The sequence below is a fragment of the Grampus griseus genome, assembly GCF_964374135.1.
Source record: "Grampus griseus genome assembly, chromosome: 12".
In the NCBI taxonomy this organism is placed as follows: domain Eukaryota; kingdom Metazoa; phylum Chordata; class Mammalia; order Artiodactyla; family Delphinidae; genus Grampus; species Grampus griseus.
In genome coordinates, this window is record NC_139006.1 from 53,572,964 (window position 1) to 53,645,052 (window position 72,089).

Below are 72,089 nucleotides of genomic sequence, written 5' to 3' on the forward strand. Positions count from 1 at the left end.
TTAAGCAGAACCAAGCAGAGCTGCTGTAATGTGGGTGAACTATTTTATCAAGAGCTGGAAATGGTCCAGGGACACTGGAATTCATGACCCAGAAGGCGGGAAGAGGATGGACTATTCAAGTACAGAATTTTGAACTCTCCACCCCACTCCCTCTTACACTACCCCTTGATATGCCCAACTTTATTGTTTCTTTGTTAAAGAGAGACCATTCTTTTTGTCTCTGGTGTGGTATTGAGCAAAGAGTAGAGGCATTCCTATTGCTACCATAACTTGACATCAAGCAAGAGAGATAAACTCTGAAAAAGAACATTATGCTCAGACATGTCCAGAGTGGATTGTAATTCACTGTAATAACTTGAAATTCACCAAACATTCATGAGTTTTATAGTCAAATTCTCTGTTATGAGTGTAGGTTGGAGAGGGAGAGGTGCTGAATACTGTGGAAAGACTAGAGGGGAGTCAGACAATCCCAGCCCCCAATTCACCCCCATAAATATGATGAGAAATGACAAACACACATGAAGTAGTAGGAAAAACCATACCAGTTTATATTACCAAGTGCTGAATGAATGGTATTCTCCAAAGAGAGGGATGATGAGGACAGGGTTAGCTGAGTTGAGGGTGTCAAGAAGAGGAAGGAAAGAATGACTTATGAGACAGAGAATAACTGTAGCTAGGTCTTGCAGTTGGAGGGGTGGAGGAGAAGCATTCCAGTCAGAGGGATCTAGAAACAAAAACTTAAGCAGAGAGTAGAAGCAATACTTGGAGAAGAGATGAAAGCAGAGTTTGAACACAATGGAAAAGGCAATAGGAAGTAAGGAGTCACACTTCAGATGGAGTACAATTAAACGGCATGTCAAAGTTTGGATTTTAGTTCATAGGTGCTAGCAAGGAACTAGGAGTTTACCTGTCAGGCCCCACCTGGCTTGTGTCTATCAAGGATCTATGGGAAGTGACTTGTCATCTGTGGTCAGAGGACCATACCTAGAACTCACCCTATACCTCTGCCCTTGACCTGCAGTCCATGGAACCATGGATGATGTGAGTAGGAAGGATTGGGAGTGTTCAGATGATAAAATGAATGTGGAGTGAGCATGTCTGCTTTTCTGAGAGGATAGAAACAGTCCTTATATTTCAGGGATGTGGATAAGAAAACATTCACACTAGTTTTGGGGCATCTGAAGAAACATTTTTCATTTCCAATGCCACTCCTGACTCCCTAAACTTAACCTTTGCTCTGTTCATAGATTTTCTTAAGAGCAAAAATTATCCTTTGATGAAGAGCTGTCAATGCCAAAGGTCTCTTTGTGAGAAAAAAAAAAATCTCCATGAGTGCATTTGTTTTTGTGTTGCTACCCTTCCATTCTTTAAAAAGTGAAGCAAAGTAAAAGGCTTTCCTTTCCAGAGTCCACTTGGTCATCTATAGCAATCAGCTAGCTATTGTTCATTGAGTACCTTTTAGCTGCACTGCATTGGGTCAGGCACTTTGGAAGAACATATAAAAACTCTATCTCTACCTTCCAGTGCCTTAGTAATTCTTGGAAAGATGAGACTATTAATTTATCTTATTAATGTTGTGGCATCTTTCAGAAAAGAAAGTGTATATATTAGAGGAGGTGCTATCAGAGTTTGTAGAAAGGAAAGAGATCCTCTTCATTTGGGGACGTCAGAAAAAGAAGCATAAAAAATTATTTTGGAGATGGATGCTAAAGGTTGTGTGATGGGTTAAACTTAGGAGGATTGGATTACAGGCATCAGGCACAGCAGGTGCAAAGAGATGTGGTGGGAATGAGCACTGAGTATGCTGGCCCAGGTAGAGTGGATGGGTCCTTTGATTAAGGATGGGAACTAATTACATGGTGGTAGCTTCCATTTTTTAAGTACTTAGTATTGCCAAGCCTTGTGATTTATGCTTTTAATATGCTGTCAATTAATTTCCCAATAAATATATTAAATAAAAGGAATCATGTTAATGCCATCACATCTTTAGATACTCCAGTTCCAGTCCTAAATAGGCCCCTATTTGTACTGGACATGGATGTAGCCTCCTGCTGAGATGAGTAGCCTAAACTGATCAGGATATCACATCCTCTACTTTTCGAAAGTTCACCACTTCATTTTTGCAAAAGACCTACAAAAGTAACTGATTTCACTAGCTGATAGAAATCAGAATAGGATTTTCACTTTTATGAAAAAAAAAAAGATGAAAAGTTAAAATAGCATTCAGCTTTGGTATTCAGTGAGCCATTATAGATGCAGGGGGCAACCTGAGCACAGGGAGTGGTACCACCAAGCCTCTTCCCCGGAACTACACCCAGAATATCAGCATCAGGCTGCCATAACTTTGAACTACATGTGTGAGCATCTGTGCTGGATTTATTTTGTACCTGCATTAGCAAGATGTGTCACAAAGTAATTGCTTCTTCCCTCTACACCATTTCAGCTTATGAAAGGCTTCATAGGAACACTCTACTTTCAGAAAGCAGGGGAAGCCTGTACTCCCTTTTCACCCTTGCCAGTAATTGGTCTGATGATGCAAAGGCCTAAGCTAATTTGAATCAATAATAAGAAGGAGGTCACATTTGGAAACTTCCAGCAAAAAATGTTTTGCTGTCAGAGGAAAACAAGAGAGGCTTGCCTCTCTTTTTTAGAGGAGATGAATGGGAATGTATGCTGATTGGTGATGAGAGAAGAAGACAGTGTGTGGTAAAGCCCATACATATCAGTAAGATGCATCAGAGCACAGAAAAAGGGAACAGAGCTCTAGTTATAGCAGGCAGGCAACATACACCCAACTACCTTTCAGGTACCAGTGTTACTCATGATTTAATGCTATGAGCCAGATCCCCGAAACCTGAAGCTAAATACATTCTAACACATAATTTAATTCTCATGGCAACCCCAAGAGGCACAGACTAACATAATACCCCACTTTACCCATTAAGAAACTGGGGCACGAAGAGATTGAAAAACTCACCTAAAGGCATACAACCAATAAATGTTGGAGCCAGGGTTTTAACCAAGAGCCTATGAATCCAGAGGACAGATTCTTATTCCCTGTACTCTCCTACCTCAGGAGGTATGTATATTGTGTGCTTCTGGAGATGAGAAAGTAGAGGTCCAACTTTCATCTATCATCTATAAACCAAGCTGTGTCAAAACTCATGATTTTAGGCTGGATTTCTAGACTGCCTCTGACAAAGGAGGTCACGACCATGATCTCAGTAATGATGATAGCTGATATTACAGAGATTTTACAACATGCCAGGCATTGATCTAAACACTTTGTAAGGGTTGACTTATTTAGTCTTCCGCAAAGGTATTTCCTATTATTATCTCCAACTTAGAAATAAATATACTGAGGCACAGCAAAATTAATTCCTGCATTTATCATTATACAGAACAACTGTACCCAGAGTTTGTTAGTTTGTTAGGTGTTATCTTATATTGTCTCCAGTCTAATGTCAATGAAAAAATGTTACGAGTATTTTTCAGATGAAGCACCAAGTTCAGTAACTTGCAGAAGAACACACGGCTCATAAATGTGAGAGATATTTAGCCTCGTCTGTCTGTCCTCCATCATTGCCTCAAGTTTTCATTGACAAGGAGCATGAAGTGTGGGAATCTTGCAAGCCTGGGCTTTGGCCACCTGGATCCTATGTCTTGGAGAAAACCCCACTTCCCTTGCTCACCTGGGACAGCAAGCACTCTGAGCTGTAGGAAGTGCCTCTGCCCCAGCCCTGCTGATCCTTACTTGTCTGGAGATCCCTGAAGGCCTGGGTCTCAGAGAGCCCTGGACACGAGCCTCAGTTTTAATCAAGTTGGGTGTGTAGGGAGAGAGGCACTCCTGGTGGTATTGCTATATTTCTTTGTGGCCCCAGTTTACACACAGAATCACAATGGAGCAAGGCAGCATTTCTGCAGATGGAAGAAAAAGAGGTCAGTGGAATTTCTTCTGCATTTCCAAAGGTCTGTGGCTTGGGAAAGTTTTTATTCTGGTGCTCATCTAATGCGTGTCAGCTCACCTTCTCTGTGGATGTGCTCTGGCAGGTGAGCGGCCAATATTTGCTTTGACAAGACTAGGTTTCCCAGCGAGCAGAGTTGCTTAGTGCAGCAAAAGAAATCTGTGAGGCCAACCCCACGCTGATACAGTTTCCCATCCATAAAGCTTTCCAGCCTGGCAAGTTCTGGGAGATGAACCTCAAAATTTATCTGATGTGACTTATAAAGTTGGAATGTGCATCACTCTGTGATCTTAATTATTCTTTGATGCTTTTGGAGGATTTCACATAAAAAGGAAGATTATATCTCAAAGAGTAGAATCCTTGAATATTAGTACTGGAAGGGACCTTAGAGATGATTCAGTCTTTCACTCTAGATACAGAAAAAATGAATCTCAGAGAAGTGAAATATCTTGTTTGAAGTCACACAGGCTATTTTAATCAGACTCAAGTGAAGACTCGATGTTTAGCCATTCATCATCCTCCTTTTAATGACATTATTTGTACTTGTTTTTGTTTCACAAATAATTATGTCTATAAGCCAAATACCTACTTGTTTGTTCACTGCATAATATGAGGAGCTCAGGTAGCATGTGAAAGATAATGCACTGCAGAAGGAAACTGAGGCAGAAAAAGGGCAAATAGGGGAACAATAGGGTATATACAAGGGAAATGTAGTCAAATTAATTTTTTTTCTCTCTCTCCTTTATACGAATTATCTCAATTATTTATGAATTACACATTCTGAAGTTTTAACAATAAAAATATAATCAAATATACTAATAATCATAAACACTATGTATTAAAAATCAAACTTTCACTGATACCTACTTAATTTTGTTAAACTAACAAGGTAACTATCTTGGATATCTCATGTGCTTATCAAAGCCTATTAGAGGTTAATGTTTAGCCAGAAGGCTGAGGAGGTACAGGATGGTATAAGCTATTAGCCAGAAGAGAAAAAAACTAACAAACAAACAAACATAAAACAAAACTGAAGTAGTAGTGGGAAGCCTAACATTTGTAAAGGAGTACAATACAGGACCAAATTACCCTAAAGTAAAACTGTTCATCTCATGGAGTATGTGGGGACAGCCAGCCCCTTTCTCTATAACAGACCCTGAGGGTATTTTATCATTACACAAAAACTCATGTTTGTAACATCAAGCATGCATCACTAAGAGTCAAACTGTGATGTTTGGGTTAAAAAAAAATAGAGAAAAAAATGAGAGCTATTTAAAGGCATCATGGCATTAATTTTAAGAATGCTCAATTTTTTTCAGATTGCTGAAATTTTGGTTACTGTTGCAATTGAAGTAACACAAAATACTGTTGAGCGTTCAGAGAAATCAGAGGACTGGAGAAGAGAGTGTCTGATGAGAAACTTTCTCTCTTGTATATCTGAGACAATGTGACTTAAGACTCTTTATTGGTTAAATTTAAGAAAGAACATAGTTAATTTTCTTAGGTCTTTTACCTTTCCCTTCAGTTCCCCATCCTGTCCCCACCTGTCCCCACCTTAAATCCCCTTCTCTGCCCATTATGTCAACACTCTGACTTGCCAAAGCAAGTGGTAGGGATTTGTGAACACTGGTTTAGAAAGGTCCCTTTAAAATTAAAACAAAACAAAACAAAACAAGAATCTCTGATCTCTGGGAGAGATTTCCATTTTTCTACTGCCAGACCCCAAAGAAACATCACATTCTTTATTTTGAAAAAGTGTGAGTGCATAGCTCAAGTGAATGTAAATTAAATATTTGTCATTTTATTACTTACTATGTGAAATATTAGGTTGGCAAAAATGTTAATTCATTTTTTTCCATAACATGGCTCCAGTAGTGCTTAGTTGTCATGAACTTCATTTGAAACAATTTTGTTAGATGTATTGTGACAGCTGCCATATCAGCGTGTATTAAAAAAAAAAAAATCAAAATTGGTGAATTTTTGTGTGGCCATTTTAATATTGAAGATGGGGAAAAAATCAACTTTTTTGTCATATTATGCTTTATATTTTTAAGAAAGGTAAAAACACAACTGAAATGCAAAATAAGATTTGTGTAGTGTATGGAGAGGGTGCTGTGATTGATCAAGCATGTCAAAAGTGTTTTGCAAAGTTTCATGCTGGAGATTTCTCACTGGATAATGTTCCATGGTCAGGTAGACCAGTTGAAGTTGACAGTGATCAAATTGAGATATTAAATGAAATCAGTCAACGTTATACCACACGGGAAATTGCCAACATACTCAAAGTATCCAAATCAAGTGCTGAAAATCATTTGCACCAGCTTTCTTATGTTAATCGCTTTGTGTTTGTGTTTCACATAAGTTAAGCAGGGGAAAAAAAAAACCCCTTCTTGACCGTATTTCAGCATGTGATTCTCTACTGAAACATAATAGAAACGTTCCATTTTTAAAATAAATTGTGATAGGTGATCAAAAGTACATACTGTACAATAATGCAGAAAGGAAGAATTTGTGGGGCAAACAAAACAAACCGCCACCAACCACACCAAAGGCCAGTCTTCACCTAAAGAAGGTGATGTTGTGTATATGGTGGGATTGGATGGGAGTCCACTATTATGAGCTCCTTCCAGAAAACCAAATGATTAATCCCAACAAGTATTAGACCAACTGAAAGCAGCACTCCACGAAATCCATCCAGAATTAGTCAACAGAAAATGCATAATCTTCCATCAGGATAATGCAAGACCACATGTTTCTTTAATGACCAGGCAAAAACAGTTACAGATTGGCTGGGAAGTTTTGATTCATCTTCTGTATTCATCAGACATTACACCTTCAGATTTCCATTTATTTCACTCTTTACAAAATTATCTTAATGGAAAAAAAAATCAATTCCCTGGGAGACTGTAAAAGGCACCTGGAACAGTGCTTTGTTCAAAAAGATAAAACGTTTTGGGAAGATGGAATTATGAAGTTGCTGGAAAAATGGCAGAAGGTAGTGGACCAAAATGGTGAATATGTTGTTCAGTAAAGTTCTTGGTGAAAATAAAAAATGTGTCTTTTATTTTTACTTAAAAACCAAAGGAACTTTGTGGTCAATCCAATGCAATGATGTCCTATTGGTAAAATATTAAACCTCTAATGTTTGCATTGGATTTCTTGGAATTTCTTGAAGTTACCTCCCCAACAGAATTATGTAATTTGCTTAACCTCAGTCTTAATTTTTGAAGGTAGCGAGGCAATAGTCTTTAGTTTTCTGAAGTTCCAACAGAGGATATAAGCGAATGAAGACATTCAATCGCTCCTATTCAGGCCAATGTCTAAAGTTTAGCATTTTTTTCTGATAAAATCTTAAGACTTTAGAAGATTCTGGGAAGATGGTGGAATAGGAAGCATCAGAAATCTGTCTCATCACCTACACAATTGCACAGGCAACATCTGTCTGATGTAATTACTTTGGAAATCTGGAATCTATTGAAGCCTTTCAACTTCCAGGGGAAGCCTCCAGTGGTTATTTTTAATCAATTTAAACTGTTAGTTCAGAAGAAACTACCCATTCCCCACCCCCAGCCCATGGCAGGCAGCTGTGCATGTGTTCCTGGATCAACTTACACACAGCTTACAGGAGCCAGGGTGGTCAATAAGAAACTGTCCTGCAAATATCAGGGATTTGTGTTCTGATCACTGGTTGATGCTTCTGATCACAGAGGTACAGGCACAGAAACAGGCAGTCATTGTTACACTCACTCCCACTGTTGCAATCTCCTCCTCCTTGGACTGAAGCAATTTCAAAGGGATTTAAAGAGCTGGCACATTTTTCCCCTCCTTCATTTTTATCTTTTTCCCCTTTTTGGGAGCTAGACATTGAAGAATGGAACATTCAAAAACAGCCACATATATGAGGAAAGTTAGACAATACTTCACATATGCAGGGGAAGGTGTGGGCTCAGAAAAGACCTGAGAAGACTTTAAATTTACACCCCTTGTTAATCCTCTGTATGGAGACAGCCTACAACCATAAAAACAAATAAAACAAACGAAACCAAACAACAAATACTGGGGAAGGGGGAGAATATGATTACCAGAGTTACTATATTATTAGATTTAATTTCTCAGCTTTCAAAAGAAAAAAATACCAAACATACAAAAGAAATAGGGAATTATGGCCCATTCGAAGGACAAATAAAACAACAATGGAAAATGTCCCTGAGAAAGACCAAATGGTGGCTCTATCAGACAATGTCTTTAAAACATCTGTCTTAAAGATGCTCACAGAACTAAAGTAAGATATAGAAAAGTCAAAAAATGATGTGTAAACAAAGTAGAAATATTAATAGAGACAGAAAACCTAAAAGGAAACCAGAAATAAATTCTAGTGCTAAAAAAAATACAATAACTGAAATGAAAAAGAAAATCACTAGAGGGAGACAAAAGTGGATTTAAGCAAGCAGAAGAAGATATCAGTGAACTTAAAGATAAGACATTTGAAATTATTGAGCCTGAGGAGCTGAAAAAAAAAAGATGGAAAAAAAATGAACACAGAAAAAGACACTTAAGGGACATCAAATGGTCCAATATATTCATGGGGGTCCAGAAGGAGAATAGAGAGAGAAAGGGGCAGAGAGATTTTTTTAAGAAATAATTGCTGAAATTTTCCTAAATTGGAATGACAAATAAAAATATCTGAATATTTAATGAACTCCAATTAGGATTAACTCAAAGAGATACACACTGAGCCATATTATAATTAAACTTTGGAAAGACAAAGATGAAGAGACAATTTTGAAAGCAGCAAGGGAGAAGTGACTTATCACATACACGGGATCCCCAATAAGATTATCAGCAAATTTCTCACCAGAAACACTGGAGGCCAGAAGAGAGTGGACTGACATATTTAAAATGCTAAAAGAAATTGTCAGTCCTACATATAAAAATACTGTTTCACAAGTGAGAGATATATTAAGACATTTCCAGATAAACAAAAGCTAAGGGAGTTTGTTACATCTAGACCTGTCCTATAAGGAAAGCTAAAGGAAGTCTAGCAGGTTAAGATCAGGTTAAGATGAAAGGATATTAGACAACACCTCAGTCACTTGAAAAAATTTAAAAAATCTTAGTAAAGACAAATAGATGCCCAACTATAAAAGCCAGTATTATTGTAACAATTGTTTGTAAATCCACTTTTTGTTTTCTATATTATCTAAGGGAAAAATATGTTCTTTTAAAAACACAATTATTAGTCTAAAAGTTAATATTATTGTAACTGGGCCTGTAAATTCACATTCTGTTTTCTACATAACTTAAAAGACATATATTAAACAACAATTACTAGTTAACGCTTTTTGGACACACAATGTATACAAATGTAATTTTTTGATGTCAATAACTAAAATGGTTGCAAGGAGATAGTAATGCAGGAAATGTTAGACAAAAAGCTTTTTGTATAGAAAACAAATAATAGTAAAGTAACATAAGTAAGTTTCTTCTTATCAGTAATTACTTTAAATGTAAATGGTTTAAACTATTCAATCTGACAGAGATTGTCAGAAAAGATTGAAAAAAAATAAAGATCCAACTCTATGTTGTTTACAAGAGACTTGGTTTAGATTGAAAGATACAAATAAGTTGAAAATTAAAGGATGGAAAAATAACTCTAAACAAATAATAACCAAAAGAGAGCTGGGGTTGGCTTTAATAATTTAACAATAGGCTTTAAATCAAAAGAGATTATAAAAGACAAAGAATAACCTTATATATTAGTAAAATGTTTAATACATCAAGAATATATAACAATTATAAATATTTATGTACCTAAACCAAAAATATATGAAGCACCAAAATATAAGGACATCAAAATATATGAAACAAAAATTGACATGATTTACATAATTCTACAATAACAATTGGGTAATTCAATATTCCCCCCTCAATAATGGATTTAATAATCAGAAGATAAGTAAGGAAACAGAGGACTCAATCAATCAAAAAATTTAACTTGATCTAATAGAAGTATATAAAGAAGACTTTACCCAACAAATGAATATACATTCATCTTAAGATAACATGGGACATTTTCCAGAATATACAATATGGTATGTCCCAGATTAAATAAAACTCTTAGAAGATTACATACTGAAAAATCTTCATGATGTTGGATTTTACGATGATTTCTTGGATATGACACCAAAGACACAGATAACAACAACAACAAAATAGATAAAATGAACTTCATGGAAATTAAAAGCTTTTGTATCTAAGGAATTATCATTATACTGAAAAGGCCACACATGGAATGGAGAAAGCATTTGCAAATAATACATCTAATAAGGACTAGTATACAGAATATATAGAGTACTTCTAAAACTCAATAACAACAACAAAAAACAAAATATGAATGAAAAATGGGCAAAAGACTTAAGTAGACATTTCTCCAAATAAGATGGAAAATGACCAATAAGCACTTAAAAAGATGCCTATCACTTATCATTAGGGGAATGCAAATAAAAACCACAATTAGATTCCACCCTACACCCATTAATGGCTACTATCTAAAAACTAAAATAAAATAAGAAATGTTGGTGAGAATGTTGAGAAATTTGGTGGAAATAAGAAATGGTACAGCTGCTGTGGTAGACGGTATGATGGTTCCTCAAAAAATTTAAACTACCATATGATACAGTAATTACGCTTCTGAATATATACCCCGAACAACTGAAAACAGAGTGTCGAAGACATAATTTACACCAATGTTTATAGCAGAGTTATTCACAATAGCTAAATCATGGAAGTAACATAAATGCCATCGACAGATGAATGGATAAGCAAAGAGTGGTATATACATACAATGGGATGTTATTCAGCCATAAAAAAGAAGGAAATTTTGACACAGGCCACTACATGGATGAACTTTGAGGACATTACACTAAGTTAAATAAGCCAGTCACAAAAATACAAATGCTGTATGATTCCACTTATATGTTTTTGTAAATAAAGTTTTGCTGGAACACAGACACACCCATGCATTTATATATTGCTTGTGGTTGCTTTTGTACTAAAACCAGTGTTCAGTAACTGCCACAGAGATATTTCCCCCACTACCCTAAAATATTTGCTATCTGTCCCTTTACAGAAAAAGTTTGCAACTCTGATTTGGAGAATAACTTCAGTAAAAACTTGAAAAGCCTTAGAGAAGAGGTGAAAAATAAGATAGGTATTTAAAGATTGGCAGTATGGAAAGGAAAAAGGAAGAAAAAGAGAGCATGCCTAAAGAAGGAAGCAATGTGAATGAAGACATGAGATGAAAAATAATTATGGAGTAGAGATTTCTGGAGGAGAGGGAGAAGATTTCTATTTGACAGGAGAGGTGCAGAGTGGACAAATGGCATGAAGCCAGACCATGGAGAACGCTGAGACAGGCAGAAAAATATCAACTATACAGGTGAGAAATAAAAGCTGTGGAAAGACTTGGGGGGTATAGGAATGGCATGAGCAAAGTCATGTTTAAGAAGTTTATGATTTCCTTAAAAATGCCTGGGATATGGAGCTGGAGGCCACTCTGATGGCTCAAAATGGTGATTGCTGCAGGCTAGGAGGTCTTTTCCTGTAAGTTTTACATATGTTCTGAGTCTCCCTGATGCAACATTAGTGTACTGTGGACTGCCAGAGAGAATAGGAAGTCAGGCAGAAAGGGAAAACTCTGCTACATGACAAGAGACAATCCCTGGTGTCCTCTACCTTTTAATTTTTTAAATAATATTATTTATACTAATTGAGTATTTACAGTGAGATAGGAATTTGCTTCTGCATTTAGTCTTACAATTTTTTTTTTCTTCTTATATGGGAAAAGCAAGGCTTAGAAACTAAGGATCTTCCCAACTACCCAAAGGTCATAGGCCAGCAGGGTGGAAACTTCCAACTAGATGGATCAGATCTCTGAACCACCATGCTGCCTTGGCAGCCTATTGAGGACTGCACATTCCTTCTTTACTAGACTGGAGGGTCTAGTAAAGAATCCTCAACTTAATGATGAGAAGACAGTAGTCTAGAGAAGGGAAAAGGCAAACTAATTTGCCATCATTTGCTCTTTTGCAATTTCTTGGCAGCTATTTCTCTTGCAGTTCTGTGTTCCATGGTCTGGGTTTGGGGTGGTTGGTCCTGAACTAAGAGGCCATTTCTGTGACCTTGTGGGAACTTACCCTGTAATTGTTGGTTAACTGTCTCCAGAGAGAGTTGTTTGGAGGAGATAAAATCATCAACATTTGACCATGTCTGATGTGAAATTCTTTTTAGAACAGATTAGTAAAGGAGGAGGAGTGGGAATGAAAGAATAAAAGAAAATAGTTTACTGTAGAAAGAGAGAAGCTGTCTCTCGCATGATGGCATTGACCTCAAGCCAGCTCTTAAGGGAGTGGAGAGAATAAATTACTGGGATATGAATTTAGATGTGATATCCCAGTTGAGACAGGAAGTCTTTGCAATTAGAAGGTCATTTGTGTGGTTAACAATGTTGCCTCAGCCCCAGTATTGCTTTCACCTGAGCCACAGTAGAGAAAATCATCCAAATAAGCGTGGGTTATTATTTTTTTAAAGGAATGCTGAAGAGCATTTACTTAGCCCTTAGTGTGTAGCAGGCAATCGAGAATATTTTTCATCTAAATGAAAGATTGGAAACATAACTTTTATGCCTAGATACTTTCAGGGAAATCAAGATATTAATATACAGGCTGAGAGAAAATGAAGCTGAAATGAATCCTCTCCTTTTATTTAATAGCTGAAGTTAGGATATTTTTTTCCATTGGAAAAGTAAGCCAAATACCATTTATGTTGGCTAATTGTAAGCTTTGTGACCTGATTACTCATATGTTTCTATTGCATTTCAGAGCACCTAGCATTAGGCTGGGATATAAAAAGTGCTTTGAAATGTCAGCACTTTGTTAGTTGGTTTATAATCTTGAGTCTTTAATACTGTTGGTTAAACCAAGGGACATTTATAAAGTTCCCCTTATGGAAAAGTGTCTTCCCCATATGTTTTTATTAAGGAGGTTCAAACACATTTGAAACAAATATGAGCTGTGCTGAGATGGAAAAATATTGGACCAGATCCTCAAATCCCAAATCTTTCAGTGGCCACCTGAAGCCTATACTTGAGAGTGGGAGATGATAGGCAAATTTAATTCTTGTTTACATCTTTAAGGCTCTGCATTAACAGCCTACTGGGCTCTCCTTGGCTCCTCCATGTATGTGACTTCTGGTGCAGAAGAAAAGCAAAAATGGATGACAAAAGGAAAACCACTCCAAGAGTAAAAGGTAGAGCAGAGTTGGCATGACACACTGGCCATTGATGTAATGGCTCTTACAGGAGAGAGGCTGCTCCAGAATATTGTGACTGTAATAGATTCATGGAAGCATCCAGAGAGGCACAATCCTGGGGAAAAAAACCCTGAGTATTTAAGAGAAAGAAATCTCTTCAATATTTTACTTTATCACACTGAAATCTCAACCCCAACACTCCAATATTCCACCAGGGATATTGGCATAATATCTCTCTTCCTCAGTGTATGAGGGGAGGTGCATTCAGAGTTGAAATTGAGAAAATGATACTGAACTTAGAGATGACTTGCAGAAAATTCTTAATGTGATGGGACATACATCTGTTTACAATCTTCAATGACCTTTTCATATCAAATAGTCTCCCAGTCTTCACATAGCCAATTTTGAGCATTGGGGCAGCACTATTCTGAACTACTCAGACTTTATCACTTGGCAATGAATTTGACTAGGAGTACACTAGTGTGCAATGAGGTTGTGACTAAGTATTGTATACGAGTACAAAGAAAAAGAAATACTCAAAAAAAAAAAAAAAAAAAAGAAAAGAAAGAAAGAAAGAAAATGAAGGACTCACCCACTGGTGCCCTGGAAAAGCATACAGGTAAATGGTTCAAAACTTCAGACTATAGGCACACAGGGCCAAGCCTGAAAGGAAAAAGGAAATTAATACATATTATTCATTTATACAATTGTATGGCTGAAGAGCTCATTCAACTCAGAGCCACTACAAAATTCAATGGATTGTTTACCCTTTAGGTCATGACTGGAGATCTAGTTCAGCAATGACCAGGAAGAAGTTTGATTTTTATAGGAAAAGGACATGATTCCACATCTCTTACACCTGAGACTGTGATATGAGCAGTGGAGATGGGGAGGGGATGCTCTCCCACCACCAAATTTTAATTCACATGATTCACATGCTTCATAGCATTTCTACCAAGTGTGGTAGAACATCTTAAAGCCTGACCCTCTGTGCTTTGTTATCTCTATGGTGAATGAGCATGGAATTTGTGTTTTGTTTTAGGAACATCTGGTGTAAACCCAGTTTTACTGCTTCCCCACTGTATAGCTTTGGACCAGTTTCTTAACCTTTCTGAACTTAAGTATTCTCATGTGTCAAGTGAGACTATTATAATACCTAATATTAGGGCTGTGGGTGTGAAAATGAAATAGATTTAGTTAATTAGATAAAGATGGCATTTAGTGTATGTTAATTCTTTCCTTTTAATACCTTGGTAGGATAAGAAGCAGGTGGTAGAGTGGCAAAACCTTTGATTTGGTGTCAGAAGACCTTGATGTTACAGACAGGAGCTAACTTGGGTGTGGTCTTGCAGAAAGCAGGGAGCCTCTCTGTGCCTCAGTCTCCTAGCTATAAAAAGAGAGGATTCATTTTAAAAAGAACATGTTAATATCTTCAGGAAGGTACATGTCACACAAAGCTGTGAGGGAGGCAGCACAGAAAAGAGTTGCTGGGAGGAGGTATCTTTCAAAATCTATCTGAAAATATGGCTAAGATCAGGCCTTTATCTCATGGATTTTGAAAAAAAAAACATGTATATATACATATTTATATATATAAATATATATATCCTTTTTTTTCATGGAGAACATAGCCTATTAACAATGTGACTACAAACTATAAATAATCTGAACAAATGTTTCTTAATATCAAGGATAATGATAATGTCTACCATTTATGAGTGTATATCATGACCAAAACTGAGTTGCTGCTTCATACAAAGCCTTTCTTTTCTACCTGAAGAGCCTGCAGTAGGGTGAGGAAATCAACTGAAGATTGGTTAAATTCAAGGTCCCAAGAATCAGAAATAGTGTAAACGGAATTTCAAACCATGTCTCTTTGGCTCTAATTGGAGTCTCCCCAAAACCAAGGCATTTCTTGTACTCAAATTGATGTTGGACTTTCAATTTGGTACTGTCAAGAGACAACACCTATTCAGTTCCATCAGCCAGAATGTAAATATTTCTTGGTATTTCTCTTCAGTTTGCTCCCAGAAACACACCTCTCATTCCTTTTTTCCTAACTTTCGATTTCACACTTATCTGTCATACTTGATTCTAATTATCATTTTAATTGTGCAAAACCAAAACCATTTTCAAAGGGCACAATTTTGCCATGATTGGGAATAGTTGAAACAATGTGCTTTGGGTTTTGAAGGCAATTCCCAAAAGTGGTTCCAGAAATGCTTAGATGACTAAAATATTAGTATAACCTCCTAAGTTGACTGTTTTGACTATGAAAGGACCATTTTAAAAAATTTATCCTCAGTACATCATTAAATTCCTTGGCATTCCCACTCCTGATAATCCATAACTAAAGTGTAGGAGCTCTATATTGGTGAGACAGAAACACCAACAGAAAGGCGAAGAACATATGGAGTCTATCCCATCTCTTATGCTACTTTTCTGCGTTTACTTGCCCAGGGATCAATGGTTTCAAACAGCAGCCGTTTTTCTTCTAGGGAATCTGATCCAGAACCTGCATGTTCAGAACAGATAAACCTATTGCTGCATGTGTAAATGAGGGACCTGGAGCTTGACCTGTTAGTCTTTTTCTAGCTGTGAGAGGCAGACCAAAGAGAATGCTCATGGTACCCAGAAAGTTGTGGATAGAGTTTTAAAACACTGCTGAAATCACTCATGGGTTTTTGATTGAAGATTCCTTGTATACCATATTGTTTTGTTCTGGTCTCAGCCTATCAATCACCAATGTTGAAGCTGAACTGGACCTTGTGGTTCTTATGATGATTGCAAGACACACTTCAGTGATAACCATTTGAAAACTTAAAAAAAAAGATTTATTACTTACAAAGCTTGGAAATTACATAGAACACCTGGGGCCACACAGCGAGGTCACCATTAGAGACAGAGAGAGAGTACATAGGCCTGAGGTTCTTCTTTTATTGGGGTCCAGGGTGGGGACCTAGGATTTCATGGACTTACCCTTTATTGGTAAATTTAAAACATAAGAGCAGAAATTTAAAGCATAGGAAAACAAAAAACAAGTGACTGAAATGGGCAGTTATTGAAATGTGCCAAGATCTCTACAACAAAGGAACCTCAACTGGGAGTGCCTGGCTCTTTGTCTCTTCCTGTGTCTGGCCATGTATTTATTGAGACAGTCCTCTTTGAAGTGGATGCCAGCCCTTTCAGCAATCAATGTTTATGTCAGGAACTTGCATTACAGAAAAGAAAACAACAACAACAAAACAACAAATGTCAGGGCTTATATTACACATATGCTAAACTGTTAGACTTCAGTTTCCTCACTCAAAATGAAGTGGCTGGGCCAAAAGCTTATCTCTAAGAGCTCTTCTAATTCTACTAATTTGGATCCCAGTTTTCATCAATGACCCTAAACAGAAAGTGAGATGAGAAATTTTTAGAAATAGGCTTTATTTCATTAGGAGTGTGCTAATGGGCATATTCTGTGGAAGTTGGGATTCAGGAAACATTTTTTCTGCACTTTCTCCAACTAAGGGTCTTCAGAAGAATCTGTCATTGCATTTTACTGGTATTGAATGGCTCAGCGTCTGCACACATTTCTTGTCTTGGCTCATTCCATCCACTGACATCAAACATTGTAATTTCTATCAGGTCACAAAATGCATCCAAACATATGGTCAATAATACAACTAATTCAACAAATATTTCTTGAGCAAATTGCATGTTTAAGAGCTAAAAGAAAAGGATCTGTTAACATCTTGACTGTTAATCTTCTCTATGACCTAGAACACTCTAGCACCAGTATTTTATTTTAAATGACCTGATTTGGAGAGATGAGCCTTAAAGTCTTTTCTGGCTCTAAAATTTTATTAATCTCTTCACTATGCTAAGCAGAGAAGTATATACAGAGTAACTTCTCTACCCCCAAAGAGATGTGGTAAATCAGATTGAAAAAGCTAATTAGGGCTCCTTTATAGAAGGTCTTGCATACTGACTTAGGGCATTTTAACTTTGCTTCTTGCCAATGGAGAGTCCATGAAGCCTTTTGAATAAGACAATACTACTGATAAAAAATTTTAGATGGAATACTATGAAATCCTGAGGGAGACAGAGTAAGATAATATTAATACTATGGTACTAACCAGGGAACTCTTCATGGTAGAGAGAGAAGTTGGGCAGACTTGTGAAGAAAAGATGGAGTAACCTATTACATTTCACCTTTGCATGGTTTCAACAGATTGATCTGTTCATATCTTGTTAATATCTTAGCATTGAGTACTATTTACCAATTTATAGTTGAAAGCATAAAATGCTGAGAAAGAAGTATATTTTTGTTTCCTATTTATATTTTTTAAATATTTATTTCTTAAATGTCTTCCAAAAGAAGGCAGTGTCATTAGTATACCCACACCAGCCTTGTTCTCATAAAAGAAAGGGAATATTTAAAGACAAAATTCTCTAAGTTCTATGGGAATCAATAAATTTTGGAAGATAAAATTAAACAATGTGGTTAGAATTGTTATGAATAGGAGTGAATTTTTATTGAGGACTTCTAAGTACATATTAAAGTTTCACTTTTTATTACCTACTCTTATGCCATTTCTTTACCTCTTTTCTCATGTGTAAAGTTACAATAATGGTAGTACTGACTTCATTGATTCATGAAGATTAAGTACAATAAACATTGAAAATTAATCAGAACAAATTAAATATAAGAGAACAAACATTTTCTAAAGTTTTGATCACTCAAATTCATCTTAGGGTTTCACCACTTAAAACTGTTATCTATTTAATATTTCAGTCCTCAGTTCCCTCATTTGTAAAAATACAACACAAATAGCAGCTCCTACTTGGGATAGTTGTGGGTAAAAATGAAATGAGATAACAAGCATAAAAAGGAAACAGTGGCTGACACCTGTTTAGCCCACCATAGCTCATAACAGTCACTGTATCTATAACTCATACACATTAAAATTCAGGTTGGTTAAAGGGAACAGGTAACAGTCAAGCTTTGATTCATTTTAGATGACCTTGGGTCATAGAAAAAGAAATACTATTACTGGCAACAAAACGACCTTAGTGCTGGATTATTTAAGAAATACAGAGGCAACAGAGGCTAAAAATACATTTTAAGTATATCACCAGTTCTTTGTCAGAAAGGAAATACATTTAGATAGATAGATGGGTAGATCGAACAGTAGATCGATCAATCAATAGATACTCATAGTGTACATTTGACAGACTGCTCCAAATCATTTTACAATATTTTCTAGCACACTCTGTCTTTTTTTCTCAGGAATGAAATAAAAAAATTAATCAATTAATTAATTAAAAAAAGATTTCTCCAATCATCAAAGTAGTACATGTTAAGGAAGACAATTTGGAGAACAGAATAATGTATAAAAGATGAGTTTGAGAATTGCTTATAAACTTCCTATCAAGAGATAAAAAGACTGTTATTATATTAGCACATTTCCTTCCAGTCTTTTTTTATGGTTTCATTAGTTGAATTCATACTTCCTATGAAATGTTATATCCCTATTTTTACTTAAAAGCATATTTTGGGCACATTCTGACTTTATGAAAATTGTAAAAAATATTAAATAACTATACAATTCCCCACATATTACCCCCAAATTTCAAGAATCTAGGAAATAGATGCCTTTTTTTCACATGACTTTTGTTCTAAGGAGTTGGGGAGTTAACTAAATAAGAATTTGTTGAGCACCAGATGAGGATTCTTGTATTGCACTAGCCTTATGGGATGGAGAAATACAGAGTATTTGGAGAAAATACAAATTCAGCTAAATACAAAGGATCAGAGTTTGGAATTTATGGTTGAGATGCTTAAATGGAGGGAAGAAAGGAGGAAAGAAGGGAGACACGAGAGAGGAAGAGAGGAGTAGGGGAGAAGGAAAAGCAAAGACCCATAAAACAATGATATTCAAGCTGTGGGTTGTGATCTATTGGCAGTCATGATCATCATTTATAAAGAAAATGAAAATGGATAGAAGAGAAAACATTAGAGAATATTGCAAATAATACTGGTAAATATTGTTTATAAAATTCATTTCAGTTATTCACTCTGTCATAATAGAAAATATATTTTGACTGTGGCTCTTGGTAAGGAAATGTTTAAAAAGCACTGTGTTAAGAGTACTAAAACTTTCGTCATTTTATAGTTACTATTGTCCATTAAGCCTATTCCTTAATTTTTATAGAAACCTAAGATCCAGAGTAGAAAATTTATTTGTTCAAGGTGACAGAGCACATGGAGTCACAGTCTGATTCATCTCTGCTGCCCTTTTCACACTATACCAAATATTAAGTTGTGGAATTTTTTATTCTTCTGTCAAACTCACAATTTGTTCCATATCCAGCCCTTGTTCAGTTCCCTTTCAGATTGTTTTTAGTTTTAGTGCAAGCCTGATGACTAATTGGAGCCATTTATGTCTTGTTTGTAACACTGAATGGAGGACTTGGACAAAGCCATGGTGTGGAGACAGAACTAAAATTACAGTTCTTGATTCAATGGCATTTGCATTTCTAACCTTACAGTGTTTTATAATCTTGTTGTAAATATAGTCAATGTCAATTGTATGGTGATTATACAAATAAACATTCTATGTGCCAACAGAACATTCTCAGGTATTATGCCTTTAAGTTAAAATTTATCAAAATAAAATGAGCGTGGGCAGGGAGGGAGGTATAGAACTACAATGCAGTTTGCATTCTTCAGTAGCCTTGCTCAATAAGTACTGAGTTTTGATCGACTGATACAGTGTCATATTTGACTAAAGAGGTGGGGAAGTTGCTACTGTCTCTTTGTGCTGGATGGAAGCAGAATGCACTATTGATTTTGTATGTTGGATGGGTTGTCAGTGTATAGTGCATTGTTGATTTTGACTTTTATAGCCAACATGTTTCCTTTAATTGGATCATTTGTAAAAGAGAGGAGGAGACCTGTTCTCCTTTGACAGTGACTGATTACAATCATTTCATGTTTGTCAATATTTGATAAACCTACTGTTATCCAACAACATGGCTGCCTTTATGCATTTGTTCATTCTGGTTCCACTTCTCTATTTACCATAGTATCACTGCAACTGATCTGCCCCAATTTTCACTAACAATTCACAGCTATATTTACTCTTTCAGCAACAGACACTCAATATTAAGTTTGCCAAAGTCCCTTCTGAAAATAACAACCAGTATACTCCCCAACAGTCGCTTTGGTTTTCAGCGCCTACTGATTCCCTTCCCTTTGGCAAGTGTTACAAACTGTAAAGTTATGCAGTGCATTACAAATATCCACCATGAATCTGTAGTTGTCATACATTTTGAACTATTAGATCACAAGAACTGCTAGAGGATAGATTAATCCATTGCCATTAATCATCTTTGCCCTTTCATATTGACATTATTCCATACCCGTGGACCATAGCCTGAATCATGGAGACCATGATTCTAAGAACTTTTCAGTTGTTCCCAGAAAGCGAAAAAGGTTATATATAATAAAGAAGAATTGTTGGCTGGTGTTTCAATTGTGTCCTAGATGTCCATTTATTTGACAGTTGTTAATTTTATCTTTTGTTCTCTAGACTCCTCTAGTTTCTTCCCAGAAGGAGAGAAAGATTACTGATTTGGTTGCTCTTCATGTTCTTCTATGCAATAAACAAGAATCTTCCTACCCTCTGTTTTCACCTTAGTTCCTTAGACTCAGAATTAGAACTGTTTCTGAGGTAGGTTAACAGATGTTTTTAGGAACAGGACTTTTAGTGGAAGAAGACTAGACTGCAATTAGGAGATCTAAATCACAGTCCTCTGAACCTTAGGCATATCATTCAAGTTATCTGTTCCAGAATTTATTCATCTATAAATTATGAAAGGTTAGATGACTTTGCAGATTCCTTCTACAATTCCTTACAATTCCATGGTTCTTACTTCCCAGTCTTCAGTGTTCTAAGACAGAAGCTTGCAAGGCAACCTATGTCTTTTTCAGAAAGAGACAGCCTAAAATAAGTAGAAGATTCAGAGAAGGTGAGGTATCCTACTATTCACTCTCTAAACAGATATTGCCAGACTGCTTTCTAGATGTTCTCCAAGTAATGATGGATGATGATACTGTTATACTTTTTTTTCCTGTATTCTACAAATCATATGCTTTGTTGGCAGATTTTTCTATTTGTGCCAAGAATGAGTGTTTCTGAAATGAATTCTTTTTAATTAGAGGATGCTGACAACACATAGTCAAATATAGCACATTGGTTATTTGCAGGTTCAAATATTCACTGTAACCTCATTAACATGAAAAAAATACAACTGGAATTATTGAGATTCGGAGGAAGATATTCTTGGCTGTATAAAAAAAAATCAAAATGCTGCTTTGTAGGTATTTCTCACTTAACATATACAAGGAGATATTGTCATTTATTGAGAATATTTGGAAACCTAGTGTAATAATATTAAAAATTATATGAACTCAGGATTTGAGATGCATTGTAACCACTGTCATATTTAAGAGCTAAACCAACTTTACTAAAGATAGATTGAAGTGTGAACTGAGTGTGGCAGCAAATTTAAAGTAGTTTTATTTGTTTTTTCTAATCATTACTTTCGACTGTGCTCTGTCAAATTTCTCTTTTCATCACTTAAAGACTTGAGGCAGTTCCTGGAGTTAGCAGGGCACTTTTTGGTAGATAAATCTCAGCCCTTTTTGTTAGAAACCTCTGTGATGGTGAGTGGGGTCTGCTGTTCAACACCTCCTCCACTTCTGTCTCCTACATTTCTCCTCTGGTGAGTTGATTCCTGGGAAATTGGTGGAAGAGATCAAGTATTCCTTACTTACTTGCAAAACTGTAAAGGAACTCTGTGTGGTAAGCATTCAAGTCGTGGCTTAGAGGGACACATGGTATGTTCTACAAGAGATAAGTTTTGTGATGTGGAGAACGTTCTCTCTGGTTGGACTTCTCATCATTTCCTCTCAGTCTGAATCCTCAGTAATATACAAAGCATTTTACTATTGGGGGATCCTCCAGTATCAGAGGCACGTTTTGGGTGAGATATATGCAAATCGTTTCAAGCTTTCCCGTGCTTGAAGTATTCAGTTGTCCCAAGAGGAATTAATTTATATGCCTTTGTCACTTCAATGATATTAATGCACAAATTCCCCCTCTCTTTGTCCACAGATTCTCTCTAATTCTTTTTCTCTTAATCAAAAAGGCCCAAGGTCAGATCAGCAAGAATGATGCCTTAGCAAATGTTTAACCAGGAAATGAGAATCAGTTTTCTGGTAGATATCACCAACCTCTACAAAGAATTGGTTATTGAAGAACTCCCTACCCAACAGAGAAAGAAAATAAAAAGTCATATCATTCGCTCCCAAGATTGACATCTCACCGTTAAGTAAATTTCATTGAATTCTTCATTTTTTCCTATAGATAGCTGAAGTTCTATAGAAGAGAACTGGGTTCTACAAAAATATGCATTACGTGTGACTTATTTTAGAATTGTGTGTACTTGGGACTTGTTTTCAGCTTTGTGACTTTGATTTTAATCTAATATGAGTGGAAAATCCATTCAATATAATTCTACATAACCTGGATTTGTACTGTATCAAGAGAATCTGAATGCATTAAAAACTTCTGTTTGTTCTTGATATGGCAAAACCAATGAATAATATGAGATTTGAACTATTTGACAATATGAGGAAAACACCCATTATTTGATTATGTGCTGGTAGTTTCACCCACTATTACTTTGGATTAGTGCAAATGTTAAGGCAGTGAAAAAAAAAAAACAAATGACAGCCCAATATTATAATAAAAATAGGAGTCTCCCATCCACATTTTGCAGACAGCTGCTTTAAACATTGTCCTAACTACAACTGGCCAGGTCAGGCAAACCTAAAGATTAGCAACCAGAGCATCTAATTTTTCAAAGTTATATTTAACATACTACTTATGGTTGGATTGGTTGAAGAAAACAAAATCAGATGTTATACCAATGTCCAACACTCTATGTTCCCCATGTTGTACTGCAAACTCTTAGGGAGAGAACAGTCAAGGGCATCCAAAAGAAGTACAAGAAATAGTTCCAACATTTCAGAGGGCATAGGCTTACCAAAGTATTCCCAGTATCATATATGACAAAGTTTACTAAGAAATGTTACAGAAGGTGTATATCAGAGTCATTTAGGCTAAGGAGAGAGAGTGTGAACAGGTATAAGTCATGGAAGTCCAGTGAGTGGGTAAAATAGTACCAATTAAAGAGAGAGGAAATCATTCCCAAGCACACTGGTTTCTACCACTGGGCCACGCTTCACTTACTGCTATTAGATCTGTAAAGGACACATAAGCGAAAACGTGGTATTCAAAATGCAAGGCAAGCGGGGAATTCTCTCCAGCCTCATTGTGCAGTGTTGTTGGCTTTATTTTCCCCCTTCCTCTTTTTTTCTGCTTTTAAGGGTTTCAGTCATTTTTATTCATTTCAACAGCAGGTGTGAAATAGTAGGCTGTCATCTGCCTTTTTTTAGTGCTGCAGGCCAAAATTATAAATGGGTTGACATTAATGGCAGTCCAGAATTTAGTGCTGTATTGGTAGATGGTATTGAAAATGTTTTGATATGAGAAATGAAATGCCTGCCGCTGAAACTTCTGTTAGACTTTAGCTGGCTACATCTGGCAGGGATTTTTTTTTTCTAATGCTTTGCTGTTTTTTGTACAGTTTTTCAGGCATTTCTTCATCTTTATACTCCATTCTTCTTTCTCTCTTTTCTCTGATGTTGAATTTTCTTTATCTTTTTTTTTTCCTTGCCTTCAATATTTGGCATGATTAAAAGCTAATGGAAATTTAAAATAATCTCACTTAACTAGAAAGAGCAGGGCTTGAATAAGAAGAACTCAAACTCCTTATCTTTTATCAGACCTCCTCAGGAAGAAAATGCCCAAGGCATTCAGATATCTTCCACAGTATAAGTACCCATCCTACTCTACACCACCCCACACAGACTCTCTCTCTTTCTCTCTCACACTCTCTCTGTCTCTCTCTCTCTATGTCTCTCTCTCTCTCTCTCTCTCTCTCACACACACACACACACACACACACACGCACACACAAACACACAGTCTGGTTAAAACCATGTTCTATGTTTAAATAAGTTCATAAAATGCTGGTTAAACAAAGATGGATGAATTTCTTTTCCAAAAAACTCCTCAGAATAGTGATCTTCAGTGTATGTTTTCTTTTGGTCACTACAGTCCCTAGGTTGTCACTTCTTAGGGTCTCTTAACTAATTTTACTTAGCCATGTTGGAGCAGACAAATGTAACTACATTATGGGAAAGACTCTCTTCCCCATATCACCTTTCTCAAGAGTTTCAGAGATAAAAATACTACTTCTTTTTTTATTTTTCTCTCCCTATGAACTCCGTTCTTATTCACACACAGTTTTCTCAATTGTATCAGGTGGACTCAAGTGTAAATTTCCTATTATCTAAGTTTTTAGAAACTTCAATTTGGAAGAGTCATAGTCTTGATCTCATTTCTAAAAATTGAAGAAGGCAGCCCATGCCATCCTTGAAATAAGAAATATCTTTGCTTTTGCTTTTCTAAATGTCCCTTTAAAAATTCACTCTATTCTTCCTCTTGAAAATATATGAGTGCTTACCTTTACCCAGATGGTCAACAGGAAATATCTTTACATGTAAAGTGTATCAATACTTTAAATATCCCTAAATTTCAGTATATAAAACATTTGGACATTATTCAGAAAATCTCACTGTTTATATTCAATAGATATAGATACATCACATGAAATAGAATGAGACTTTATTTTAGAGGAGCAGAAAATATAATGTGGAGGTTAGAAAAGAAATCCAGCATTTACCCCCTTGAGAGTGGGGTCTGTAGACAGGGAGAGGAGGATGAGGTGCTATGAAAATATCAGGTAGTACATGACCTGATAAAATAAAGAACAAAGATCTATGTGTAGTGTTGTGACTGAACATTACAGTACTGACGAAGAGTTAGGTTATTTTGCCTGTGAAAGGAGTAAAGAATTCATGGGGATGGAATTTGGGTTGGGTCCTAAGAATGAATAGATATGGTCTGGGTGTAGCAGGACATTTCAGAGAGCAGAAAGAGCTGAAATAAAATGAAACTCAGAGACATGAAGATATGTATGTTTTGAGAATTTTAAAGAATCCAGTTAGGGTAAAATATCACGTATACCGGTAGAATTGGGTTGAGCTAGGGAGTCCCAATCCAACAAGTTGGATTCAGGTCACAATGTGAAGGCAATGGATTGCTAAGGGGATTGTACCTTATTCTGCAGGTGGAGTTAAACCAAAACAAGTATGGAAGAAGGCAGATCTCATGTTCATATACAAGTATGACTCAGGGGTCCTCATATGGAAGCAATAAAAAGCGAATTGAGAAAACTTATTAGAGGAAGAGCAGGAGGATGAAGTTTTGCAGATGATTGTAAAAGTTGAATTGACTTACTTGTGATTAGGATAGCTCTGTTAAATTGCATCATATTCTCTTTTGTCTTGAGATGTTTTCCTAAAATGTCCCTATATTTAATATGTAGGTTTTATGCAATTTTAGTTCTAATGTGATATATTCATTTTGGATATTTAGGGAGGCTTGCATGAATCTCAGCAACATATTGGGGTCCATGGTGTCAGAAACATCTTGTACACCTCAGAATTTTCCAGGGCAGATGGTATATGTCATAAGTAACTAAAACACCATAAGACAAAGGTAAAAATAGCTGGATGGCCTCTTGAGAATAAACATCTCTGAATTGAGAATGAACATCATTTTTGGCATGCATATTGCCTGTGAGAATTATATAGTATTCTCTCTAATTATCATGGAGTGGAGAAGTACAAAACTGGAGGAAGGAAGGAAATGAACTAATGTTACAATGGAAAAAAATTTCAACTTATCTAAAATCAAAATATGTGTTACAAAGATGAACATCTTGCAGTGAATTAAATTTTCTGTGAATCTAAAAGCCAGGCTAGTTTCAGTGCTCCTTGATGTCACACCTAATAGAGGAGAATTGGTGTATTACTGTGTTAAGGAGGAAATTTTGGAGGCAATAAAGAGAGAGAAGAGACCAAAAGTTGTGAGATCAGTTGAGATTTTGGGGCAAGTCATCATCTTCTTCTACTAAGTTATTTGACAATTGTTTCTTAGTCAGCAATGATGTGTTGTTATTGGCATTTCTTTGAACTTTGGGGAACTGGAATTTGTATGAAATTATAACACAATGTGGAGAGCATATGTTCAGTGAATATTCAGAGCGCTATGGAAAAATAATGGGAAGACCAATTGCTCTGCATCATTCTCAAGCCTTCACGGAAAATATGACATTTATACTGAGTTTTAAAATAAGAATTGAGTTTTCTAGGTGGACAAAGGGAGAGATGGTGCATTTCTTGAAGTTTTAATGTGGTATGTTCTAAGAAGGGGACATGGCGACTATGGGACAGCCAAGCAAGGAAAACTATGTAAGGGCCATGCCGTGATTTTCATGTCTGCCAACACAAAGACTTAGAATGTTTCTCTGGAATCCATATAATGGCCTTGTAGTTTCTAACTACTGATGTGACATGGAAGCAAATTTTGTATAGAAGGTGGAACAGTTGCACATGATTATAGGAACACAGCTGTTTGATAGACACAAATATATATGTAGCTCCATCATTTACCTGGTAGAAACTTCTCCCATTTCAGACATACTACTAGGTAAAACAATAAAACGTTAACAGAACAAATCAATCTTGATGCCAGTTTTCATAGTCTATGGGTTCTTCAGAGGAAGATCATGATTTTAGAATATCTCTTTAAAATCTACATAGCAATCTTCCCATACATTAAATTTGATTAAATTGAACAAATTTTTATTGAGTGTGTAACTATATGATGGGCACTGTGCTGCATACACACAGCCTTTCCCACCAAGGAGCTTCAATTTATTGGTGCAACCAGGTGAGTGACCAGGAAATCTTCAACCCAGTATAGTAAGAGCTGAAATGAGGGTAAGCAAAGGGAACACCAGGGAGTACTGTGTATCCCTGTTTACTTTTTTTGTGGGGAAAGGAGGCTGGCATAAGTGAGACTTGCTAAAGGAAGTGTTATCCTAAAGGTCGGTAACATTACTATATTAAAAAAAAAAATCTTAAAATGTATATTAGTTTGCTAGGGCTGCCAAAACAATATACCATAGACTGGGTGCCTTAAAAAATAGAAATGGGGGTTTCCTTGGTGGCGCAGTGGTTGGGAGTCCGCCTGCCGATGCAGGGGACACGGGTTTGTGCCCCGGTCAAGGAGGATCCCACATGCCGTGGAATGGCTGGGCCCGTGAGCCATGGCCGCTGGGCCTGCGCGTCCGGAGCCTGTGCTCCGCAACGGGAGAGACCACAACAGAGAGAGGCCCACATACCGCAAAAAAAAAAAAAAAAAAAAAAAGAAATGTATTTTCTCACCCTTCTAGAGTCTGAAAGTCCAAAATCAAGATGTCCACAGGTTCGTTTTCTCCTAAGTCGTCTCATTTTGGCTTGCAGATAATTGCCTTCTCATTGTGTCCTCACATGGGTTTTTCTCTGTACAGTCCTAGTGTCTCCTTTTCCTCCTGTAAGGACATCAGTCATACTGGATTAGAGCCCAACCTATATGACTTTATTTAACCTTAATTAACCTTTAAAGACCATATCTCCAAATACAATCACATTGGTAGTTAGGGCTTCAAAATATGAATTTCTTGGGAACACAATGTAGTCTGTAAGACAAGGAATCCGATATTTTTGTATTTAGATCACATTTCACTAAAGTTTAGCTAAGTGAATAGATAGCTAAGTTGATAAACTCATTCAAGACAAAATTGTTTACAAGCAACAAAATTTTGATCTGTAACTTCTCCCAGAAATATTTTCTAGATAATGGGGTTCTTCAAAAACTGATGTCTAATGTGAAGGTTCTCAGTTTTAGGACAAACTAAGGCAGGAGGCAATTTAAGGTAATAGATAGATTCTGATGATGCCCAAATCACACCCACCATATGAGCAATCACCTTCATAGTCTGTTCAAAGGGTCAGTTCTGCAATACTGTGCTGTCTGGCAAAAATGAATGCTGCAATGCATGAACTCTATGTTTCCCTTCTTATGTGGTGTCATTACTGCCTGCACACTATTTATTCACTTTTGAATTGGAGAAACACATACACAAAATACAGAAAAACACAAACAAGAGCTGAAGACAGATACTGTGTGCTTCCTTTCTTGGTGTTGGGTTGTTACATGCTCACAGAAAATGGCCCTGGGCTAAAGAGCTGGGTGAAGGGCTGGTTAGGCCTGGGTGGAAAGTTCTGTTTAAGAAGAAGAGTGGAGAGATAGAACCAGGGTTCCTCATCTGTTTGTGGATATCAGTGGTCCCTGGACTTCTCCTAGAGAGTCCTTGAAATTCCGAGAATCTGCTCAAGGTGTCCCACAGAGGCTCCTTAGTTTGTTTCAGTCATAGCAGCATTGTTTCCATTGACCTATCAGCTGGGTTTCTGGGTGTGATTTTATTTCAACAAAGACCAATGTCTTTTCAATCATAAGTTATAAAAACCAGGTTCTCAGGAATTGTGGATTAATGGAGGTAAGCAAATTCACAGATGTTAGATGTATGTTCAGAGAATTATGTAAGGGAACAAGTGGAAAGAATAGGGCCCATGGATGACCCCTCCCCTCCTCTGGTGATTTGAAACCTATCAATCAACCAGTAGCACTTAGTACCCACATTCTTTGACATCACACCTCATCTCCAGAACCTTAGAGTCTGTGGTATAGCACTTAAACACTGATCATCTACAGACTGTTTAGTCCCCAGTAAGAATCTTGCCTTCTCCATCAGACATAGTTTTCTGTGGGGCAGGAGTCTTACGTTTCTTTTGTTAGAATCCCCATTGGGCATAATATTGTACCAGACATGTGGAAATCCATTCATATATCCAGGCACTTAACATGTATTTATCAGGTATCTACCATTGCCAGGCACTCTTTTAGACTCTGGTTTTACATAGTTGAATAAAATGTCCAAATTTCCCACTCTCAAGAACTTTAACAGAAATGCTTGACTAGTTGATATATGAGATTTCCTCTGTGATAACTCAGTGGTGCATTCCATAAGATCTAAAGATTTCAACTTATAGTTAAGAAATTAAACGAAGGATAGCAACAGACTCACTTTCTGATGTTTGCACAAATCCAACTCCTACTTTCTTTCCTTTAGCACATGACACAACTACAGGGCCTCCCATGGGCAGAAAGAATCCATCACAAGGGACTTGGAGTTATGTTGGAAATAATTCTGACCAAAGAGATTTATGAGGCAGTATCATCACTGCTCAGGGGAAGGGAGGGTTGTACTATAGCTTAAGATGTTTAAAACCTGGCTGCAAGAGAAGCAGGAAAATGTGCCATGGGGAACAATTCCCTGCCAGGTTCTGAGGGATGGAAAAATGTCTTAATGGCACTTTCACTGTCTTAATTTAGGTGATTTTTTTTTTGTAGTAATCAGACATCTTCTATAATTCCTTTTGTAAATAGACTCATATGATATAGATGTGCCTTTCTCTAATGTGACTTACACAAACCACTATTGTTGTTGCCTCACAAGGAGTTGGAAATTCATGATTAAGTGATAAAATGGACTAGATAGGCTAACTAAAAATAATTTCTTTACCTAAGTCCTGGGTCAAATTATGCTCAACTCCAGAGGCCAAGAGACATTATGGGGCTTTAGACACTCAAATGCTCATAGGACCAAAAAATTGGAAGGGAGGCAGGTGCTCTATTTGAACTTTTAACATTAAATGTCAGTAGGCTGGCAGTTTTCATTAAAACACCTATGAATGGAAATAGGTTGTTAGGAATGGAAAAATTGTACATATTGCAAGTTCCCTGGGCATCTGACTCCAGTCTTTCCTGCTAACATTATATTCCTAATGTGCTTTCTCCGTTCTGTCAGAATGCTCACCTGTGCTTCTAGCACACAATTCATATACAGCTAAGGTGCCCTCAGAACACCTCAGTTAGGCTATCCTGAGATTAAGACTAAATCCCTCCTCATTCAGAGAAAAACAAAAATAAAAAATAAAAAAAAAAGTAAACAAGGAACAAAAGCAAAGAACTTTCCAAGCCAAGGAGGCCAAACTATTTTTTGTTCTTTTGAATTCCAACGAAATGCATTGTGTGTTCCACTCTTTGGGGTTTGGAAGGAATTGCTTTGTATTGTAGACCATCTTTTTCTTGTGGACCTACTGTGACCAATTACTGTGTCTCCCTGCTGCATCCAGCATAGTAGAGGCTTGATAAAAACTTAGTGGATTATTGGGACAAAGTTATTTTTTAATTTTTATTTATTTATTTATTTATTTTTTTGCGGTATGCAGGCCTCTCACTGTTGTGGCCTCTCCCATTGTGGAGCACAGGCTCCAGACACGCAGGCTCAGCGGCCATGGCTCATGGGCCCAGCTGCTCCGTGGCATGTGGGATCTTCCCAGACCAGGACATGAACCCGTGTCCCCTGCATCAGCAGGTGGACTCTCAACCACTGCACCACCAGGAAAGCCCGGGACAAAGTTATTTTTAATGCTGGATAAACTGACTTAAATCTAAAGCAATCTGGGTGACTGTGGGTTGATCTATCAAATCTTCCAGGGAAGCTACATTTCTACGCAATCTAAATTGCTCCAGATCATAGAAGAAAACAATGCTTTTTAGCTCATTTTCTGTAGCTGGCATAAACTTGACACCATGATTAGTAAAGAGCATGCTTGTATGCAAACACATATTCCTGCACACACACATTACAGAATAACCACACCTATAATAAGGCTGTAAAAATGGTGAGCAAAATTTTAACAAATTAAATTCTGTGCTATGTCAAAAGAATGGTACATCAAGGCCAAATAAAATTTACTCCAGGTGTGCAAGATGGGCTCACCATTAGGAAAGCAATAAATATAATGTATCCCATCAAAAGGTCATAAGAGAGGAAAAAATGAAGTATTTTTTAGGTGCTAACATGCATTTCATAAAGTTCGAATCTCTTTGTTATTAAAATAAAAAGACTAAAGTGACAATAAACTTTCAAATGAACTAGGAATATGGATAAAAACTTGTTTTCCATACTGACTATGTTACCTTATTTGACTACACAGCTCAGAGGTATTCCTTGTCGGTTCTGGGAAGAAATAGAGATGCCTGCTACCACTGTTATTATTCAACAAGTTTCTGAAGTTCTAACTGATGAAATAGGATAATAAAAACATAGAGATATAAATATTGTAAAGAAACTGACAAAATACTATAACTTACAGATTATAAGATTTACTCCAAAAACTCAGTGAATTGAAGGAAAAACTAGTTTGAGTTAACACTGAAATATGGCAAAGTTTACAGTTACAAAATAAGTAGAGAGCTATAAAGCTTTCCTATAGAGCAGCAATAACCACTTGGAACATGGATAGAAAAATAAGATTATATATTTGCCACAGCAACCAAAATAAAAAATATCGAGAAGTAAGCAAAAATGTATTTGTCAAAGAAGTCTCTAAAACGCTACCTAGATATATCTATTATACATCTACATGTATCATGTGTTTGTGTGAAAGTGTATGTGTAGAGGTGTATGTGTATATGCATAAATAAATAAATAAATAAATAAATAAATAAGGGAATGTTCTATGACTCTGGATGGAAAGATAAAATATTGTGAAAATATTTATTCTTTGGAATTAAACTAACTTTAGTACAATTTCAATAAGTTGTCCAAAGGTTTAATTGAAAAAAAAAAACCTATACTACATTTCTTCTAAGAAAATTAAATGATTGAGTAGCTCGTTTTTGAAAAAAAAGAAAGGCTCCATCAGGGGTTCCTTTTTTATTATGTTTTACAGGTTTAGAAATTAAAATAGTGTGGTGTTGGTACAGAAATAAACAGATACATCAAGGAAAATAAGAAAGTCTAGAAACCAGCCACATTTCATATGAAATTTAATATATAGTATAGAAGCTATCTTTAAAATGTGGGAATATATATTTTTTAATAAATACGGAGGGAAAATGCAAAATATTGAATTATTCTTCACATATTATATTGAAATTAATAAAATCATTTAAATACAGAAATATTTTTTAATTTCAAATAATAGAAGAAATATTAGTGAATATTCACATAACTTTAAGGTTTGGAAGTGCTTTTAATATGATACTAACATCAAAAAGGAAATCAAACAGGAAATATTGTTAGATTTTCACCAAATAAAATTTTACATCTGCAGAGAAAAATAAAACAAATTCAGAAGGATATAAATAAAATAATATAAATATTTTCAATATGTACAATGATCATAGGATTAACATTTTTGTTTTTTGTAAAGCATGTTTTCTAAGCAAAAGAAAAATGGGATATGGATGTCAATAGGTAGTTCATTAAAGAACATAAAAAGCAGTCAACTATCTGAAGTACATAACAATTTACCTTGGAACTTCCACTTCTATGATTTTTTTCTGAGAGAATACAGATGCATGAAGCTGTACTCACAGGCAATGTAAATTTAGGGCAGCATTGTTTGTATTAGCAAACAACTAAGGAAAACACGAATTCTATAATCAAGAGCACATTAAACAAATGATGGGTCTCCTGCCATGGATTAAGAATTATATTTTAGATTGTAAATTAATGATATGGAAGTTTCCAGTGATATATTATTGAGTAAAAGTTCAGGTAGCAGAACAATCTGTGTAATAATAGATTATATACATCATCTGTGTAGTTTTATATATATATATATATATATACATCTGCTTTTTAAATATTATTGTTAATAATATTAACAGTGGCTAGATCTTTGTGGAATTATGGATGTTCTCTCTTTTTTATCTATTTGTACTGTTAACTTATTATAATGTTTGAAAACATATATAGTTGTATAAAATATATTTATTTCTCCTTTAGAAAAGTAGTCCTGGACAAAGTGTTGAGAACAAAGAATATTCTATTTCTTGTCACAGTTTCCAAATCCCATCTCTAAACCACCATTTTCCTCCTCCAGTCTAATTCCATGTAAGATTCCTAAGGTGTAACCCTGACCCCACACATATTCTGATCCCCAACCCAAGTCCCAAATAGTTCTGCTACCCACAGCCATTATGGTATCTCTAAATATAACCTACCACAAAATGTGTACTATTAACTAAAAGAAGTAGATGTAGCCACACAAGCTAATCTTCATTATTCTAGAAATTATTTAGAACATGGTTTTTACTCATAAGAGAAAAGGGTCAGTTCTTTTATCTTTAAATTACAAAGTATACTTTGCATTACAATTAAGGGATTCTAGACAAACTATCCATCCAGATGATAGGCACAGTACCCAGGCCCAAATATACATGTAGAAATTCATGAAATATGGGAGGAGGTCATAGAAAGGATGTAACCACCAGCTGACCCATGAGCTGGACAGGGCAGTAGAAACCTCCTCCCCCACCTCTTCTGTCTTTGGAATGTAGGTTCCACCCACCATCATTCCAACACTAGGAGATGTTTCAAAGACACAGTCTAAAGAGATTAAGGTGTTGTGAGACCATCTGGACTGAATACATTACTTAACCTTTTAAGGTCTCTCTATAAACTTTTCAGGTTCTTGTGGTGGGTGCTGAGATCCCAAAACAAGCCTCATATGTAAGCTCTCTTGCTTATTATTAACACCAACATAGAATAACTGCCTCTTTCTTTGTTCTTTCCTTGCCCTTCATGTCTGGTGTCAAATTGTGAACCAATATGAAAATGTTTCCATTATAATTTGTTTTAAAATCAGAAGAAAAAACAAATATAATAATGATGAATAACAGCATTCCATTATAAATCCAGCCCTGATTATATTTGTCTTTATACTAACACAATTATAAAATATTTTGTTTTATTGATAGAGGGGCCTGTGAAGGAAAGTGTCTAGGTCCCTCAACATCAAAATGCAGTCCTGAGTGATTCTTAGTCTGAATAAAACACAGAGCTTCCAGAGGACTTCCCAGCTAACTGAAGACAAAAGGTTGTCACAACTTCCAGAAGATTCAATAGCTACTCCTTTGGCAGATCTGAGTAATCGATTCCTACACACTTTCCACTAGAGATCAGCCTCAGAATCCTTCCCAGGGCTTACTGTCACAGCCAGTAACAACCTCAGCTTGTATGCTACAAAGCAGGTTTTTCAGCTGGCCTGTTGTAAGCCATTAGTGGTGAAAGTTAATTTAGTAGATCTTAAATGGATTTAAAATATCATAATATGACTCTAATGAGAAAAAGGTTAGTTTAGTTTTGTTTTTGTTCATTGTTATTATTGTTTTGGTGATGGCTGCTTAAGGCTTTTGAGAACTCAGAGGTTTTGAGTTGAATAGAAGGAGTTGAAAAATCAGGAAGAATAAATAGTTATCTAATGAAGTATATATAAAGTATGACTTCATGCAAAAAATAAGGCTTGACTACTAAAGGCCAAATATCAGGCAATAGCTTCAAAGTTAATATTTTGGAAGTTGGAGGTGTCTAAAAGAAGAAAAAAAAGGCATAAATTGTCCAATAAAGGTACAAACTTTGGTCAAAAGAGGAGTGTGTGTGTTTCTTTGTGTTTACATGCTGGCTCTCATGTAAAACGTATTTCATGGCCATGGTCAAACAAAGTTCTAAGCCATTGCCAAAGCACTATCAAGAGAAAACCCCATTCAATCTCAGGTCTTTGTCCTACTCAAAGGAAGAAAAGGCAGGCAAGGGGCGTGGGGGAGAAGAGGAAAGATACACGGGAAATGTCAGGGCTTCTTCTGAGCAAAATATCCTGTTAAAAAAAAAAAATTAATCCAATGACATTTTTCTTGAGAACAAAACCAAAGCAGACCCTGAAATGGCACTGACATTGGTGGCCCAAGTGTCCCCTACTGTTTTCTATTAAGTCTGAAAGAAGAGGAATAAAAGCTCCATGAGAGACTTCAGTTTCATTATGTTCCCTGCAGACGAAAAAGCAATGGTAAGTGGTGTCAAGGTCTTTAAAGAAATCTGAACAATCAAAACAGCTTCCAGAATGTTTACTTTGAAGGAAGAAATATGTATTTTTCTCCACATGAAAACAACAACAAAAAGAGCCTTCGTTCCCAAATCTGAGTGCACAGATGAGAAAATGTGGGAAATGGGCTTGGGAGACCTTGCTTCTTCTTGTCCAGGACCCCTTGGGAGGATTGTGTTGGTGGTGAAGCAGGTAAACCCTCATCTTCTCTGCAAACACCTGCCTTGTTTCACACCAGCTCCCACGTTACATATAAATGCTTAATAGGTTTACGTGTATGTTTTTAATTCACCTATTTGAAATACATCCGTGATAATCTCTTTGGAATTCCTGTTCTTGTTTTATAGTTTTTGTTTATAAGATAATGTAGTTTCCAGATTGTAAACTCCCAGAGAGGTGAGGCTAGTTATGGCTGGCTCTCTTCAGTGAATGACACTACAATGTGGAGGTCCAAGAAATAGTATTGAATAAATTAATGAATGAGAATTCCATTGAAAACCATCCCAAGAATTCTTATTGACCCTAATGACTTATGTTGGTTAATTACAGTTAAACTCTCTCCAGGTCTCATTTTCCTGAATAAAATGGGATGTAATATTTGATAATCTCTAGTCTCTCTATCCTGTAGAATGTGATGTGTCTCACTCCATATACCACATAGAAACATTTGACGTTCTTATATGATTGGGGTAAAGTAATCCCTAATACATTTGAACTTGACTGTCCTTTATTTCTCAAATCCTACTCCCTGGACAGGTTTTATCAATATCACCTGGAATACATGTTACAATGAGGATAGAGACTGCATTTGGCAGCCTGCAGGATTGTAAAAAAAAAAAAAAATTGGCTAATGAATGTATTTGGACACACATGTAGGGAAATCCTAGGCAGAAATGGACCTGGGGAAAGAATGGCAGCATGGGAAAGGTGGGTTTAAGGGTTTAAAATAAACATGTCTGGTTCTCTGAGGTGCAATTAACTTACTGTCATACATTAAAGGAATGGGGAGGTTGGCCAGTGGTAGGACTAGGGGTGTGTTGTCCCTGTGTCTAGTTTAACAAAGTTCTCTGCTATTTAGGACAGTCCAAGGAATAAATTCCTGAGTGTTCGAGAAAAATCACAGGCTTTAGAGTCAGACTGGTTATCTAGCCTATCCAGCCTCATCTACATGTTCAGTATTTTAATACAGGCCTTACAAGGTTTTAGTGAGAGTTCTATTAAATCATCTATGAAAAACATGTAGCAAATAGTCGATGCTCCAGTTTTAGTGTCTGTATCCATGAATTACTAACTTCATTCATTTATGTACTTAGATACATTATCAATATTAAAAATTAAAATAATATAAATTATATCTAAAACTTAGAGCTCTACACAACTTTATAAACATCATCTTCATAATTCCCTGGGAATTCGAGATATCATCATACTCATATTATGGATATGGGGATTGGAACATTGATAGGTAACATAACTTTTCCAGTATTATCTAGATGTACATCTCACAGCTTACAGTGGGTTGATTTCAGGCAGGACATGAGGATGTATAAACAAAAGCTTCAATTTTTAAGATTCTTTCAGACCAGGTGTAAGATATACACCTATTACCAATTCAAAGTAATATTAATAAGTTCCAAGGGTTACAAATAGGAAGATATAAAAATTCTGGGAAGGAAGAGTCATTTTCAAATGCAGTAATAGGAAAGATTTCAAGAAAGAGGAACCTTTTAAATTTAGCCTTGAAAGACATGAGTGTCTTGTAGGTAAAGGTGCAGGAAAGTCCATGTAAGGAAAGGGCACAAGAATAATGTGGTGTAAATGGAAAAGCACAGAATATGATGGGAGAGAAATAAAATAAACCCAGAGTAGGAAATGTGTAGGCAACAAGGTGAGGAAAAGGCAAATGACTGACATTTAGTAGATACCCAGTAAATTTTTCTGAAGGGAATACAAAGTTAGTTTAAGGCTAGTTAAGAAAGCCTTGAATATCAGGCCAGGGTTTGGACTTTCCTGACAGGCACTAAGTAACTATTTCAGACTCTGGGGTCAGAAATAACAGGCTGAGTGCACACTGCAGTTTGAAAGCAGTTTCAGAATATCCCCTAAAGCAGAAAGACAGGGCCAATGATAAATCAGAAAGCAATTGTAATATTACAGGCAAAGGTAAGGTTCAGAAACACAATGGCACCGTAGATCCTGGAGAGAAAAGAATGGAAGGTGAGAAAGATTCTTCTCACATTTAGCATATGACCTTCTTCATATATAGAGGCAAACGCACACACCTCATCTGTAGTCTCTTATCATTGTACCATATGTATTCACCCAAGAAGGCAAATATATTCTTCTCCAGGGGAAGAGGACCAATGCACACCATTCACTTTTTTATTTTCCCATTAATTTTAATTACAGAAATGGAGTATATTATGCTACCTTGAAAATTACATATCATGAATACGCACTGAGAGCCCTCTCAAACTGCATTTCAAACAATTCAATTTCTAAGGTCTTAAAAGAGATACCAAGAAAGTGACACAGTATAGTTGACATAAATGCATTTTAATATTTTTCTTAAAGCTCTCCCCTCTAACAAATGATATTTTTTGAATCCTTTAAATAAATTCTTTTGGGGTTTGTGTTGTAGGGGAAACCTTGGTTAGCTACAAGACAAAAGACTGAAGGCACCAGGCCTTACCGTCAGCTTTCCAATCTTCCCCAGTGTTTGCAAAAGTGTTGGGCGATTCTGAACCAATATTTTAGTGGGTTCCAGCTGTCATCAGCTGAGAAATGTGTTGTTCACCTTCCCTTTACTGTTCCTGAACTCCTTGTCCTGCAGCACAGATCCCTCCAGCACAGACAAAAAATACAAAATGCATAAGTCTTGGTAATCATACAGAAGAAGGGTTTCATTTGCATACCCTTCATAATTCAATTTAATTTTTTTTTTTTTTGTCAAGAGCTCTGAATGCTTTGTGTTTGCTTTAATCAGAATGTTGACATTTACACTGAAGCCAATTTCTCTTTTTCTCCGCCGTGTTTTGTTTAACCACGACAAGTGACAGCAAACTGGAAAGAACAGACTTTTTAAATTGGCTCCTTGCCCAGAATGCATCATTTCTCTTGTAGCTTTTCCCCCCTTCCTATGCATCGCAAGAGGAAATGTGAAAACATACTCTGTGAACACAAGAGTGAGGTGTTAGTGCTTTTAGATAAAGATTTGTGTTGTATTTTAAAACTAGATTGCTGTACAGTTTCAAGCTATTAGCAGGAGCCTATTATGCCATGGCTCTGGGTCCTTGGAGAGCTATGCTTAGTATATTTCAGTAATTCAAAGCAAATAGAAAACTGTATATGAAAATATTTAATGGTGAAGCATCAACTGCTGAAAACTGCAAGAAGCAATAAGCAAGCATGGCACCTGCTGTTAACTCTTTCCAACAATATTTTCTCTGATCATTCCCTGTCATGCCGCAAATGGTGGAGGGGAGCACCAATGTGGAAACAAACGTGCAGATATCAGGAATTCAGAAAAGCCTCAGCCCAGCAAACACCCTGCCCTCTTTAGCAGAACATGCTATTGTTGGGTTTCACGCTTGATGTCAAGCAGTTCTATGAGAATGTAGCTTATATTTGATTTATAATTTGTCCTTACATTTGACTCAATGGTTTAAACCAAAAATAAGTTTGCAAATGGCTTTTATCAAACACAGAAGAAAAATATAGCATCAAAGACCCACCTGGTGAAAATAAAATGTGTTCCTTCATGGAATTTAATTCTGCATCAGCAAAGGGAAAGCAAATAGGAAAAGATTGTGTTTCAAATAAACCAGATGCTGAAATAATAGATTCCTCTGTTAGAACATAATTCGAGGAATCACTGTACCTACCTCCACTCACCTTCAGGCAAGAATTCCTTCAATAAAACCTTAAAAAATATGTTCTTCTTTCTGTACATCAGAAATCTGAAATAAGCATATAAATTTTAGAAATTATATGAAGGGAATCAGAAGAAAGATCTAATGAGAGAGTGATGCATTCTTCCTGATCTTTCTTTTGCTTCACAAATGTGGGATCCTACACCATGGTCATCAGAAAGTACTGTCTGGCAGGAAACCAGTCACCTTGTCAGTGATCTTTAAATTTTGGATCAGGATTTGTTACTGTGAGTTCATTTTTAGTTGTTCATGAACTACATTTTGTTAACTATAAAAGCATAAAATTGAATAGAAAACTGATTTTTATCTTAGTAAGCTAAGCATTTTTGCATGCAACTATGTTTTTTCAATTATATATGTGTCTGTATGTGTATGTGATTTAGAGCATGATGTAAAAATATTTCATAGTGTTGGTCAGCAGAAAAAAATTTTCAAAAACATTAAAAATGTAAATGTACCCTATTATACGTGATCTGTCCACATGCTATTGTGTCTCAAAATTTACCATTGCAATTTGTTGAAAATGCAAGTAAATCCAAGAGAGGGGGTCTATTCCTGAAAACTAAACATGAGTTTACCAAATACTTATCTTGCCATCAGAAGTCCCTGGAAAAACATTATAGCCCTTGATTCTTTAGCAAAGAGATGAAGCAGTCTCAGGCATATACAAAAGAAGAACTATCTTTTTATTAAAGGAAAAAAATTAAAAAAACAAAAATGGAAGAATATTAACATGGAGGACAGACCAGAAAGGGAAGGTAACAGAAAGTAAAAGAAAATCATCACAAATGTCAGCAGTTGCATACAAGGAATCCATTAATATCTATGAAAGGGCTGTGATGATAGAAAGACTGGAAAAAGAGAAGTCACAGTCAATTTAGAAACCTAGGATTTTGAGAAATTATTTGGAGCTAAAAGAGGATTGTATTAGTTTCCTAGGGCTGTCAAAACAAAGTACCACAAACTGGGTAGCTTAAAACAAGAGAAATTTATTCTTTCACAGTTTGGGAGAATAGAAGTAAAAAATCAAGGTGTCAGAAGGATTATGCTCTCTCTGAATTTGACAGTGAAGAATCTGTTCCATGCCTTTCTCTTAGTTTCTGGTATTCCTGGCATCCTTGGCTTATAGAGGCATCACTCTGATCTCTGCCTCCATTGTTACATGACATTGTTCCTGTGTGTCCCTGTGTCTTTGTCTATTCTCTCTTTTTTTTTTTTATAAGGACACTAGTCTTATTGGATTAAGGCCCACCTTAATGGCTTTATTTTTGACAGCTGCAAAGACCCTATTTCCAAAAAAGTCACATTCAAAGGTACCAGGGATTAAGATATCAACATACCTTTTGGGGGGACACAATTTAACCCATAACAGGGGGGTTGATTAAATTGTTTTCATACCAAAACATTTTCTGAGATGATAATGAAGAGGAGGAGAAGCAGGAGGGGTTGAGTGAATTGTATATTTGCAATGAAAATTATCTGTCAACACAAAAGTCATACCCAAGGCTGTGAAAAACAAAAAGTATTCTGGGAATTGAAGTCTAGGTAATGCAAACCCAAAACATGTAAGGCTGGATGTAATGCTTTTTTTTTTTTTTTTTTTTTTTTTGTGTTACGCAGGCCTCTCACTGTTGTGGCCTCTCCCGTTGTGGAGCACAGGCTCCGGACGCACAGGCTCAGAGGCCATGGGTCACAGGCCCAGCCGATCCACGGCATGTGGGATCTTCCTGGACCGGGGCACGAACCTGTGTCCTCTGCATCGGCAGGCAGACTCTCAACCACTGCACCACCACGGAGGCCCTGGATGTAATATTTTAAATACAATGCTTGAAATCATCTGACTACTTACAAGGAAGTGAACAGTTACAGGGATAAGATCTCAAAGAAGAGAAAAACTCAGAGAGGTGAAACTGACATTTGATACTACTTTTCTGCTCAGTATATCTGCCAATTCTAGAAGAGGAGTTGGAAGGCTGAGAGGGTTAAAAATTGAAATTGTTTTATGATAGTTGCACAGAGCTAAAGAAAATTAAAATTCAAAGCCTACCTTTGGCAGCACTAGTAACCTACATGGGCCAAGACTTTCAGTTGGGTTCCCAAGATACAAACTAGGAATAAGAAGCACATACCATATCATTTGTGGTATTATATCTCTTGATGTCTGGTTATATTCAGGTAATATAGGATCATTCGACTACCACCTGCCAGAAGCAAATATAACACTCCATGGAAAAAGAAAATAGAATCCATGGTTTCAATTATTTTAAAATTTTATAGGCATAATATACAACACTAAATGGAAAAACACCATGTATGAAAGAGTGCAAAAAAATGTGACTGAAGAAAAAGGGAAAAATATACAATAGAAGAAAAACAATAAGTGTTCAATACAATGGTGTTATGACACATAAACTTTATAATATATAAACATAGTATGTTCAAAGAAATAAAAGAAAAGATGAAGAATTTAGGTAGAAAATAAGAAACCATAAAAAGAAACAAATATTTTAGTTAAAAGAAATAAAAACAAAATTAAGTACTCAATAGATAGAAGATAGATTAAAGAACTAGAAAATATAAGAAGAAAATACTCAGAGGCACAGCAGTATGAAATATTTTCATAAAAAGGTAAAAAACATTAAAAACATAGATAACATAGAAAAAATCTACCAAAAGTAAAATTTGGGACCCAGAGAAGAAAGGATAGAAAATTAAAACAAACAAAAACAAGTTGGAAGAGATAATCGTTCAGAATGTTCCAAATTGATGAAAAAAAATCATCCCACATATTCTAAAAGTGCAACAAGCACTAAGCTGTAATAATTAAACAAAATCCTACTTAGATACATTATAGTAAAGTGACTTAAAGCCAAGCATAATAGAGAATCTCAAAAGCAGCAAGTGTGGCAGAAAGAATAGATTTCCCTCAAAAGAGCAACAATAAACAATAAGACTAGAAGAACAATGGAAGCCAGGAAGCAAAATGGAGTGTGTCATCAAAGAATTAAAAACAAAAGTGCAAATTAGAGTTAAACCAAAACATCCTTCAATAATGCATTATATCTGAATGGAATAATCCTGTATGAGACAAAGATTTCCTAATTGGACTAGAAGAAACCTCATTGAAGTTTGCTGTTTTACAAAATACACATTTGCAATATTATTAAAAATAAAACTGAAAAATTATAGCATGCAAATATTAAGAACAGAAATGTTACAACTATAGTTACTTGTAGACAAAGTAATTTTTAGCATTACCAGAGATAGCTGGAGGAGTAATACTCATATCAAATAAAATAGACTTTAAAATAAAGAATATTACAAGAGACAAGGAAGGACACTACATACTGATCAAGGGCTTAATCCAAGAAGAAGATATAACAATTATAAATATATATGCACCCAACATAGGGGTACCTCAATACATAAGGCAACTGTAAACATCTATAAAAGAGAAAATCAACTATAACACATTAATAGTTGGGGACTTTAACACCTCACTTACACCAATGGACAGATCATCCAAAATGATATTAATAAGGAAATGGAAGCTTTAAATCACACAATAGACCAGATAGATTTAATTGATATTTATAAGACATTCCATCCAAAACCCACAGATTACACTTTCTTCTCAAGGGTTCACGGAACATTCTCCAGGATAGGTCACATCTTGGGTCACAAATCAAGCCTCAGCAGATTTAAGAAAATTGAAATCATATCAAGCATCTTTTCTGACCACAACACTATGAGATTAGAAATAAATTACAGGGGAGAAAAAACAAAAACACATGGAGGCTAAACAATACATTACTAGGGCTTCCCTGGTGGCACAGTGGTTGAGAGTCCACCTGCTGATGCAGGGGACACAGGTTCGTGTCCCGGTCTGGGAATATCCCACATTCCGCGGAGCAGCTGGGCCCATGAGCATTGGCCGCTGAACCTGCGTGTCTGGAGCCTGTGCTCTGCAATGGGAGAGGCCCACAACAGTGAGAGGCCAGCATACAGCAAAAAAAAAAAAAAAAAAAGCAATACATTACTAAATAACCAAGAGATCACTGAAGAAATCAAAAAATACCTAGAGACAAATGACAATGAAAACACGACTATCCAAAACCTATGGGATGCAGCAAAAGCAGTTCTACAAGGGAAGTTTATAGCTATACAAGCCTACATCAAGAAACAAGAAAAATCCCAAATAAGCAATCTAACCTTACATCTAAAGGAACTAGAGAATGAAGAACAAACAAAACCCAAAGTTAGCAGAAGGAAATAAATCATAAAGATCAGAGCAGAAATAAATGAAATAGAAACAAAGAAAATAATAGCAAAGATCAATAAAACTAAAAGCCAGCTCTTTGACAAGATAAACAAAATTGATAAACCATTAGTCGGACTCATCAAGAAAAAGAGGGAGAGGACTCAAATCAATAAAATTAGAAATGAAAAAGGAGAAGTTACAACAGACACTTCAGAAATACAAAGCATCCTAAGAGACTGCTACAAGCAACTCTATATCAATAAAATGGACAACCTGGAAGAAATGGACAAATTTTTACAAAGGTATACGCTTCCAAGACTGAATCAGGAAGAAATAGGAAATGTGAAGACAAATCACAAGTAATGAAGTTGAAACTGTGATTAAAAGCCTTCCAACAAACAAAAGTCCAGGATCAGATGGCTCCACAAGTGAATTCTATCAAACATTTAGAGAACAATTCACACCCAACCTTCTCAAACTCTTCCAAAAATTTTCAGAGGAAGGAACACTCCCAAACTCATTCTATAAGGCCCTCATAACCCTGATAGCAAAACCAGACAAAGATACGACAAAAAAAAGAAAATTACAGAGCAATATAAGTGATGAATATAGATGCAAAAATCCTCAACAAAATACTAGCAAACAAAATCCAACAACAGATTAAAAGGATCACACACCATTATCAAGTGGGATTTATCCCAGGGATGCAAGGATACTTCCGTATACGCAAATCAATCAATGTGATACACCATATTTACAAATTGAAGAATAAAAACCATATGATAATCTTAATAGATGCAGAAAAAGGTTTTGACAAAATTCAACACCCATTTATGATAAAAACTCTCCAGAAAATGGGCATAGACAGAAACTACCTCAACATAATAAAGGCCATATATGAAAAACACACAGCAAACATAATTTTCAATGGTGAAAAACTAAAAGCATTTCCTCTAAGATCAGGAACAAGCCAAGGATGTCCACTCTCACTATTATTATTCAACATAGTTTTGGAAGTCCTAGCCATGGCAATCAGAGAGGAAAAAGAAATAAAAAAATACAAATTGGAAAAGAAAAAGTACAACTGTCACTCTTTGCAGATGACATGATACTATACAAAGAGAATTCTAAAGATGCCACCAGAAAACTACTAGAGATAATCAATGAATTTGGTAAAGTTGCAGGATACAAAATTAATGCACAGAAATCTCTTGCTATACACTAATGATGAAAAAACTGAAAGAGAAATTAAGAAAACACTCCCATTTACCATTGCAAAAAAAATAAAATACATAAGAATAAACCTACCTAGGGAGACAAAAGAGTTCTATGCAGAAAACTATGACACTGATGAAAGAAATTAAAGATGATACCAACAGGTGGAGAGATATACCATGTTCTTGGATTGGAAGAATCAGTATTGTGAAAATGACTATTCTACCCAAAGCAATATACTGATTCAATGCAATCCCTATCAAATTACAAATGGCAGTTTTTACAGAACTAGAACATATAATCTTAAAATTTGTATGGAGACACAAAAGACTCCATATAGTGAACATAGTTTTGAGGGAATAAAACGGAGCTAGAGGAATCAGACTCCCTGACTTCAGACTATACTACAAAGCTACAGTAATCAAGACAATATGGTACTGGCACAAAAACAGAAATTTTGATCAATGGATCAAGATAGAAATCCCAGAGATAAGCCTATGCACTGATGGTCAACTAATCTATGACAAAGGAGGCAAGGATATACAATGGAGAAAAGACAGTCTCTTCAATAAGTGGTGCTGGGAAGCTGGACAGCTATGTGTAAAAGAATGAAATTAGAACACTCCCTAACACCATACAAAAAATAAACTCAAAATGGTTTAGAGACCTAAATGTAAGACCTGACACTATAAAACTCTTAGAGGAAAAGATAGGAGGAACACTCTTTGACATAAATCACAGCAAGATCTTTTTTGATCCACCTCCTAGAGTAAGTGAAATAAAAACAAAAATAAGCAAATGGGACCTAATGAAACTTAAAAGCTCTTGCACAGCAAAGGAAACCATAAACAAGACCAAAAGACAACCCTCAGAATGGGAGAAAATATTTGCAAATGAAGCAACTGACAAAGGATTAATCTCCAAAATTTACAAGCAGCTCATGCAGCTCAATAACCAAAAAACAAACAACCCAATCCAAAAATGGGCAGAAGACCTAAATAGACATTTCTCCAAAGAAGATATACAGATTGCCAACAAACACATGAAAAAATACTCAACATCATTAATCATTAGAGAAATGCAAATCAAAACTACAATGAGATATCATCTCACACCGGTCGGAATGGTCATCATCAAAAAATCTAGAAACAATAAATGCTGGAGAGGGTGTGGAGAAAAGGGAACTTTCTTGCACTGTTGGTGGGAATGTAAATTGATACAGCCACTATGGAGAACAGTCTGGAGGTTCCTTAAAAAAAACTAAAAATAGAACTACCATATGACCCAGCAATCCTATTTCTGGGCATATACCCTGAGAAAATCATAATTCAAAAAGAATCATGTACCAACATGTTCATTGAAGCTCTATTTACAATAGTCAGGACCTGGAAGCAACCTAAGTGTCCATCATTGGATGAATGGGTAAAGAAGATATGGCACATATATATAATGGAATATTAGTTAGCCATAAAAAGAAATGAAATTGAGTCATTTGTTGAGACGTGGATGGATCTAGAGACTGTCATACAGAGTGAGGTAGGTCAGAAAAAGAAAAACAAATATTGTATATTAAAGCATGTATGTGCAACCTAGAAAAATGGTACAGATGAACCAGTTTGCAGGACAGAAGTTGAGACACAGATGTAGAGAACAAACATATGGACACCAATGTGGGAAAACTGCAGGGGTGGGTGGGGATGGTGGTGTGCTGAATTGGGCGATTGAGTTTGACATGTATACACTGATGTGTATAAAATTGATGACTAATAAGAACCTGCTGTATTACAAAAAAAAAGATAAGTAGGAGTGCCTGGTGTTTCAGCTGAAGGTTATTTCCTTCTACCAACTCCATCAGGATGGAAATTCAACTGTGAAAGAGAAAGCTATGAAAACCATCCACTTCCCTGCTCAAGGAGGCTAATGTGATTTAAAGCAGAATGAAGAATCCCAATCCCATGGTCATTGTTGAAAACAAAGTTAGTCTCAGTGTCAAAGGAATGGAGAAGACCAATGTCTTTATATGTATCCTGAAGTTATGATACTGGTTGGGACAAGTCACACAATGGTAAGTTAACTGGAATTTTACCATGGAGTTCTAAGGAAAGAAATAACCATAGATGGCTTTGAAAAACTCCATTATAGTTCTGACAGTCTGGAAAGCTGTATTCCCATGCAAACCTGCAAAGTGCTCAGAGAAAGCTTAAGAAGGACTTCACTATTGATATGGTGGTAAAAAAGCTGGGTAAGAGGAAGCATTCTATAATAATATGAGTTGATCTGTCTTCTAGTGGGCTTCTGGTCTTGAACTATGATTCTCACATCTTTTGTTTTCCCCCTTAAGTGAGACAGAAAGGCTAGAAGTGCCTGGGATTGTGTAATTTCCCTTCATTCATTCCATGTAAGGTTTGATGAAATATTATATCTTGCTGTGTAGTCCTTTGCTGTGGAGAATTATCTGGGCTTAATTCTAAAATGGTTATTTTTCTTGGGTATATTTCAAAATGTTTTTTCCCTTCCCCTAGCAAAACAGGTGGATCTTTTTCTCTAATCTTCACCCTGAGAAACTGATGGGGTTCCTGGAGGTAAAACCCATAAAAGTATGGGGGCTTCCCAATAAACTGAATCCCTAGGAGCTTTTAACTCTCAAGCTAGTCCACACTTAACCTCTAGGAATTTGCTGAAGTTGACATTTAAATATACCCACCATTACTGGCAGCTTCTTCTTCAGCAAAGGTGATCTCTATCTTTTCATTTGCCTGTCTCTCCACTCTTCACTGTTTGTCTCTTTCTCCTATGACCTCAATTCTCTGATTAATCTTTAAAAAAGTCATTATTTTTTCAGTTTTCTCAGCTTTTTTAAAAAATAAATTTATTTTTGGCTATGTTAGGTCTTCATTGCTACAGGTGGGCTTTCTCTAGTTGTGGCGAGTGGGGTTACTCTTTGTTGTGGTACGCAGGCTTCTTATTGCAGTGGTTTCTCTTGTTGCAGAGCACAGGCTCTAGGCACATGGGCTTCAGTAGTTGTGGTATACGGGCTCAGTAGTTGTAACTCATGGGATCCAGAGCACAGGCTCAGTAGTTGTGGCACACGGGCTTCATTGCTCCGTGGCATATGGGATCTTCCCAGACCAGGGCTCGAATGCATGTCCCCTGCATTGGTAGGTGGACTCCAAACCACTACACCACCAGGGAAGTCCTCTCAGTTTTTTTTCTTGTTGTGAGTGTTGAAGTGATGACTTGTAAGATTTTACATGTTAAACTAGAAACTGGGAGCCTGTATAGCTTTTTAATGATTGTTGTAGATATTATATTTTTATATATTATACTATATATTATAATATTTTACATATTACATTATATTAATATATAACATCAGACTTTACTGATGTCATTTTATAAATTTGACTGAAGTATATAAAACTTAACTTCCTTTATGTTCCTTTATACACGTCCATTTATAATTGTCTTAAATATGTCCTCTAAATGCACTTAGAACCACATTGGACAGTGTTATAATATTTACTTTAACTGTTAAACAAAATTTAGAAAACTCAAGAGGAGTAGGAAAGCCTATTATATTTACTCATAATTTTGCTTACAATATTCTTTTTCTGTTCTGATATTCTAAGTTTTCCTCTTTTATTATTTCCTCTCCTTTTGAGAAGTTCATTTAGCTACTATTTTAGAAAAGGTCTTCTTGTGATCAGCTGTCTTAATTTTCATTTATCTGAGAGTGTTTTGAATTTTTCTTAATTCCTGAAAGATATTTCAATGGATATAGGATATAGGGTTTACAAAACTTTTCTTTTGGGGCTTAAAAAATGTTACATTACTTCCTTTTGATCTCTATGATTTCTTATGAGAAATCCACTTTCATATGTATTACCTTTCTCCTATGGGTAAGATGTCATGTATCTCTGGATAATTTTATGATTTTTAAAAAAATATTTCTTTAAATTTCAGAAGTTTACTCTTGGTGTACCTTGTGTCTTATGTCCTTGGGATTATCCCCTGAGATTCACTGAGCTTTTTAATCTGTAAGTTTATGTGTCTTGCCAAGTTTATGAAAATACCAGATATTATTTCTCCAAATGCTTTTTCAGCCATGCCCTATTTCTTCTCCACTTCCAGAACTCTGATTAAACGAATGTTAAAACTTTTGTTGTAATCTCACAGGCCTTGGAATCTCTGTTCATTTCTCTTCCAGTCTATTTTATATCTGTCTTCTTATTAAGTAATTTTATTGTTCTACCCTCCCATTTAATTACTTCCCCTCTCTCCTACATTCCACTATTAAGTTCATCCATTGAGTTTATTCTGTTTTTGTATTTTTCAGTTCTAAAATTTCCACTTGCTTCTTCATTCTATCTCCTGTTTATCTGCTGAAAATTTATATTTCTTTATTGAGATTTCTACTTTCATTTGTTTCAAGTGTGTTTGTAATTGCTTATTGAATATTTAAAAATAATGGCTACTTTAAAATCTTTATCATTCTTTTTTATTTTTCTAAAATTATTTTATATTGGAGTAGAGTTGATTTACAATGTTGTTTTAGTTTCAGGCACACAGAAAAGTGACTCAGTTATGCATATACATATATCTACTCTTATTCAAATTCTTTTCCCATTTAGGTTATTACAGAATATTGAATAGAGTTCTCTGTGCTATACATAGGCCCTTGTTGATTTTCTATTTTATATATAGTGGTATGTATATGTTAATTCTGAATTCTTAATTTATCCATCCTCCCTGCCCTGATCTTTCCCCTTTGGCAACCATACATTTGTTTTCTATGTCTGTGAGTCTGTTTTGGCTTTGTAAAAAGTTCACTTGTATCATTTTTTATATTCCACATATAAGTGACATCATATGACCTTTGACTTTCTCTAATTTACTTCACTTATATGATAATCTCTAGGTCTTTCTATGTTGCTGCAAATGGCATTATTTCATTCATTTTTATTGCTGAGTAATATCCCATTGTATATATGTACCACATCTGGTTGCTTCCATGTCTTGGCTATTGTAAACAGTGCTGTAATGAACATTGTGTCTTTGGTCCATTTTTTAACTGGGTTGTTTTCTTATTGTTGCATTTTTAGTGTTCTTTATATATTTTGAATAACAGTCCTTTGTAAGGTGTATCTTCTGTAAATATTTTTTCCCAGTCTGTGGTTTGGCTTTGAATTCTCTTGATACTGTATTTTGACACCACCGGAGTGGGGAAGGCTGGTGCTGTCTTGTTCCTCCCAGATGGAGATTAAATCGATTCCCCATTCATCCTACATTGACAACTGAGAGAGGGGGTTCCTTATTACTGACTGCTAGGCAGGTTGGGATTTCCAGTCCCCATGTGGTCTCCACTGATAATGAATGTAGAGGTGGGTGTGACCTTGGTATTGCTCAGTAATGGTGAATGGCTGAACTCCCTGCCAAGTCTCCTTTGACTTCATCTCCTCATAGAAGGAAAGGGACACATTATTCATGCTGAGTGGAGGTGAATTCCAGCCTTCTCATGTGGTCTTCACTGACATTTTTGGCAAGGCATTTACCAGCCAGTGAGGATGAAAACCCAATCTCCTTACTTGATCTCCTCTGACACCACCCCAATAGGAGCTTTGGCTTGCTTCATTACAGTGTCATGAGATTGGAAATACAGATTTCCCTCTCAGCCTTTGCTGACCTGGGTAGGCGTTCAGCAACAGTTTTTTCTATGGTGCTTGGCTGGAGTAGAGGAGTTACCATCTAAAAGTTTTCTTTCTTGCTATGTGTCCCTTTTCTTTGTCTTTTGGATAGAGAGGGCATGCTTTTGTTAGGAATTTTGTTTTGTTTTATTTGTACTTGTCTGTGTTTCTGATTTATTAGCTTCTTTTCAGTTCCAAGTCTGGACGTATGAGGCAAAAATAGAAAACCCAAGGGACTCACCATTTTATTGTTACTCAAGTTCTGAGGTCCTTAGTTAATCTGTCTTATTCTCTCCACATTTCAGAACCATCTTATGTTAACTTTACTTAAAAGACCCAAATTTATTAGTAATACTTAGCAGGAAAAAGATGCAAAAATCTGCCTACTCCATCTACTCAATCTTTTGAAAGTAGATATTCTCCTAGTCCTTTTTGTTTGTTTCCTCAAATAAACAAAACTTGTACCTATCTCAAGGATTTCTACTTGATCATTCCTCTGCCTGAAACTCTCTTTTCTATATCTTTATAGGGATGGCCAGCTTAAATATTACTTTCCTAGATTACCATACCAGCCAAGCAATCTAATTTTCTCTTCTACAATGTCATTCTCTACCACATTACATTGTTTATTTTTTTTTCATAGTGATTGACCTGATTCTTTCTTGTTAGATTTCTTTTCTTTCCTTTTCTTTTTTTTTTTTTAATTCTGTGCCTATTTCTTGTCACTGGAATATAACATTCAGGGAAGCAGAAACCTGGTCTACCTCAGTAACTACCATCTCTACATATTTCTAGAAGAGTCCTTGGCCCCAGAGTAAGCATTCAAAAAAAAAGTGTCGTATTTGAATAAATAATACAATTGTTTTCATCTTACATTTTCCTGGTTTAGTCCCTCATTACCCAGAATAAGAAATATATGTCATCATATTGATAATAGGAGCTCCTCTTTGCCTTTCTTGATAATCCAAATCTACTGGCAAGCAGGAGCAAATGTCTGAGTAACAGGCCTAATGCTTTGTGGTTACATCCTGAGGATAATTAACTCTCCTCGGCCAACTGTGACCCTTGCTGGGAGTCAGCCTGTGCCCAACATGATGACAGAATTGGCCCCAAATGAGGCCACTAAACTTGAGGCTCTATAGTGACTCCTGATATTCTAATGAACCTTAGGTTGTGCCAAATATGAAAACCAAGGCAGAATTTAGGGACCAATTGATTCCTAGAGAGCATTTCCTATTGTCCCTCTAGCCAGTGTGAATGATTCCCGGAAGTGATAATACAGCCTTTTCAGATTTCCTTGCTTTTTTTCTTTTCTTTTCTTTTCTTTCATATTTCTTCATGTCTGGGTTCAATAAATAGAAACTTAGTGTCTCAGTTTTAGACTTTTCTCACCCTTCAAAGTACAAATACTTCAGGGAAGAGGAACAGCTGGTCAGTCATTTTGATCTTAATGTAATGAGTTTATTAGAGCCAGTCTGGAGAGGAAATTCTGATGCAGTGCCTACTACCCCCTGAACATGTCTATCTTTTGAAACTTGCAGTACTGGAAAATTTCCCCAAAGGAGAATTTCTCATACATACAGCAATGCAATGACTCTAGCACATGTTGATGAAAGACATAGCATGGAAAATGAGTAACTGGATCACAAAAGAAACTGCAACTATGGAAAATTAAGTTATTTGGGGGGAGGTATAGGAACCCCACATTTTAATCTCATTGAATTTCACATAATAAACGGTCAATATGTCCAATGAAAAGGCTGGTTAAAATCTTATCATTTTAGAGAGCAGAATCATATTGTTTCAATATGATATTAAAAGATATAAACAAAATAAAATAGGACAATGTAGTTGAGAATGACACAATAAGAGAAGAAATTAAATTGCTTAGGCTGGAATGGCCAACCAAAATGGTGACATTTGAATTGAGATTCAAGGGCCTTCCCACCAAGATGGGGGAAAGAGAGTTATAGGCAGAGAAAATAGCAAACAGAAATCTTTAATGTAGAAACCAGTTTAGTTTATTTAAGGCATAAAAAGAAAGACAAAATTATTTAGTGTAGGACTTTTTAGAGTTGTATGAGCTTTAAACTATACTTTCCAAACATAATAAGTACAAAATGAAGATTTGGAGGGATAACAGAAAAGAAATAACTTAGGAGAGGAGCTTCAAGATGGTGGAAGAGTAAGACGCGAATATCACCTTCCTCGCCACAAATACATCAGAAATAAATCTACACGTGGAACAACTCTGACAGAACACCTACTGAACACTGGCGGAAGACCTCAGACCTTCCAAAAGGCAAGAAACTCCCCACGTACCTGGGTAGGGCAAAAGAAAAAAGAAAAAACAGAGACAAAAGAATAGGGACGGGACCTGCACCAGTGGGAGGGAGCTGTGAAGGAGGAAAGGTTTCCACACACTAGGAAGCCCCTTCGCGGGTGGAGACTGCAGGTGGCGGAGGGAGGAAGGTTCAGAGCCACGGAGGAGAGTGCAGCAACAAGGGTGCAGAGGGCAAAGTGGAGAGATTCCCACATGGAGGATTGGTGCCCACCAGCACTCACCAGCCCAAGAGGCTTCTCTACTCACTCTCTGGGAATGGTGGGGGCTGGGAGCTGATGCTCGGGATTTGGTCGGATACCAGGGAGAAGACTGGGGTTGGCTGTGTATACACAGCCTGAAGGGGGTTAGTGTGCCACAGCTAGCTGGGAGGGAGTCCGGAAGTATGTCTGGAGCAGCCTAAGAGACAAGAGGCTTTTTCTTGCCTCTTTCTTTCCTTTTGAGGAGAGGGGATTGAGACCACCGCTTAAAAGAGCTCAGGAAATAGGCACAAGGCACGGCTGTCACTGTAGACTGCAGAGATGGGCATGAGACGCTGAGGCTGCTGCTGCAGCCACCAAGAAGGCTGTGTGCAAGCACAGGTCACTATCCACACCTTCCCTCCTGGGAGCCTGTGCAGCCCGCCACTGCCAGGGTCCCGTGATCCAGGAACAACTTCCCCGAGAGAATGCATGGCATGCCGCAGGCTAGTGCAATGTCATGGTGGCCTCTGTGGCCACAGTCTCACCCCACATCCGTACCCCTCCCTCCCCATGGTCTGAGTGAGCCAGAGCCCCTGAATCAGCTGCTTCTTTGACCCCATCCTGTCTGAGCGAAGAACAGACGCTCGCAGGGGACCTACATTCAGAGGCGAGTCCAAATCCAAAGCTGAACCCCAGGAACTGTGCGAACAAAGAAGAGAAAGGGAAATTTCTCCCAGTGGCCTCAGGAGCAGTGGATTAAATATCCACAATCAACTTGAGGTACCTGCATCTGTGGAATACCTGAATAGACAACGAATCATCCCAAATTGAGGAGGTGGACTTTGGGAGCAATGATATATATATATATATATATATATATATATATATATATATATATATATATATATATATATATATATATATATATATATATATATATATATATAATAGATTATATATAATATATATATAAATATATATTTATATATAATATATATATAAATATATATTTATATATATATAAATATTATATATATATTTTTACCCTTTTTCTCTTTTTGTGAGTGTGTATGTATCTGTGTGTGATTTTGTCTATATAGCTTTGCTTTTACCATTTGTCCTAGTGTTCTGTCTGTCTTTTTTTTTATTACTTAAAAATTTTATTTTCTTAAAAATTATTTTTTATTTTAATAACTTTTAAATTAAATTAAATTTTATCTCTTTCTTTCTTTCTTTCTTTCTTTCTTTCTTTCTTTCTTTCTTTCTTTCTTTCTTTCTTTCTTTCTTTCTTCTTTTTCTCTCTTTTATTCTGAGCCATGTGAAGGACAGGCTCTCGGTTCTCCAGGCAGGTGGCAGGGCTGTGCCACTGAGGTGGAAGAGCCAAGTTCAGGACACTGGTCCACAAGAGACCTCCCAGCTCCATCTAATATCAAACGGCAAAAATATCCTAGAGATCTCCATCTCAATGCCAAAACCCAGGTTCACTCAATGACCAGCAAGCTACAGTGCAGGACACCCTATGCCAAACAACTAGCAAGACAGGAACACAACCCCATTAGCACAGAGGTTGCCTAAAATTATAAGGAGGCCACAGACACCTCAAAACACACCAGCAGACATGGACCTGCCCATCAGAAATACAAGATTCAAGCTCGTCCATCAGAACACAGGCACTAGTCCCTTCCACAAGGAAGCCCACACAATGCACAGAACCAAACATAGCCACTGGGGACAAACACCAAAAACAATGGAAAATACCAACCTGCAGCCTGCAAAAAGGAGACCCCAAACACAATAAGTTAAGCAAAGTGAGAAGAAAGAGTAACATACAGCAGATGAAGGAGAAAGGCAAAAACTCACCAGACCTAACAAATGAAGAGGAAATAGGTAGTCTACCTAAAAAAAACAATTCATAATAATGATAGTAAAGATGATCCAAAATCTTGGAAAAAGAATGGAGAAACTACAAGAAATGTTTAGAAAGGACCTAGAAGAACTAAAGAGCAAAAAACCAAAGATGAACAACACAATAAATGAAATTAAAAATTCTCTAGAAGGTATCAATAACAGAATAAATGGGACAGAAGAATGGATAAGTGACCTGGAACATAAAATATTGGAAATAAATACTGCAGAGCAGAGTAAAGAATAAACAATGAAAAGATTGAGGACAGTCTCAGAGACCTCTGGGACAACACTAAATGCACCAACATTCAAATTATAAGGGTCCCAGAAGAAGAGAAAAAGAAAGGGACTGAGAAAATATTTGAAGAGATTATAGCTGAAAACTTCCCTAATATGGGAAAGGAAATAGTCACTCAAGTCCAAGTCCAGAATGCACAAAGAGTCACATACAGTATAAATCCAAAGAGAAACATGCCAAGACACATATTAACCAAACGATCAAAAAAGAAACGCAAAGAACAAATATTAAAAGCAGCAAGGGAAAAAGAAGTAACACATAAGGGAATCCCCATAAGCTTAAGAGCGGATCTTTCAGCAGAAAATCTGCAAGACAGAAGGGAGTGGCAGGATATATGTAGTGATGAAAGAGAAAAACCTACAACCAATTTACTCTACCCAGCAAGGATCTCATTCATATTTGATGGAGAAATTAAAAGCTTTACAGACAAGCAAAAGCTGACAAAATTCAGCACTACTAAACCAGCTTTACCGCAATGGTAAAGGAACTTTTCTAGGCAGGAAACAGAACAGAAGGAAAAGACCTACAATAATAAACCCAAAACAATTAAGAAAATTGTAACAGGAACATACATATCAATAATTGCATTAAATGTAAATGGACTAAATGCACCAGCCAAAAGACATAGACTGGCTGAATGGATACAGAAACAAGACCCGTATATATGCTATCTACAAGAGACCCACTTCAGACCTATGGACACATACAAACTGAAAGTGAGGGGGTGGAAAAATATATTCCATGCACATGTAAACAAAAAGACAGCTGGAGTAGCAATTCTCATATCAGACAAAATAGACTTTAAAATAAAGACTATTACAAGAGACAAAGAAGGACACTACATAATGATCAAGGGGTCAATCCAAGAATAAGATATAAAAATTTTATATATTTATGCACGTAACATAGGAGCACCACAATACATAAGGCAAATACTAACAGCCATAAGAGGGGAAATCGATCATAACACAATCATAGCAGGGGACTTTAACATTCCACTTTCACCAATAGATATATCATCCAAAATGAAAATAAATAAGGAAACACAAGCTTTAAATGATACATTAAGCAAGATGGACTTAATTGATATTTATAGGACATTCCATCCAAATACAACAGAATACACATTATTCTCAACTGCTCATGGAACATTCTCCAGGATAGATCATATCTTGGGTCACAAATCAAGCCTTGGTAAATTTTAAAAAAATTGAAATCGTATCAAGTATCTTTTCTGACCACAATGCTATGAGACCACATATCAATTACAGGAAAAAATCTGTAAGAAATACAAACACATAGAGGCTAAACAACACACTACTTAATAGCCAAGAGATCACTGAAGAAATCAAAGAGGAAATCAAAAAATACCTAGAAACAAATGACAATGAAAACACGATGACCTAAAACCTATGTGAGGTAGCAAAAGCAGTTCTAACAGGGAACTTTATAGCAATACAATCGTACCTTAAGAAACAAGAAACTTCTCAAATAAACAACCTAATCTTAGAGCTACAGCAATTAGAGAAAGAAGAACAAAAAATCCCCAAAGTTAGCAGAAGGTAAGAAATCATAAAGGTCTGATTAGAAATAAATGAAAAATAAATGAAGGAAACGATAGTAAAGATCAATAAAACTAAAAGCTGTTTCTTTGAGAAGATAAACAAAGTTGATAAACCATTAGCCAGACTTATCAAGAAAAAAAGGGAGAAGACTGAAATCAATAGAATTAGAAATAAAAAAGGCGAAGTAACAACTGACACTGCAGAAATAAAAAGGATCATGAGAGATTACTACAAGCAACTCTATGCCAATAAAATGGACAACCTGGAAGAAATGGACAAATTCTTAGAAAAGCACAAATTTCTGAGACTGAACCAGGAAGAAATAGGAAATATAAACAGACCAACCTCAAGCACTGAAACTGAAACTGTGATTTAAAATCTTCCAACAAAAAAAAGACCAGGACCAAATGGCTTCACAGGCAAATTCTATCAAAATTTTGAGAAGAGCTAACAACAATCCTTTTCAAACTCTTCCAAAATATAGCAGAGGGGAGAACACTCCCAAACTCATTCGATGAGGCCACCATCACACTGGTACCAAAAGCAGACAAAGATGTGAAAAAGAAAGAAAAATACAGGCCAATATCTCTGATGAACATAGATGCAAAAATCCTCAACAAAGTTCTAGCAGACAGGGTTTCCCTGCTGGTGCAGTGGTTGAGAATCTACCTGCCAATGCAGGGGACACAGGTTTGAGCCCTGGTCTGGGATGATCCCACATGCCGTGGAGCAACTAGGTCTATGAGCCCCAACTACTGAGTCTGAGCATCTGGAGCTTGTGCTCTGCAACAGGAGAGGCCGCGACAGTGAGAGGACTGCACACGGTGATGAAGAGTGGCCACCACTCACCACAAATAGAGAAAACCCTCACACAGAAATGAAGACCCAACACAGCCAAAATAAATAAATGAAAAAAAAATAAGAAAAAGTACTACCAAACAGAATCCAACAGCACATAAAAAGGATCATACACTATGATCAAGTGGGGTTTATCCCATTAATGCAAGGATTCTTCAATATACACAAATCAGTCAACGTAATACACCATAGTTACAAATTGAAGGAGAAAAACCAAATGAACATCTAAATAGATGCAGAGAAAGCTTTTGACAAAATTCAACACCCATTTATGACAAAAACACTCCAGCAAGTAGGCATAGAGGGAACTTTCCTCAACATAATAAAGTCCATATATGAAAAACCGACAGCCAATCACTTCCTCAATGGTGAAAAAACTGAAACCATTTCAACTAAGATCAGGAACAAAACAAAGTTGCCCACTCAGCACTATTATTCAACATAGTTTTGGGAGTTTTAGTCACAGCAATCAGAGAAGAAAAAGAAATAAAAGGGATCTAAATTGGAAAAGAAGTAAAGCTGCCACTGTTTGCAGATGACATGATACTATACATACAGAATGCTAAAGATGCTACCAGAAAATTACTAGAGCTAATCAATGAATTTGGTAAAGTAGCAGGATACAAAATTAATGCACAGAAATCTCTTGCATTCCTATACACTATCGATGAAGAATCTGGAAGAGAAATTAAGGAAACACTCCCATTTACCGTTGCAACAAAAAGAATAAAATATCTAGGAATAAACTTACCTAAGGAGACAAAAGACCTGTATGCAGAAAATTATAAGACACTGATGAACAAATTAAAGATGATACAAACAGATGGAGAGATATACCATGTTCTTGGATTGGAAGTATCAACCTTGTGAAAATGACTCTACTACCCAAAGCAATCTACAGATTCAATGCAATCCCTATCAAAGTACCACTGGCATTTTTCACAGAACTAAATAAAAAAAAAATCACAATTTGTATGGAAACACAAAAACCCCGAATAGCCAAAGCAATCTTGAGAAAGAAAAACAGAGCTGGAGGAGCTACGCTCTCTGACTTCAGAATGTACTACAAAGCTACAGTAATTAAGAGAGTATGGTACTGGCACAAAAACAGAAATACAGATAAACTGAACAGGATAGAAAGCCCAGAGATAAACCCACACACATATGGTCACACTATCTTTTTTTTTTTTTTGTGGTACATGGGCCTCTCACTGTTGTGGCCTCTCCCATTGCAGAGCACAGGCTCCAGACGTGCAGGTTCAGTGGCCATGGCTCACAGGCCCAGCTGCTCCACGGCATGTGGGATCTTCCCGGACTGGGACACAAATCCATGTCCCCTGCATCGGCAGGTGGACCCTCAACCACTTCGTCACAAGGGAAGCCCTGGTCACCTTATCTTTGATAAAGGAGGCAAGAATATACAGTGGAGAAAGACAGCCTCTTCAATAAATGGTTGTGGGAAAACTGAACAGAAACATGTACAAGAATGAAATTAGAACACTCCCTAACACCATACACAAAAATAAACTCAAAATGAATTCAAGACCTAAATGTAATGCCAGACACCATCAAACTCTTAGAGGAAAACCTAGGCAGAACACTCTTTGACATAAATCACAGCAAGATCCTTTTTGACCCACCCCCTAGAGTAATGGAAATAAAAACAAATGGGACCTAATGAAATGAAAGCTTTTGCACAGCAAAGGAAACCATAAACAAAACGAAAATACAACCCTTAGAATGGGAGAAAATATTTGCAAATGAAGCAACTGACAAAGGATTAATCTCCAAAACATACAAGCAACTCATGTAGCTCAATATCAAAAAAACAAACAACCCAATCCAAAAATGAGCAGAAGACCTAAATAGACATTTCCCCAATTAACACATATAGGTTGCCAACAAACACATGAAAGAATGCTCAACATCATTAATCATTAGAGAAATGCAAATCAAAACTACAATGAGATATCTCACTCTGATCAGAATGGCCATCATCAAAAAATCTACAAACAATAAATGTAGAAGAGGGTGTGAAGAAAAGGGAACTTTCTTGCACTGTTGGTGGGAATGTAAATTGATACAGCCACTATTGAGAACAGTATGGAAGTTCCTTAAAATACTAAAAATAGAACTGCCATACGACCCCACAATCCCACTACTGTGCATATACTCTGAGAAAACCAAAATTCAAAAAGAGTCATCTACCAAAATATTCATTGCAGCTCTATTTACAATAACCAGGACATGGAAGCAACCTAAGTGTCCGTGGACAGATGAATGGATAAAGAAGATGTGGTTTATATACACAAAGGAATATTACTCAGCCATAAAAAGGAATGAAACTGAGTTATTTGTAGTGAGGTGGATGGACCTAGAGACTGTCATGCAGAGTGAAGTAAGTGAGAAAGGGAAAAACAAATACCGTATGTTAACACATATATGTGGAATCTAAAAAGAAAAGAAAGAAAAAGAAAATGGTGTGAAGAACCTAGGGGCAAGACGGGAATAAAAATGCAGACCTACTAGAGAGAGGACTTGAGGATATGGGGAGGGGTAAAGGGTAAGCTGGGACAAAATGAGAGAGTGGCATGGACATATATGCACTACCAAATGTAAAATAGATGGCTAGTAGGAAGCAGCCACATAGCAGAAGGAGATCAGCTCGGTGCTTTGTGACTATCTAGAGGGGTGGGACAGGGAGGGTGGGAGGGAGGGAGATGCAAGAGGGAAGAGATATGGGGATATACGTATATTTATAACTAATTCACTTTGTTATAAAGCAGAAACTGACACATCATTGTAAAGTAATTATATTCTAATAAAGATATTAAAAAAATAAAAGAAATAACTTAGGAATATAATCATGATTATAAGAAGCTCCAACTTGGTGTTTTGTAAATGTCATTTTTGATATGAACATTACAAATTTTTGAGCTTAGAAATAATTATTTTTCCCCAGTCAAAAAAAAGAAAAGAAAAAATGATAATTATTATTTTTTAAATAACTCTTGAACACAAAATCCAGAATGATAGCTGAGTTCAGAAGCCATATCTAGAAACTTGAAACAGAGTATAGAACTCAGCTTTAAGCAATAAAAGTAAGCAAACCCAACTTTTGTGGGGAAGAAATTATGAATAAAAATAACCTTGATTTAAAATTAACCCCTTTCTTCTTATTTGTAAATCTTATTTCCTAGATAGTGGAACAGCTAAATGCTTTTCACCATCCTATTAAGTTGGAACTCTATCACAGTTACAAACCATAGATGACTTTCATTATCACAGCAGTGTGAAAATAAGCCTGCCTCTAAGCCTTTTGATGGGATACCAGCATATAACTATGTGAGACACTTCAGTTTATGAGGAAGCAGATAAGAGATAACAATGTGAAAATTTCTCAGTAATTAGTCTGACCAATTGACAGATGGTCACTGAAAGATTTAAGCATCCCTTACCATTTGCCTAATATGGAATAGGGCATGAGCAGGTAAAATCATAAATGCCATTTGTCTGACTGTCTGATGGAGCTTTTCTTCTCAATAGAAATATTGAGGTTTAAAAAATGTCCAGTTTTACATAGACAGAGACATACTTCTACAGATATTATTACTGTAAGATCTATGTTAGGAACTGGGTAGTAACATCAGAATAAGACTCATGTTTCTCCCCCATCTCCCTCTCCACCAAAGAGTCTGGGTGGGTGGATCAGTCCAGCCTGAGGCTCAAGATAAGCCAGGCATCTTGTAAGTTCTACTATAGGGTGCAAAAACAGGGTATCCAACAGACTGCTCAAAGGAAGTTCAGGGAGGTCTTCTCCAACCAGTTGTCACATCATGGGGTCTATGGTAGATACTGGGAGCCAGCAAATAGAGCCCAGAGATTGAGGACCAGGGAAGTGATTCAAAATTGATGGACCACCAAAGAGTAAGGCCAATGCCAGGCAATCATTCCTTCCTCAGAGATTTGACATGATGCACTAAATAGATCATAATGTAGAATATAGGAGATAAACTCCTATCTTTTCTTCTCTCACCCAAGCTTTTCTCTGTCCCTCCACTCATACATAACATAATCTGAGAGGTTGCCAGAAATGGCATAAAAGGGAGAAATTATATCTAATGAAAACATTCAGTCTGCACCAAGTTCTAAAGCAGCCAAAGTATTTTTCTTCATTCCTGAGTACTTCCATAAAGTACTCAGATTCCTGAAGAGATGGTAGAGGGATATTGGGTGTATATGTTTAGGTTGAGGGTACACAAAACAGGAGCTTGAGTGAAATCTGTGATAAGGTCAGTAGACGTCAAAAACAAAAGCAGCCACGTTTGGTAGGATGAAAGACAAGGCACTGTCTCCTCCATCTGTGGGCTTCTGTGGATGAGCATGGGAGTCACTGAGTACAGAACCAGGAGACACCTTTCTGTGGAAATTGCTGCACAGCAGAAACCTTCAGTCACACAGACTACTGGGTCCATTCTCCATGCTCCCTCACATCCCCAGAGGTCATACTGGCTCAAAGCCCCAGTGCTCCAATCCTGTATGGTCTTTCTGGAGACCAGCCCCCATCCTGAATAAATTTATCTCTTAGCATAAACTCAAGTGATTCAAGGGGCACAGGAAAAACAAATACATTTTTATCACATCCCAGGAACCAGTGACAAAGGCAAATTATCTATTATATAACAGTTTGAAAGTGAGGAAAGGGAGAAAATTCTTAGATCTGTTGATCCCAGACTCACTTCCAGATCACGAATTAGGAGAAATCTAAGTCAATTTTTGTCTAGTTGACAGTTTTACCAAGAAGTTAAAGATAAAAACAGGTAAATATTAGTTGTTTGTAGGATTTAGTTCTGATGCATTTTCCTCTGTAGGTTTCCATGGACTTGTTTGCAAACTTCAACCTCCATTCCCATTCATTGCAATTATTTGAATAACACTATTATTATTTGTGCTGACTTCCTTTTTCTTCGCATTATGTTTTCACATTTCATAAATGTTTCTTTATACTTTCACAATCTTCTAAAAAGTTAGTGGAGTAGCATAGGTAAATAATGCTTTGTGGTATGTTTATTGTCTAAAATCATGTGGTTGGTGAATAAGAAATTTGGACCATACATTATTAAAAGTTCAGGCTTGAGTTTGCACCCCAGTAACATGATTTCAGTTCAAGTTTAAATAGTCCTTCTATACCTCAGACTCTCATCTTTTTCAAGGAGAGGGAAATTTCCTCCTCTACCCCTCTTGGGTCCTTGTGGTTGTATTAATAATAAAATTAATATAAAGATTAACAGGTGAAAAAAATTAATTTGTGCACAAAGAGGTCTCTTAGAAGTAAGACCTAAGAAGTGGCCAGAGAAGGCAGCTTATATGTGTGTGTATGTATATATATATAGATATAGATATAGATATAGATATAGATATAGATATAGATATAGATATAGATATATAGTGTGTGTGTGTGTGTGTGTGTGGTACATGGGCCTCTCACTGCTGTGGCCTCTCCCGTTGTGGAGCACAGGTTCTGGATGTGCAGGCTCAGCGGCCATGGCTCACGGGCCTGGCTGCTCCGCGGCATGTGGGATCTTCCTGGACCAGGGCATGAACCCGTGTCCCCTGAATCGGCAGGCGGACTCTCAACCACTGTGCCACCAGGGAAGCCTAGCTTTTATATTTTTTAGACAAAGAAGCAAATTTGTGAGGAATTGACAGGACAAAGAAACTTAGGCTTATGCTGCTTAATTAGAGAAATATCTATATAGAGTTTGGACTTGGGGTAGTAAATGAAAGTAGTAGCAAGATTTGTTTACAAAAGCTTCTCAGCCCCATATTCCCTATTCTGGTGATAAGGGTGTCCTGCCTCCAAATGCAGGGAGTGCACCTTTCAGAGGAGATTCATTTCCTGCTTTCAGTGAGACAAGGGAGAGTGTTAAGAGTATCCCTCATGCGTTAGCTATTTCTTAAGTAACTTTAATTCAAAATAATCAATATACCATTGAGACATATTTTGGGGCAGCCTGCCCTGCTCCCCAACATCTTCAAAATGGGATGCAATAACACATCCAACCTTTCTTAAATTGCCATGAAGACCTCTGTGATGGTTTGTCAAACATATCAAACATTTTGCACAGGTCCTGGCACAAAATAAACCTTCAATAAGCACTACAAATTAACTAAACATTCTGATATTTAATAAAACCCACAGCAACTGATATCTTAAAATCTTTCCCCTTGTATCCCACTGCCATTAAAAGAAAAAATAAATTGATTTTACTATTGAGGAATTATTGGGCTGATATGTTCTGGTTATTTTCTATCTTTAAAAGGTACAGAAATGTGAATATCCTCTTTGACCCCGCAATTTCTCCACCTTGGGGCACTATGTCAGAGAAAAGAATCAGAAAATTTGTGGGGTTTTTTTCCCCAGATCCCAGATTTTCTGAATGAGACACCTCAAAAACAACAGATCAGCTGCACACTAAATCTTCATTTTGAAAGTTTTTGAGTCTCGTAATTTTCAATTTATGCCATCTCATTACAGGAACTAATTCCAAATTCCTATGAGTTGTAGTAAAGTCCGACAGCCTTATTTTTTTTCTTCCTGCTTCAAGTTCTTTCTACACTTAAAATATTTGAGATCTGGCCACCCACCTTGAGGTTTTCTCTCTTGCTTAAGGATCTTATAAAGTTTTGTTCTGTACACTGCTAGCTTTATAAACATTTTTCTTGACATCACTTAAACTTTTATCTCTGTAAATGTGTTTTCAAATATATTTGGGAAATGTTTGGCCTGAATCCAATATATGTAGATTTTTTAAATAATTAGCAAATGGATCAGAATATTTATGAATGAGATAATTCCTTTCATAAAGGCACTAACAACTACTTTAACTAAAGGATATGAGAAGAAAACATGGCTGAATTCTTTTAACGAAAGAGGGGAAAATTCTTATCTTGACATACAACTTAAAACCCCATAAAGCACCAACAAATTTGAAGATATGAAAATTAGAAAAAAAAGTGTCATGATGACAAGTTCCATTAGCAAATCAAAGATAAGAAAAAATATAAAACATAATACTCAAATCACAGAAAGCTGATTTCTCAATTATTAAGTAAAAGACCAATAGAAAAATGGACAAAATATATGAACTTAGAAAATAAATTTAAATGACTTTTAATTTTTGAAATAATGATAAACATGATTCATAAAAGAGGAATGCAGACTAACAGCTTTGATATACCATGACAAAAAAAAAAAAGTCATGAAACACAGCACACTGCATTGGTGAAGGTGTGAAGGAGTTCTCATGCATTGCTTGTGAGAGTATAAGTTGGTAAAACCTTTATGGAGGGAAATTTGTCTATAACTCAAAATTACAAATACACTTACTCTTTGAGGCACCAAGACTACTGTTAAGATTATATCCTGTCGGTGTTTATTAAGTAATTATTTGCAATTTGCTTGCAATTGCAATAAGTTGCAACAACTTTAATGTTCATCAATAGGAGGCACATTTAAAAAAAATATGGTAGAGCTATACAAGGGAATATTATGTAGCAGTTAAAAAGAATTAGAAAGTCTTTCTGTACTGATGGAAATGATTTCTAAAATACCTCATTAAATTAAGAAAAGAAGACGTAAACGTGTGTAAAATATTATAGTCAGCTATCTCCATGTAACAAGCTAAGAAAAAGAAGATATTTATACATACTTTTATATAACTTGCTTGAATACTCATGGCATATCTCTGGAAGGAAGGTCAAGAACTTAGTATTACAGGGTTTTGTGGGGAAGGGAACTGGTGTTTTGGTACATGAATTCACATGGAGACTCTTCACCATAATTCTATTTGTCTTTTGATTTTTGAGCCATTTTAATCTCTTGCTTGTACAGAATATAAATTTTAATTAAATTTTATAATAAACAATAAAGGTGTGTGTAGTTATTATTTTTGACATTTGTTTTAGTTAAAAATAATCTACTATGTGATTCTGATGGCTATTCTGGTGAATGAATAAAACACTAGACACAGAGAGAAGTAAGGGGAGCAAACACAGAAAGAGGTAGAGGAAGCAAAAGAAAACATAAATCAGCCTTAAAGACAACACTTAAAGAGTTGGTGGAGGGACTTCCCTGGTGGCACAGTGGTTGAGAGTTCACCTGCCGATGTAGGGAACACGGGTTCGTGCCCGGTCTGGGATGATCCCGCATGCCGTGGAGCGGCTGGGCCCATGAGCCATGGCCGCTGAGCCTGCGCGTCCAGAGCCTGTACTCTGCAGCGGGAGAGGCCACAACAGTGAGAGGTCCGTGTAATGCAAAAAAAAAAAAAAAAGAGTTGATGGAAACAAATATTTATGAAACTAAATTAAAATAAAAATTCCATTGACCCACCTTCTGAGGAACACAGCTCCCCTGCATACTGAAGAGTTCAGGTGGACTACTCCAGAACATCCAAGGAGGCAGACCCAGGGCTGGTTAGGAGCTGATGCCAGGATATCTCTCCATTAATCAGATGACCTTGAGCAATTTACTAGATTTTCCTAATTTTTCACTTTAGATTCATAATGGGGATCTTTCACATGGGAAATTTCAACAGAAAAAAAAAATCCCATACCATTTGAGGAAAGACCTTTTCCTCACTTCCCTGCTTCTTAAGGGGGATGGGGTTCATCCTTTAGGATAATAGGCTAGAACTCTCTGTAACACTTCATTCATTCACTTACTAATTTATTTGTCCATTTCAGGCATTTTTTTCCTTCCTTGGCTTTTGAGAGATGGGGAAATAGTGCACAGAAGTCCTGCCATGGTGTGCAGAGAGCTAGAGCTTTTCCTCTTTTTCTCCTTGTGAGCAGCACAGCAATGCCAATGGCATTGTCCCTGTCCTAGGATGCTTTTCATTTTTCAGGTACCACATGCAGGAGAATCAAGTTCAGTCTCCTAGGGCTTAACTTATTGCATCTAAATAATCAATTAAATGTTTTCCTTGTTTTGTTTTTTTTTTTTAACTTCATGGAGGATAATTGGGAATAATTAAGTATAATTGTTTATATTCAAATGTATTTTCCATTCTTATTTTTATTATTAATAAAGAAGGAGGACAAAGAAGATACAACTGAGAGTAGTATTTTGGGAGCTCCTTGGAGCAAAGAGCTATATAAGAAATGGAGGAGTAGGCGTTGGTGCAGAAGGATAAGACCGTAGAGTTACAGGAGGCTGCTTGATTCATCCAGAGAAGTGAGGTGTGTTGGCAAGTTGTATACCTCATGAGTTGGGTAAGGGGCCAGCATGAAATCATGAAAATCCAGACCTCTCTGACTCTGGAAGTGGTGCTAAGCATCTATTAAACAATGGGAAGGAAAATGTTTTGTGGATATTACACAGAATATGTCTTAACATTTCAGAGACATCTGGAATGATGTGTTTTACCAGTAAAGTTCCTTGCGAAGCCTACTCTGAGACGGGATGGACACAAAGTTCATTGGGGAGTGCTCTAAGGAGCAATATTGTGTGAGGGGAATGGAGGATGCAGGACCAGGAAGGAGGAGAAGTTGGGCTGCAATACAGTAGGAACAGAGCCTTAATCTGATTTTATGGGGTCTGGAATTGGCACTGAAGAGCTATCCCAAATTAGGGCAAAGGGGCTAAACATTTATCCCCCTAAAGATTTTACTGTTATTCCAGATAATATAGGAGATATGGCCCCTAGAAAGGGGGTGTGATGTTGGATAGAGCTGCTCTCTTTTCCAATTTTGGAAAAGAACAGTAAGCAGGGCTGAGAGCTGTCTACACTAATACTCTCAGCACCTGGGAAAATTAATGCTCAGTCCTGATGGTAGGCATCTGGTCAATTACCATAACACCCAGTACAAATGGGGATGATCAAGTTAAGGATGGGATTTTACTCATGAACTGCTACATATACCAAAAATTCAGTTCAGACTAATCATCTTTCTCTAAGAATGGTGTGGATAGACCAATTGCATATTTTCTTGGATAAAAACTCCATGTGGCTGCTTTGAGTTATTCTAATAGTCACTTCCAGGATTTCTCCAGAATCTGATAGAGAAGGATTTGTGTTTGGCACTGGCATTAACCTATATTCCTGGCACAGGTCTTCATCCTCTCAAACACACACCTGAGAACTCAAATAGCTCACAGTTGGAACTGCCTGCAAGCTTACTTGTGATGACAAAATGGAAAGGTTCAAGCCAAGAAAATTTAAAAAGACATAAGGTATGACAGATGATGCCTCCCACCAAGAAAGCCAAGGGCAAGTTAATCCACCCTTACCTGAGGGCATTCGGATGTAAAGAAAACTGTGTACAAATCACAGCTGAGTCCTTCTCAGTCAGCAGAACCAGAAGCGGGCTGTATAGTTTGTGCAGGTGAAGGAAGTGACTGCCCGCACAGTGTGATTCTGAGTGATCGGAAAACCCTAAGTTTTCAAAGTACTCCCTCCAGAAGTAGTTTATTTCCTGAAATTCCACCGTGCCTTACTTATGTATTAAGATAAAGAGTACAAATGGAGAATAGCAGCACAAAGGATACTAGAGCAATTTTTCTATGGAGGGAAAAATGCATGCAGGCACAAGATCCAAGAGAGAGATGGATGATTCATCAAAAGAAGAGGGGGGAAAAAATCCATGTGAAGTGGCTGGGGACAATGACGACTAATTCCAGTTATGCAGAGTTTGGAAAATAATGGTTTTGACAAGGGCTTTAAAGAATTTTGGGTCTCCCTCAATCCAACATTCTCTCAAGTATTATCCTTGAGTGTCCGAGTATTCTCAAAATGGACAAGCTTAGACAGCACACTTTGTAGAATAAAATAATTTTAAAAATTATAATCATTTACAAACTACTTTATTGGTACCAGGCACTGTGCTAAATGTTATATGTAATTGATTTAAATGTATTCTCACAAAATCTATAAGAGAGACATTATAATTTATATTTCACAGTTGAAGAAATTGAGGATAATGCTGGTAGAATGGCTTCCAAAATTGTACAGCTAGGGAGTGAGAGAGACAGATCTGTATGACTTCAAAGCCCACTCTCCTAAGCACTGGTTGATTACTTTGCTATTCTTGTTTGTGTGTGGATCATGTGTGTAGAGTTTTCTTAAACTTGCATTTGAGCTAGAAGATTCCACTAAGTTTGTTCTTTTTGGCTACTATAAACAATTAACAAGTGGTGTTGATACCTACTTTAGAGTGCCAAGGAGGAAACTCAAGTGATTCAAATAACTGTTGAGAAGATCAATATGATCAATCAATCAGAAAGCTAAATTTGTTGTTTCCCATCTGTCTAAGACTATGTAGAAGCAGTGGTACAGCAAGGAAATACACAATATACTTTAGGATCCTATTTGTATGTAAAATTAATTAGAACCTAAATTTTACTACAGCTTCAGAAAAATACAGTGTAATATGTGCTCAGATTGCAGTAAGGGGAAGACACTGCAAAGGGACCTGAGGAAGTTAAATTTGTGTATGCTAGTATCATCCGGAAGGATGTCCTCTCCTCCATTCAATTTTCTCAATGTCCACATGTAACCTCCTTTGTTCTTCCTCTGTATTTCTCTATGCCTTTATGAGAGTCGTTAAAAGATAAACTGAGGTATATTAAAGTTTTTAAGAGTTTATTTGAGCAAAAGTTGATTTGAATTGGGAAGCATCCAAACTAAGAAACAGATAGGAGCTCCAAGCGTTGTATGAAATGAAAGACTTTTGTAGCTGGAGGCAGAAGGAAAAGAAAGTTATGCTAGGAAAAAAAATTGGGCTGGTTATTGCAAAGTTACTTTCCTTTAGGGCATGACAGAGGTGTATCAGGCAAATTACCTAACTAGTGCTGATCAGGCAATTCCTGAATGACTGGTTTAAGATTTCATTTCTGGGAGAGTTGAAATGGTAATTAAATTTTGATTTAGTGATGTGAGGCTTAGCATAAGCAACTTCATTTTGGGAGTGTTTTCTTGTTTTTAACAAATTCTCCCTTTTGATCATGATTCTAAGCCCAAGAGACATGATTAAAAGAAAAATTAAGCATAAAGCCTACTTCCAGCTACCACTCTGGCATTCTCAGTTTTTTCCTGAATCTCTTCGTGGCATTCACAAGCCATGTTCCCTTTCTTTAAGTTGGTCATTCTCTTTGCTCCTTTTTCTGACATTGCATTCCTAGGGATATCATTTACTCAATGGCTAGTGACTGCAAACATGCATTTAAAGCTTTGAAAGAATGCAATGTATCGGAGAGTCTTAGCATGATAATTCCCAATGTCTGGAGTGTACTTTGGAGCCATGATCCCCAAGACCTAAACCAATCAGAATCAAAGAAGTCAAAGAGAGATCCCATTGAAGGAGTCACTTTCTTAAGCCAAGTGGCTTGGTCAGCCTTTTTATGTAGCTGAGTCTCAATTTCCCCAAAAGTGTCAATCCAAGTGCATCAAGTAGTGGTGACCATAGCACAAACACCTCCTTGTTTAGCTAAAAGATAATCAAGGGCTATCATACTATCAAGAATAACAGTGACCACAGAGTGCAGGTATTTTTTGGGGGCAGCTATTGCTTTAGCAGCAGATTCCACAGTAACTTCAAAAGTTAAGAAGAGATTCCTAATCATAGGCTCATTTCCACTTACTCCTAGGCAGAGGAGTAAAGATATACTAAAGGAAACAAATTTTGAACGATGAATGCCTCATGGCATTTCCCATGTAAGTTTGTAGCTTAGGACTGGAAAAGTAACAGCCATGGAGAGCAGTAAAATTTAAGGCTCTGTAGACTACACAGGCAGTTTTATTCTGGTTACCATTGTTCTGTGTTCCCTTCTTTGTACAAAGCCTGGATAAAAAGTTCCACATTTGGGGTTGTTAAACAGGCACAGGGAAATGGATGCCCCAGGACTAGGGAATCTGACACAGTAGAGAGGGGGCTGAGTTTGTGTCAGAGAAAATGAGGTTTTGAAAATCAGGAATAATTTTGTGAAGGGCAGAACCACAGGATCACTGGTATTGTGGCAAAGACAGTCATTTGAAGGTTGAATTACCTCCCTTTGCAATGAACTGAGATATGTGAAAATTGGCATTATTTTTCTAATAATTCCAGAGCATGCTCGGGTAGATGGTCAGAGGGAAGAGGGGTGGAAAGAGGCATTCTCAATCTGACCTCTTGGGTAGAAGCAGTCTACCTTGATATTAGCTACTTCTCTTTCTAGTCAACTTGATTTTGAGGTCTCCAGCATTTGCTCAGGACAAGATGTCAAGGAGAACCTTCTTCAGTTGTGAAATACGCACCCAAGATTTGATACCTTATAATCTGGCAAAGGTACAAGGAGTCAAGAGTAATTGGTCGGGTCCTTTCCATGAATCTCACTTTTACCAAAGCATCAGAGTAAAACAATACTGTCTGTAAATGACAAAACTTTAAAGTGCCCATGATTAAATATTTGATGAGAGTTTATTACAATAGAATTGTCAAGGACATTTGGTTATTTCTGTGACATATAACATTCTTAGGTAAAACTGGAATTATGACTGATAACATTATACCAGAACACATCACATTTTTAGGAATTGCATACAATTTCTACAGCACATATGAATAACTGCATTCACACAAATATAACCTAAGAAGATTTATCATCACTTATTTGGCAACGCTTCCCATGTCATTTAACATACCAAATAAACCTAATTATTTTAACATCTCTCTTTTACAAGATAAGAGACAAATCCTTTTAGATTTTACAGTGGCCTTCTGGAAAATCTCAAAGTTAGTTTGAGATAGAAAAGATTCTATTTAGAATTTGATTTTGGGAAGTAGTCAAATGTCAAACTTTTTGAATATATGACTGAATGGGATCACAAAATTGAGAAAAACATACTTAATTATCTATTTAACCAAAGTGACAACAGAAGATTTTAAAGGCAAATAGAGAATGTTAATAGTTGTGAACAAAACTTTGATTAATAAAGAGAGAAAAATATTTTCTTAAGTAATCAAAACCTTGTAAAGACGAAGTGAAATAGTAAGTTATTTTGGTAAGACACAAAATCATTGCTTTCCAGGTAGATTACCCAAGAGGTGAAAATAAACAAACAAAAATAAAAAACAAACAAAAACTACTTTCACAATCTGTTATCCAGAGAAGACCAATAGTCCAATAAAACTTTTTGTTATTTTAACAGAGAGAAAACCAAATTTTGTATCAGTGTACTTTCAATATTGAAACTCATTGATTAAAAATTTAAACCAACCCATTCCAATATTAGCCAGGTTGACCACACATAAAATTCCTTTCCTAGGATTCCTTTGCCCCAAACCATCTACAAATACATCTGTTCAGATTTTGTCCTATGCTCTTCTTCTTTCTCATTCTGGAACAATAAGTTGTTTTACTTTCCTTATCTACTTTCCATACCCAGTTGTGTCCTTTCATCCTTATTATGTCTAAGTAGTTTTAGTTACATATATCAATTAGAA